The 72,089-nt window shown below is 43.7% G+C and overlaps 1 protein-coding gene, 1 long non-coding RNA gene and 2 pseudogenes across 3 annotated transcripts; all 4 read right to left on the minus strand.

Moving 5' to 3' along the window:
* Positions 1-275: 275 nt before the first annotated feature.
* Positions 276-8,332, minus strand: LOC142865781 (uncharacterized). Of its 2 annotated transcripts, none has more exons than XR_012915909.1 (3): positions 8,096-8,332; positions 3,221-4,104; positions 276-2,616 (listed from the first exon to the last, which is right to left on the minus strand). It is a non-coding gene; the product is annotated as an uncharacterized LOC142865781 (long non-coding RNA). The 2 variants fall into 2 exon arrangements; XR_012915908.1 differs by lacking the exon at positions 8,096-8,332 and having other exon boundaries at positions 3,221-3,344; positions 3,914-4,052.
* A 16,522-nt stretch (positions 8,333-24,854) lies between these two features.
* Positions 24,855-26,374, minus strand: LOC142865826 (pre-mRNA-splicing regulator WTAP pseudogene; annotated as a pseudogene).
* Positions 26,375-27,400: 1,026 nt separating this feature from the next.
* Positions 27,401-28,730, minus strand: LOC105870875 (pre-mRNA-splicing regulator WTAP-like; annotated as a pseudogene).
* A 33,618-nt stretch (positions 28,731-62,348) lies between these two features.
* LOC142865892 (histone H2B type 1-F/J/L-like) lies at positions 62,349-63,133 on the minus strand. Its single transcript, XM_075999398.1, has one exon. The coding sequence runs from the start codon at positions 63,096-63,098 to the stop codon at positions 62,583-62,585; it is 516 nt and encodes a 171-aa protein (XP_075855513.1). The 5' UTR covers positions 63,099-63,133; the 3' UTR covers positions 62,349-62,582.
* Positions 63,134-72,089: the final 8,956 nt, after the last annotated feature.

Genomic DNA, 72,089 nt, shown 5'->3' on the forward strand with positions numbered 1-72,089 from the left:
TAAATGCAGTGCACTTCTTGGTAGGGGTGAAGGGAATTTTCCTACTGCCACCCAAAGTTTTCATAATTTGAGTCTATAAAATACACAGCAGGTGAACAGGAGCAAAAGCATACTAATTTGTTATTAGCCAGGCATGGTAGCGCATGCCAGTATTCCAAGCTACTCGGGAGGCTGAGGCAGGAGGATTGCTTAAGTCCACGAGTTTGAGGTTGCTGTGAGCTAGGCTGATGCCATGGCACTCTAGCCTGGGCACCAGAATGAGACTCTGTCTCCAAAAGAAAAAAGAAAGAAACAAAATAGGTAATAGTAGTATTGAATTTTATCCACAAAATAAATAAATCGCCATGCTGATCTCAGTACTTGAATAAATAAGTAAATGGGGGAGGACTGACAACTCTTCCTTACAAAGAAATTCCAACCAATAAGTATAGAAGAAAAAAGAGACACAAAATCACAATTAGAATACTACGGTAACAGTTGTTGCAGGCAGAATCCACTGATGGATACTAAAATCAGTGGGGGAAAGGTGGAGGACAAAGAATTTGTATAGTTTCCAAGTAATTCCCCCATAATATGTAAGAAAGAGAATGATCAAGTAAAAAGAAAGATAACTTTACTCTGGTGAAATCAGCAGGTATTCCCTTAACCAAGAGATCAAGGTCAACATCACCAGTAAGAAGACATATAGGCTTCATGAGCCCCTTGGTGTGATGCACTGGGAAGACACAGTATTATTTCTTTCTTTCTTTCTTTCTTTTTTAAGTTTAGGCTGGCCTTTATTTTTTAATTTTTTCTTATTTCAGCATATTATGGGGGTACAAATGTTAAGATTACGTATATTGCCCATGTCTCCCCTCCCACAGTATCATTTCATAGTAGCATTTTGATACCAAAATTCATAACCTCTTTTCAGTCATGCAACAACATCTACCAAGTCAAAATTGATGGACCTTTTAAAAAACATCTGCTAGTATTCTTTGTAAGTGTCAAGGTGATGAAAGACAATGAAATACTGAGGAACCGTCATAGATTGTAGGAGACTAAGGAGATATAACAACTAATAACAACGTGGGGGCCAGGTAAGGTGGCTCATGCCTCTAATCCCAGCACTCAGGGAGGCCACGTTGGGAGGATCACTTGAGGTCAAGAGTTCAAGACCAGCTTGAGCAAGAGGGAGACCCCGTCTAACAAAAGATTGAAAGATCACCTGGGTGGGGTGGCACACGCCTGTAGTCCCAGCTACTCAGGATGCTGAGGCAGGAGGATCGCTTGAACCCATGAGTTTGTGGTTGCTGTGAGCTATGATCACACCACTGCATTCTAGCCTGGATGACAGAGCAAAAAAACAATGTGAGATCCTGGACTGGTTTCTTGACCAGAGAAAGGAAGGGTATTAATGGGGAAAATGGTGCAATTGAAATAAGAGCTTCCAGGTTTTGCTAATAGTACCATGGTTATGTAAGATCATAACATGAGGAGTAGCTGGATGAAGGGTACAGAAGAATTCTCAATATTATTTTGCAATATTTTTTGTCAGTCTAAAAGTACTTGTTTTTTTAAAAAAGGTAAAAATCAAGATTGTTCTAACCTTTCAAATGAAAATTCTAGGTTGAGATGTTAAAACCTTGCAAGTGGCTGGCCTACCAAAGTCAACCTCAATGGCATGAGAGCAGATAGGATGTAGCTGGCAATAGAAACTTCGGACTGGTGGGTTTTGGGGCACCCGGAAATATAAGGCTTTGGACTATGAGGACCCCTCATCTGGGTCAGTCAGTCCACAAATGTCCATACTGGCCTGGGTTTCTCACCTGGTGGGTTGTTCTTCTGGCTTGGGGTGACAGAGATTAGGAGTGGAGTATCTCAAAGGCAAGCTGGAGAGGTACCAACAATGATGACAGAGACCAGAGGGAAGCTTTCACTTGAGGAGGGGAAGAGGCAGGGATGAGCAACTGCATGGCATTCAAGAAAGCCAAGGCTAGGGCCAATGCTCTCTCTGGGCATGCCACCATACCTAGTGGAAAATGAGTATTTTCCCACCCAGAGATGACATTCCAAAATACTGCCTTACAAACTTTTATGCCTATGTAAGTAGCTGTCTATTAAAAAGAAAACTGGGGTCTGACAGTTACAAATACACACACACACACACACACACACACACACACACACACACAAACACACCCATATGCTTCCTTCAGAACATAATGACATACATATTATTATACATTCTTTTGCATCCGTTTCCCTACTGAACATACAGTGAGGATTTCCTGTCATTACAATGTTTTTGAAGAATTCATTGTAAACGGTTGAAAAATATGCTCTGTCAGGTGGCATTAGGAAATTTACTTAAGCATGGATATTGATCCACATACTACTGGTCTCCGATTTCTCTTACCCCTAGTATCAATCACACTGCTTGTGATCATCATTGCCCAGGCCCTTTGATCACACTGTCTGATTTGTCCCCTAGAATTGATTCCAAGAGGTGGGAGATTGGGTTGGAAGACACCCATGTTTTTATTGCTCGATAGTCACTAACAAGTACATTTCTCTGCTTGTATCTTTGTATGTGCCACCCTTTTTTTTGTAAGTAAAAAAGTAATAGTCTTTAACCTGAAAACAGAAAAAGAAAAATCATTAGTAACCCCAGTATTCAGATGTATCTTGTTTTGTATCTTCCCAGCACATGTTATTAGCAAAAATCAGATTATATTACTGTATATACTTATGGTTTTGTTACCTGCATTTTAGATTCAGGAAGTGAAATACTGCATACCTTAAACTAAGTAGTGGCTACATGGGTATTTGCCCCGTCATAATTCATTGAGCCGCTCACGTAGACGTTCTATACTTTCCTATATGTATGTGATTCTTCACAATACAAATAGCTTTAAAAAGTTATAATCCCTCGAACACAGTTGGAAATTTCTTAGTAATTTAGCATACAGCCTTCCAATTCAACTCGTATCTGTGATGTATTGTGCATCCTATTTTGTAACATGCTGTTGATACTTGATATACTGTGAAAAAAGTATATCAAAGTATCTTCCTTTGGTCATATATAATGTTAACTAGAATGGTTATTATAAAAAAGACTAAAAATAACAAATGTTGGAGAAGAAACTGGAACCTTCATACACTGCTGATGGCCATGTAAAATGGTGTAGCCACTGGGGAAACAGTTTAGCAATTTTGAAGAAGTTAAATACACACTTACCATGTGAAGCACCAACTCCACACCTAGGTATTCCATAAGAGAAACAGGAGCATATATCCACACAAAGTTTTATATACAAATGTTCATCGCAGCATTATTCATAATAACCATTCCATGGAACCAACTGAAACATCAAAAAACTGGTGAATAGATAAACAAACGGTGGTATATCTATCTATACAGCAGAATACAATTCAGCAATGAAATGGGACAAACTTCTCATACATGTTATAACATGCATGAACCTTGAAAACGTGCCAAGTGAAAAGAGCCAACCACAAAATATTACATACTGTATGATCCTACTTACATTTTTATGTCGGCATATAGCTCCACTGCATTGATATAGCATAAATTATCTAACCGAGCCCTACTGTTGGACTTGATGTTGTTTCCCATTTTTGAATATTACAAACAGTGCTGTGATGAAAATCTTTGTAGCTATATATTTCTGGCCAGTCTTAATTATATCCTTGGGCCAATGCCCAGAAGTGAAACAGCCTGTTTGAAGGTCTGTGCATTTTAAGGCTTTGGTAAGTACTGCCAAATGGCCCTTCTGAAGGCTTGCGAAAGGCTGTACTCCTGTCAGCAAAGCAGCAGGGACAACTGTCTCCTTTCTCAAATATAGGAATTCCCTGCTGGTTCTGCTCACCCATGGGGGTGCTGTCCCAGGCCCAAGGGTCCCAACCTCACCATGTCTTGTGTCGTTGCAGTTACCCTGGGCACGCTGCCACCATGACTCTGCTCATCAATGGCCCCAATCACCAAGTGTCTGGTTTCACTATCGGCATCCTAGGATGGATCCTCTGTACAACTTCCATGGGCCTTGTGGAGTGGCGAGTGTGGCACATGGACGACCCCACGTTCTTCCCCACTGGTGTTGCCTGTGTGGGAATGTGGAGAGTCTGCATCTACCATCATGACACCAACACCAGCATAGCCAAAGTTTGTCATCTGTACACCTACGATGATGACTTTCTTCCGTTTGAGATTCGTAGTGCTCAACACCTCCTGCTGATTGCCAGCATTCTAGGGCTCCTGGGGAGAGTCTTCAGCATCTTTGCACTTAGGAATGTATACATGGGAATCCCTCAGAAGCATGCCTGCAATCCATTCCTTCTTTCGGGGATGCTGAATTTAATTGCTGCTCTCTGTATCACACTTGCCGTGCTCCAGAATTACTACTCTATCAAAAATTTACAGGGGATTGCCTTCCCGCCATCTTTCCAAGTGCCTTTCAGGCCAGATACCCAGGAAAGCGGGAATGCCGCTTTAGTGGCAAGTATAGCTGCCTTCCTGATGCTCTTAAGTGGGTTGTTTTATCTCTGCTACAAATCTCCACTGGAGAGCAAAGGGTACCCTGCAGTTTGAGAAACAGGAATTTGCTGGTTGTGTGGGCTTTGAAATCCAAGAGTTTATGGGAAGTATTACCAGGATGCTCTACCAAATATTTCCAGGGACTCAAGACCATGGCAAAGGTAGTTTGGGACACAAAGTAGCCAACTGTTTCCCTCTCTTACATTGTGTATCTAAATGTGGTTCATTGATTGGTTAGCTGAATTTAGAATTTTCAATAAAAATGTATCTTGCCCACCAGCCCATTGGTCTTTTTGGGTGGGGACTTTAATTACTGCTGCCTAAAGCAAATAATCAATACTATAAACCTAGTGCATGGGAATAAGAGTTTCTGAGTACATTTACCTCTCACATCTCTGAAACTTTTGCTGAAAATGATAATGGACTTAACTTCCTGTGTCATGGTAATAACACCTCCTTACCATATAAAGTTTTCCAAAATGTGCAAAAGTAGAGAAAATGGTATAGGAAATCTCCACACCTATCACCACACTGAACAATCATCAAGATTTTGCCATTTCAGCTCTCTCCCTTCTTTTTCCCTTTTAATCTATTTTTCTAAGTATTTTAAAGCAAACCCCAGACACCATGTTCCTTCGTGCCCATATACTTCAATATTACTCTCTAAAAAGTGGATATTTTCCTGCATTACCATATTATACTTCAAAAAATTAACAATGGTTCCTTGTTTTCATCAAATAGCCAGAGTTTTTAGAAACCACAAAACTAAGTCTGTAGTTTTATTTGTTCCACATAAGGTGCTCACTCTGCTTAAGTCTAAAATATACCATAACTCACACATACACATAACTCCCTCTGCCCTTTTTTCAATGATTTTGATTTGCTGTAAAAGGCGGTCATTTATCCTGTTATTTAACTTGTTACCTCTAGAGGTTTTACTAGATTCGAGGTCAGCTCTTTGAGGACGAGTATTGTTTCATAGGTGCTGCTGTGTACTTTATACTGACTGCGTTAGCCAGGTGGCACATGGTAATTGTCTCTTTTAGTGATGCTAAGATTGATCAGAGGATCTATGAGGGAAAAGCTTGACCCCTCCTGTAAATTTCCTCACCAAACTTCCACCTAAACCTAATGGTTTCATCTATTGATCATCCTTGTTTGAATCAATTATCACACAAAGGATTGCAAGTGGAGACTTTCTAATGTGAACATTCTTGCCAGATTTATCAGCTACGATGCCTTTGTAGAGTTTTCCCTTGCCGGGTATGGTGGTGTGCACCTATAGTCCCAGCTATTTGGGAGGCTGAGGCAGGAGGAGCGCTTGAGCCCAGGAGTTTGAGACTAGCCTGGCTGAGACCCCCATCTCTAAAGAAAAACAGAGAGAGAGAGGAGAGAAAGAGTTTTCCCACATCAATTATGGCTATTTGATTACTCTAAAATTCAGTGCATACAAAAAAGGTGGGGCAAATGCTTCCATCTTTCTAACTGTTCATTTCTAGAGTAAAGAGGGAAGAATACTCTAGTTACATTGTAGTGTTGACCAATTCATTGGTTGTTTTGTCTTTGATATTTTTTTCTTTTTATTCTTTCGGTATCAAATCAATTCTTGACTCTGAACTCATTAAATTGTTTTTGTGTTTTTACGAAGGAAAATTTCAAACGCATTGAAAAGTAGAGAGACTGTTGTCTTAGCTTCAATAATTATTAATATATGACCCATCATATTTCATCCTACCCTTACTGCCTGCCCTGACCCCAGCCTTGGATTATTTTGAATAAATCCCTGGCAATATATTATTTTATTCATAAATACTCCAATATGTATCTCTAAAAGATAAGGACTTCTTCTTTTTATTTTATATTTTCCCCACCCCTCTAGCCCCTCTTCTTAACATAATCACATTGCCACTATCACACCAAAAAGATGATAATTTCTTACTATATTCCAATACACAGTCAATCTTCAAATTCCCTAATTGTCTCATAAATGTGTATTAACAGTAACTTGTGGGTTTCTATATGTTCAAAATGTTTTGCTAAATTGCATTCAGTATTCCTCTTTTTATGATCAAGTTGTTCCATCTTTGGAAGTGGAGCCACAGGAACACCTGCCCATTGGACATGTCCAAATTGTTTTTTTTTTAAGATTCAAACCCTTGACGTCAATCAAAACGCACTATTAATATTTACCTCAAACAACTCTTCACTTTATCACTGAAATTCATTCTATGAAAATGATATTCCTAAAAAACAAAATAGTACAAGAAGGACAACCTATCAATAATATAATTAATAAATATGCTCATCAAGGGTTGAGAGAGATATTCAAATTAAAGCATATTTATTTACTCTGCATCTAATTACCTTTTATACAAGTGGTTCTTAACCTCATGGAAATTCTCCTCACAATAATGCCAATAGACACATAAAATTAAGCACAGGTTCACAACCCTCTTAAAACTTATTCATGGACCACATTTTCAAAATAAGTAACAATTTCCAAACGTTTATTCGTTTTTTTTCATTTATAGGCTAGAAACTCCCTCATCAATAATCTTCAACTTATTTTTAATTTTTGAGATAGAAATGTTGAGTGGGTTTATTCTATGTGAGATGTATACCCACCCCACTTCCAGCTGTTTGTTATCAGAAGGCAATCCCTTCACTAAGTCTTTGAGAAAACCATTAATGAGGATCATCTGAATCCTTGGAAAGCTCTGTCCTTGCTCTACTGGTGAGGTTTGTGCTCATGTTTATGGCTAGCCTGGGGCTTTGTTAGCTGAGAACAGAAAAACTGGCCTATTCTAGGAGGAACTGAGGTGCGGGCCTTTGAGTGCGGCCAGAAAGCCTGCCTGACCCACCACAGGTCACAAGCTGACAGAGGAGCAGGAGTGTGAGGAAGGTTGGACTATCACCACGACCTCCCCATTCTCCACCCTTCACAGGGCACCAAGGAGAAGCCTCAGGCCACTGTGCCCGACACCTGTCCTGCTTACTCCTGCCCCCATAGTCCCACGTCTTTAGCCTCATCTCCCTGCCACGCACAGGCATGTCATGTCAGCTCTTGGAACGTCCATCTCCTCCCCATGGCAAGGCCTTTATTCTCCTGGTCCCTTTGCTTCAAAGGTTCTCCCTGTCAATCCCTGTAGAGGTTTCTTCCCAGCCTTCAAGGCTCAGCTTAAATAACCCCTCCTCCAAGGGGCCTTCCCTGACAGTGAAGTTCCTACCATGCTCTATGGCTTCAGCTAGTTCCTTTCTTTCTGGCATTTGTCACTACTTGACATTAACGCACGTGTCCTTTATCTGTTTGTTAGTCTCCCTCCCGGAACTCGGTGAGGGCAAGGATCTTGTCTGGCATTTTCGTCGCTTATTCCTCAACATTTCGCAAAGGACCTGGAACACAGGCATTCGTTTCTCATTTGAAAAATGAATGAGTGAACACAGCAAAGCCCCTACTGTTACCGTTTCCCAGAGCTCTGGCCCCTCACCTCATCCCCAGAGCCGTGCCCCTCCTCACACCGCCCGCCTCAGTTTCCCCCTGCTCCCCGTGAACAGGACCTCGGCTTCCTTCCTGGCCGCTCTCCGACAGCTGTGGCCGTTCCACGCCTGGCTCTCCCCTGGCAGCACCGTCAGCCACTACTTCGGAACCCGGAAAGTGCTACAACGCGGGCGGGGGTGCCAGGTTCCGCCCCGGTCTAGGGCACAGCCAGGACGCCCCCTGCAGGACACACAGTCTGGCCATAGTCAGGACCGGATGTGGCCGCGCGGAGCTGGAGAGGCCCTGGCCCTCCCTCCGCGTCCTCTCTAGGACGGCAGGAGGCTCGGCATCTCGGTGGTAGCCGGGGAAGCCCATGGCGCCTGGTGCCGCCTGTGAGGGCTAAGAGGTGGCGGCCCAGCCAGGAGTCCGCCCTCCTGGTCTTTGGTTCCCTAAGCCAAGGACGCCCCGCCAAGGGAAAAGGGAAAGTTCCAAAGCCTGGAGCCCGCACCATGCGGCCTTCAACTTCTTCTTTAAACAAATTAACTTTATAGTTAAAAACCTGCGAAGAGTGTGAATGAGCACAGATGTGTTAGGTTAGTAAGTGTGAAATGTCTGATTTCCTTGAGTACTAACTCTGATGGCTGGCTATTTCTGACATTTCACTTTGACACTTCGTGATTTATTTTTATTGTGCAGGTACATCCTCAGTCTTTCAAACGCATGGTCTGGCTTGTGATTATCTTTCAAATGATTTTTTTTAGAGCAATGTTTGCGAAACCATGCATAAGTAAAAAATTCGTCTTAGTTTTGAGGACTGAACTCTAATTTTTTGCTAAAAACTCCTTCCTATGGAGGCCAGCTGGGTTAGGCTGGCAAATGGTAAGGAGGCCAGCAGGGTCAGGCTGACAAAGGGTAAATTCCCACTAAGCGGCTTTTGTTAACCAAACGAAGCAGTGGTTTACTTCCTGACCTGATTCTGGTATGGCATTAACATCACCTAAAAGATAAGAAGCCCCTGTCTTAACTCTAGCATCCTAGCAGATACCTATCATAAATTTAAAATATCTTAACTCAAGCATCCTAGCAGGTGCCTATTGTAAATTTAAAATGTCCTCCTGTCTGGACCTCCCAGAGTGCTCATACCCTTATCTTAAAGTAAGCATATCCTTTCTGGTCTTCTAGATAAAGTCTAACTCTCTCAGCCAATTGCCAGCCAAAGAATATTTAAACCCACCTATAACCTATAAGCCCCCCCGCTTCGAGATGTCCCACCTTTTTGGGCCAAACCAATGTATGCCTCTCATGTATTGATTTGTGACTTTGCCTGTAACCCCTGTCTCTCTGAAAATGTATAAAACTGAACTGTAACCCAGCCACAGCGAGTCCACTTGCCCAAGGCCTCTTGACAGTGGCTCCGGGTCATGGTCCTCAAATTTGGCTCAGAATAAATCTCTTTAAAATTATCTTACAGAGTTTGGCTTTTTTCCGTCGACAATTTTGGCGTAGTCGGCAGGACCTCAGAGAAGACTCAGGGCCGCCTAAGGAGCAGCGCGGACTCGGCGCCAGGTACTGGCATGGCCCTTTTAGGCCTCCGACTCTGAGCTTCTCCTTTGGCGGCAACTGGTAAGTCCTCCTGTGATCCGGACCTCCCGCTTTTGGTTGATGTTCTTGGTTTATTCTGAGCTGGTTGTTTTCCTAGGAATTGTTGTTTGGGATCCTAATTTAGGTTTGGAGGTGCACTCTAAAGGGCTTTCTCCGTTGCCTTTTTTCCTCTCAAAACTAATTTCAATTGGCTTATCTGCACATTTGGCAAGGAACCCAACTGTCCTATTTGTAGATGAGAGACTGAGTTTCTCAGCTCTGAAGAAAAGGGGCAGCTTACTCCTCCCAGACCTAAGGCAGCCCTGGGTGACCAGGGCCCTGAATGGGAGTTGCCTGGGAAGATTCCCCAAGGCGGGAGTAGCCCCACAGGGAACCCCCCAACAAATTAATTAAAAGAAGGCTCGTTCAGGAAACGCACATAAGAGCTGATCACTCAGCGTTTTGAGCCCTCTAGGAGGTTCTAGACCCCGGAGAGAGAAACTGAGATACTTAAGAGGGTGGGACCGACTCAATGGTGAAACATTGAGGAGCCCCACCCACAAGCAGCACACTGTGATCCATGATACCAAACCCTAGACCACAGTTCGGTTCCTTGAAAAAAAAAAAAAAAAAAAAGAGAAACAAATTCTTAAAAAAAAAAAAAAAAAAAACGAGGAAGGGCAAGGAAAATGACTCCTTTGGGGGCACCCCAGTTGGTTTGTGGTACCTCTACTTGCAAGTATTTTTGTAAATGAAAAGATTCAAAGGCATGCCAGGTTTTCTAGGGCTCCAACTGGTTATAGCTAATTATTGTGCACAAGTGTTTAAGAAAGGGCAAAATTACATCAAGAAAAATTAAGAGCTGAAATGGTCAACGACCCCCCCCCCCACTATTAAAATGTCTCAAGCCATCTCTCTCTTCCTTTCTGGCTACTCTAAAATCTGCTAACTTTTTATATTGATGTTAAGATAACTCATTGTTTGTGGTATTTACAATCGAAAGGCTACCTGGAGACCCTGCAGCCAGTTCTAGCTAAAATGCTAACAGAGAAAACCCATTTTTAACTGAAAAAAAAAATCAAACTGCCATGGAAACTGCTTTACCCAAAACTTTGATCCATAGGCCTAATTAAGTACCTATCAGGTCAACTAAAGTTTGCCGTGTAAACAAGTTCCAGTCTCATCAGAAGAAATTTAGATCCAGCTTTCTTTTACAGACTGGTGAGTCTGTGTTACCGTGTCATGGCTAAAGTTCTAGGGTAAAATTTATTAGAACTTTGTGTGTATGTGTATGAGAGAGTGTATATGTTTCGGTATGTTTTATGTCCATGTATTATGTGTTTGTGCTTGTATGGTGTCGGACTGGTTTAAAATTAAGGGAGCGCTCATAAATTAAACCCAAATGCTTCATGTGAATTTAGTAATCTTTGGTAAATAAGCTGTGTTATTATTAAATAAATAAATAAAAAGGTGTTATTAGTAAAGTAATAGTAAAAATGCTTTCAAATTGTCAGCATACATTTGTTTTTTGCCTGGGTTTTACTGGACATTTTTAAGTTCTTAAGATGTAAAGGTTTGATAAAAATGTAAACTCAGCCAAAGAAAAAGAATGTGTGATTTTTGATAAGTAAAGTAAATTTAATATTTGGTCAAATGATAACTGAATCTGGGTTACCAACAAAAATACTTACGTGTTTAACTTTAAGGTAAAAATGCAAATGTGCCTAAGTGTCAGCAAATTAGAATAAATAAAACAAGTAGAGCAAAAAACAAAATTTAATCGTCAAAGGTGTAAAAAAAAAAATTTTGTTTTTGTTTTGGTCTTTTAATCCTAACTGCGGATATAGTTTACTTCCACTGATTTGATGCCTGTAGAGAGGTACACAAGGTGTGTTTAACTCACTATCATCTAATATTAACAGTAATGTTAGGGTTTCAAAGTTATCTTGAAAGTTGTAAAGAACTCAAATTGAAAGCTTTAGTTTTACCTTGGTCTTGCCCATTTTTGTCCTACTCTTTACAATCTAGCTGGTTATGAGTACATTATGTTACTGTAACAGTTTTTGCCTAGGAAAAAAATTCTAAATTATTAATTTTTATATAGCAATTTTAATATAAAAAATGAATGATGGTTAAAATCCATGAGAATCTCAAAGTAATCTTACTCTATAAATGTGCTCAAGTTTATGCACTAAAAATTGTTTTAAAACCATTTAGATTTTTTTTTTAACAGCTTAATCTTGAGCCTCATGTAAAAAGCATGTTACCACTTTGTATCATTGTTTGAGGTGCTAACAAATGGTGCTGAAAGTTTTTTCCTCAGTCTACAGCCAGGAGATCTTATGTTGATGGGATTAAAAAAAAACTAGCTTAAAATAAAGGCTTCAGAAGCAAAATTTTCTGACCTTGCTCGCCTCTTGTGCCAATTCTTCTCTGAAGCTAGCCATAAAACCTAAAATTATTCTATGTAAAATGGCCATAAAGCAATTATCTGACCTACTTTGTTTTCCTGTAAAACCCCATGCCAGAAAGGCCTTTGTCCTACACCCAGAAGGGAAAAATGCACACTTAAGAGGCCAAGCAAAATCTAAATATAAAATGCCTTGCTGGTTCTACCACTAAGCCTGTTGGAATTAGCTCATATCCTTTTTGTCCAATCATCTTTCTACACAGCTGTCCATACTTTAAACATAAAAAATGGACAATTTCCCCTGCATCTTTGTGTTCATTCTAAAAGCGTCCATGTATAAGTTTTAAGTCTTTCTCTTATTTATCCTATTAATTTTAATGTCAGTAGATTTTCAGCAAGCCTTTAGGAGAACAGTGGCCTTTGCTCCCAAACTTTGGGTGCCAGAGAGAGACATTCCCCTATGATGCCAATAGATTTTGTTTGGGGATGTGATGTTTTGGAAGGATCTAATTAGCAAATACCTTTAAACAAGATATTCTAAAATGACTACTATGTTTACAAAATTTAGAAGTGATGTTATATTTTGTTTAAAATAACAAGTCTTATTTAAATGCTTATTGTTTCTGATAAGATTTGAGTTTGTATTTTAATCCGTGTTCTGTTTTATATATCTAATTTACAGGGTATAAAAATGGTTAATAAAGTAACTTAAACTTTTAAATAGCTAGGATCTAAGTAAGCTGCTAATATAGATGAATTAGATAAATACAAATGCAGTAAATACAAATAAAGTTTTCATGTAATTTAAAATCTTAAAGTCATTATGTTAAGTTAAAAAAAAAAGATAATCATAAAATGTCATTATATGTCGCTTATAAATGGGTCATTTATAAGGTAAAGTACTAGAACATCAGTTCTTAAATATAAGTTTAAGTTTATACCTTCATAGCTTTATATTTAGGAATACTAATACAATTGGTGACTAACAGTTCAAAGTTACTTTAACTTCCTAAGTTTTTCTAAGAGTTGACATTATGATTAGTACGTGTGATTAAAACTTCTAGATAAAAGAAGAACAACTCTGTACAAAAATTCTTTTAATAAAATGTTATACAGCATCAGTATTAGTTTTGTTAAAAGATAATTTTGTTTATAGGCATTTATGGAAAAAAACTTTCCTCTCAGGACTGCTTTAGCTGTGTCCCACAGGTTTTGATAACTTGTGTTTGATAACTTGTGTTGTCATTTAGTTCAAAAAAAAAATATTTTGATTTCCATCTTGATTTCCTCATTTATGAAGTGATCATTTAGTAGAAGGTTGTTTAGTTTCCATGATTTTGTGTAAAAATGAGAGCTCCTGTTAGGGTTGATTTCTACATTTATTCCATGGTGATCTGAAAAGAGACATGGTATATGTTCTATTTTTTTAAAAAATTGTTTGAGACATGCTTTGTGTCCTAGGATATGGTTAATCTTAGAGAATGCCCCATGAGCTGATGAGAAGAACGTATATTCAGTGGTTTGGGGGTAGAATGTCTTGTAAATGTCAGTCAGGCCTATCTGTTCTAGAGTTCTGTTTAAGTCCATTATTTTGTTTAATTTATTGGTTTTTGAAACTACTTTTTCAATATGTAAATGACCATTAAAAATTAAGTGGATATAAAAGTTAAAGGTTATAAGAGGTTTATAAAAGTCTCAACTTATAGTCAAATTGTTTAAAATTAGAAAGATTTGTTTATAAGATTTTATTAAAATTAACTTTGATCATTAATACACTAATACAATGAAATTTGGTTTTCTCTTTTAAACTAGATTGTCATATGATATTAATAGAAATAACAAAAAATTTTTCACCTTTTAATAAACTGCAAAAAAGAAGGAAAAAAATACACAGATTCAGCTTCCTTATAACTTGTACTCTAGTCTGTCTAGTAGGTCTTATACTTGTTTGAGACACTGAGTCTCCTTTCTCAAAAAAAATATGATTTTGGCAAAAAAATTATATATTTAAATTATTAATTTGGCTATAATTTTATAGTAACCTACAATTTTGTTTCATGACAAGTGTCTTATGATAAACAATTCATGACTTTTTAAGCTTTCACTAAAATTTAAAGTTACTAAAAATAAGAATTCTAGTCAATGTGTGTAATTCTATATATAAGGTGTACCAAAAACATAGATTTTTTTAATAAGAAAAGTTATAAAACAGAATGTTCTTATTAAAATGTATAACTTTGTCTAATTCAGAGGTTATTTAAGGGTTAAATCAAAATAAATTTAGAAAGGAAATCAAAATTCCACTTGTGTAAGAAAAAGATGTAAAAGGACAATGAATATAGAAATATATTTTTGGTAAGAAAGGTTAAACAAAAAGAATAATGTAAAGAAAGGATCTTGCATGAAATTTTTGTCCTAAAATGACTGGTTATTCAGGAAAAGGGAATGTTAGGACAAAATCGAAAGTTTTAAGGTATGTTTTGTAGATGGTGAAAGGGACGTACAGGTGAGGATAAAGTTTATGAAACAAAATTTACTAAAAGAATTTTGGCTAAAACAAAGATTTCTGTCAATATTAATTTACTCTTAATGAAATGACATGATGTGTACTTATCTTTGATTCTATAACTTTTTTTTCCTTTTAATATAAAAAGGTAATGTAGTACAAAAGGTTTTTGTTTAATTTTGATAATTGGCATTTTATGCATTGGTAAAACAGGTTTTGACTAACTAGAAAAACTAAAAAAGGGTTAAGATTTGTATCCATATAACGTTATCACCTTTAGATTTATTTGATGTCTATCTCTTTGTTAAATTATTTTATAGTGGTTTGTGATTATATATGCTTTAAGCCTTTGATATTTGACAACCTTTCCAAAACTTAAATTCTAAATCCAGCCTTTTGACCTTAAACTAGCTTTTTACACATTAGGATCACCAAAAGTCTAAGACAGACTTTAGATTTATTTTAATGTGTTAACTATCCAGGGAACATTGTCAAATATAAAATGGTGTTTAACTTTCTTTGGGCTGTACTTATAAGTATGTTATTAATATACTAGTATTGTAAAATATTGACGTGTTGGTATGTGTTATCAGTAATAATTATGATTATTAGGTCAATTGCTATATGTCACAAAATAACCAATTTGGACTCTCTGTAACCATGGCTGGTCAAGTTTTATCATCTTTTAAGTTATTATTTTACTTTGATTCATCTCAGAAAATGGTTCTTTCTGGCTAAGTCTAAAATTGGCTTCTTCAAGTAAAGGCCATGGAAAGGACTGACAAATCCACTTAAATACTGGTTTCTAATAACTTTGGAGATTATGTATACCACTGGACTAAAACAAAACGAAGTTCCAAGACTTTAATTAAAAATCTGATATGACCATGAGTATAGCTAATTCAAACCTCATGAGATGGAACTAAATTTTCATATAAAGATTCTTTATTTAAAACATTACTAATTCTTTTATTTTGTTTTCCAGAGTCCTGACAAATTTTAAGTAATTAGCAAGTTTACCTGATCTCTGGGACCTTAAAACCATAGAATCTGCCAAAGCCCTGTTCAAATGTCCTCCCTCTAAGCCCAGGGAATATCGCAGGAAGAGGGGGCGTGCCAGATTGTAAGGGCCAATTCTGAGGGATGGAATTAGTTTAGACCCTCCAGATGAAGGAGGGACACACAAAAGCCTAAAGAAATACTAAATAAGATACTCTATCTTTTCAGGCCACATGCTGCAGATATCCATCCCAATCATAAAAGTCTTTCTCTGCTTCCTATAGACTTAGAACTTACTAAGTATAATTTTTATCAGTTATGGATTTATCCAAAAGGAAATATAATGAATAATTTATCAGCCACCTTACTATAAATTACTAAATTTCCTCCTTAGCTTAATTGTTAATAATGCTTATATTTTGCTACAAGTTGTAGGTAAATTAGTTTTATAACTTTGCCTTTAAAATATTAAAGATCAAATGTTTCTCAAGTTTAATTTATGCCCTCCTCAGGATGTTATACCTATGGAGACTAATTGTCCAGAGGAAAAATTAAATTTATTAGATTCTGAATTGGTATCAGTTTTGTAATCCTCAAATAAAATTTACCATAAAGTTCAATTGACTGTTGATACAGAGGGTAAACATATTGTAAGTCTGATTTAAAAATATGATAATGCATGCAGAGGATTTTTTTGGCTGGTTAGGCTGCTTGCTACTTTCTGATTCTACCTATGACTCTTATTATTATGTTTCCTGTAAATGCTATACCAGATACAGGAAAAGGAAAAAAAATCAATCAAAGGCCTAGATCATGATAGCTCACAAAACAGATCTGGTTCAAGATGTTTTTTTCAGAGTAGGCCGGAGGCCTGACTCTATCTGGCCCCCTTTAACAATTGGCTATTAAATCAAGTGGAGTCATGTCCCTCCCCTAAGATATAACACCGCCTATTTCACAGCACTATGCGACCAGATAGACAACTCTAGGAATGAGCCTTCCTAGCACCATGGGACCTCATGCTAGTTATTGGCCTACATATGCATTCCATGGAATGATCTTTGGCCAACGGGGAACTGAGGACTGAACTCTAATTTTTTGCTAAAAACTCCTTCCTAAGGAGGCCAGCTGGGTTAGGCTGGCAAATGGTAAGGAGGCCAGCAGGGTCAGGCTGACAAAGGGTAAATTCCCACTAAGCGGCTTTTGTTAACCAAACGAAGCAGTGGTTTACTTCCTGACCTGATTCTGGTATGGCATTAACATCACCTAAAAGATAAGAAGCCCCTGTCTTAACTCTAGCATCCTAGCAGATACCTATCATAAATTTAAAATATCTTAACTCAAGCATCCTAGCAGGTGCCTATTGTAAATTTAAAATATCCTCCTGTCTGGACCTCCCAGAGTGCTCATACCCTTATCTTAAAGTAAGCATATCCTTTCTGGTCTTCTAGATAAAGTCTAACTCTCTCAGCCAATTGCCAGCCAAAGAATATTTAAACCCACCTATAACCTATAAGCCCCCCCGCTTCGAGATGTCCCACCTTTTTGGGCCAAACCAATGTATGCCTCTCATGTATTGATTTGTGACTTTGCCTGTAACCCCTGTCTCTCTGAAAATGTATAAAACTGAACTGTAACCCAGCCACAGCGAGTCCACTTGCCCAAGGCCTCTTGGCAATGGCTCTGGATCATGGTCCTCAAATTTGGCTCAGAATAAATCTCTTTAAAATTATTTTACAAAGTTTGGCTTTTTTCCGTCGACAGTTTCCAATATGAGTTCTGTGGGGGAACCAATGCAGCGCAGACAGCTCAAAATATCAACGAAGTGTTAGGGAAGGACGTGGCTAATGAACACACAGTATATGGATAGTTTGAGAAGTTCTATTCTGGTGATTTTAATCTTAAAATTGAGCCACGAGGGTGACCTGAGACCAAGGTGGATAATGATGAGCTGAGGGCTGCAGTGGAAGCAAATCCATCTCAAGCTACACGTGACGACCAGCAAAGTTTGATGTTACTATGCCAACAATATTGGACCAAAAGAAACAAATCGGCAAGGGAAAGAAGCTGGATAGCTGGGTACCCTATGAGTTAAGCATCAAGAGAAATTGTCTTGAAGCTTGCCTTTCTTTGCTATCACAACATAAAGGCTGTTTCTACACCGTATTGTTACATGTGATGAAAAATGGATTCTTTTTGACAATCACAGGCATTCCCCATAATGGTTGGATACAAAGGAAGTTGCAAAACACAGTCCAAAACCCATTTTTCATGAAAAACAGCTAATGCTGTCTGTTTGGTGGCCCAGCTGTAAGTACTTATGTCTGTGCCCCATTGTAGTGCCATTTTGTCCTGGCTGCCTTTGTCAACCTCACCAGTATCAACATTTGGGCTGGATGTTCTTTGTGGGGACGGTCCTGTGCACTGTAGGATGGTTAGTGTCATTCATGCACTCTTCCCACTAGATGACCCTCACAACCCCCAGTTGTCTCATAATTTAAAACTCACAGGCCGGGCGCAGTGCCTTATATTTGTAATCCCAGGACTTTGGGAGGCTGAGGGGGGATGATTTCTGGAGGCCAGGTGTTCAAGGCTAGCCTGGGTGACATAGGGATACCCAGTCTCTACAAAAATATTTAAAAAGTAGCCAGGTGCCTTGGCATGCACCTATAGTCCTAGCTACTAGGGGGCTGAGGTGGGGGAATCACTTGAGCACAGGAGTTTGAGGTGACAGTCAACTATGATCATGCCATGCACACTACCCTGAGCAATAGAAATGAGATCCTGTCTCTTAAAAAATACATAAAATAAAACTTACTGAAAAACAAAGTATCTGATACATTCCTAACTGACTTTCATGTCTTATCTTTCAGAAGCGAGGGGATGGGGGTGGGGAAGCAAGCTACTCTCTTAGACTTCATTTTGACTTTGCCAATGAAGTCCAACTCATTGGAACTTGGAAGATTTTGAGAATTTTGTAATAGCAGAAGGCAGGGATTAATCATACACCCTATACTTTAGGGAAATAAATTTCAAAAAGAATCAAGGCAAGAAAGGGGTGTCTCTGTGGCCCAAGACACTACAGGGGTCTTTGTGAGGGATGTGACAAAACACTCTCAAAATGGAACCGCACCACTCTCATCAATGACAGCAGCAGGGTGGAACACAGAAGAAGCCAGAGGAACCCAGGGTGATGTTACTGGGGCACTCAGGTGGGAGCAGGAAATATATGCAAAAAGATGGAAGGGACCCAGGGGCAAGGACCAATCTGAAAGCTTGGCTAGGCCTATGGCGACAGAGCTGGGAGGCTCTGATCTGATCCTTGCAAAATCTAAAAGTACAAGATGGCATTTTTAGTCGATTAGGAGCAAAAGACACAAAATTGCAATGAGTCCATTACTTGATTCTTTAAGCATTATATTAAGAGATGACAGACAGAAAGCTTTCGTCTTTATGAAGGAGAGGTGACATCACAGGAAATAAGTAAAACAAACATGCTTGAGAGAGAATGAGCTGGGTCAATGGCAGCTGCACATGAGAATCACCTAGGGAGCTTTAACAAGTGCCTCTCCAGAGGCCCCAGCCCTGACTAATTAGACCCAAATCTCTAGAGTGACACGTGGTGTGGGGGTTGGCTTAGAAGCCCCAGGTGATTAGAATGTGCAGCCAAAGTCCGGGGGCCTGAACCAGCTAAAGGTATGGTAATAAAACACCCCATTGTTTTTGCTTCTGTTTTTTGTTTGTTTTCTCTTAGAAACTCTTCTTCATTTTCAAATGAGTAGAATGAAAAGGTCCAATAATAGAGAAATGTATGACTTGGAGGCTTTTTGTCTTTTTAAATTTATTTTCATGGATACTTAATAGCTGTACATATTGATGGGGTATATGTGGTATTTGGATACCTGCATACAACGTGTAAAGTTCAAATCAAGGTACCTGGGACATCCATCATGGCAAACATTGATCATTTCTTGTGTTAGGAGCATTCCAGATCTTCTTTTCTAGCTATTTTGAAAGAGACACTACATTGGTGTTAACTGTAGTCACCCTACTCTGCCATGAGACATTAAAACTTATTCCTTCTCTCTAACTGTGTGTTTGTATCCATTAACCAACCTGTCTTCATCTGCCCTCCTCCCCAAACCCTGGTAATCGTCATTCTTCTCTGCACCTCCATGCAATAACCGGGTTAGCTCCCACACCTGAGTGAGAACCTGTGATATTTACTTTTCTGTGTCTGGCTTATTTCACTTACTATAACTTCCTCCAGGTTCGTTCATTTTGCTACAAATGACAGGATTTCGTTCTTTTTATAGCCAAATAGTATTCCATTGGGTAAATACAACACATTATCTTTTTGTCTTTTTCTTTACTTTTCATTTTCCTTGTTTTTTTTTTTTTTTTTTTTTTAAGTTTTTCTGCCTGGAGAGCAAAGGGCCACCCAGACCCAACACCTGCACGTGCAGTAGATCGGTCCCCCGGCCACAAGTCAACAACCACAGGGGGCGAGCGAGGGCTGCCCGCTGCGGCAAGAGGAGCCGAGCCCGCCATGGCGCGAGGCGGAGGGCGGGAGCGAGGGCGGTTGGGGTCCGCCCGCGTGCAGAGCCAGAGGAGCGTCCCCTTCCCAGTAACCGCCTGACCCTCGCCTGGCGCAAGGCTTAGGGCCCGGGAGAGCCTGACGTCACCACATGGGTCTACACGTTATCTTCATTCATTCTTTGTTGATGGACACTTAGGTTGATCTGCATCTTGGCTATTATCAATAGTGCTGCAATAAACATGGGAGTAAATATAGCTCTTTGACATACTGATGGCCTTTCTTTGGGCTGCATACCCAGCGGTGGGATTGCTGGATCATATGGTAGTGCTATTCTTAGTTTTTTCAGGAACCTCCATACTGTTCTCCATAGTGGTTGCACTAATTTACATTCCTACCGACAGAGTATGAGGGTTCCCTTTCTCCATATCCTTGCCAGCATTTGTTATTGCCTTTTGATAAATGCCATTTTAACTGGGGTGAGATGATACCTCATTGTAGTTTTGATTTGCATTTTCTTGATGATTAGTGATGGTTCAGCATTTTTTCATATTCCTGTTGGCCATTCGTATGTCTTTTGAGAAATGTCTATGCAGATCTGTTGTCCATTTTTAAATTTGATTATTTGATTCTTTCCTATAGATTTGTTAGAGTTGCTTATATATTGTCAAAATGAGTTGGCTGTATGTAATGTGTGGATTTATTTCTGGATTCCCTACTCTGTTCCATTAGTCTGTGTGTCTGATTCTATGCCAATGCCAGGGTGTCTTGGTTACTATACTTTTGCAGTATATTTTGAACTCAGGTAGTATTATGCCTCCAGCTTTGTTCATTCGGCACAGGATTGCTTTGTATGCTCATGGTCTTTTGTGGTTCCATATAAATTTGAGGATTTTTTTTCTATGTCACTGAAGATTGTCAATTGTCATTTGATAGGAATTTCATTGAGGCTGTAGATGACTTTGGAGAATATGGTCATTTTCACAATGTAATTTCTTCAAATTCATAAACATGGGATGTCTTTCCATTTTTTTCTGTCCCCTTCAATTTCAATTTCTTTCATCCCTGTTTTATGGTTTTCTTTGCAGAGATCTTTTAACTTCTTGGTTAAATATATTGTTAGGTGTTTTTTTTTTTTTTTTTCGTAGCTATTGTAAATGGGATTGCTTCCTTGATTTCTGTTTCTGCTAGTTCACTGTTGGTGTACACAAACGCTACTGGTTTTTGTATGTTGATTTTGTAATTTGTTCTAAGAGGTTTTTGGTGGAGCTTTTAAGGTTTTCTATGTATAAGATCATGTCATCTGCAAACAGAGCCAATTTGACTTCCTCCTTTCCAATTTGGATGTCCTTTCTTTCTTTCTCCTGTCTAATGACTCTAGGTAGGACTTTCAGCACTATGCTGAATAAAAGTTATAAGTTGTCTTGTTGCCAATCGTAAAGGAAAAGCTTTTAACTTTTCCCTATTTAACATGATGTTATTGATGGGTTTGTCATATGTGGCCTTGATTGTGTTGAGGTACTTTCCTACTATACCTATCTTGTTCAGAGTTTTTATCATGAAGTAATGCTGATTTTATCAAATTCTTCTTCTAAATCTATTGATAAGAGTGTATGGTTTTTGTCCTTCATTCTATTAACGTGGCATATCACATTTACAGACTGAACTATCTATAAGTGTTGAATCATCCTTGCCTCCCTAAGACAAATCCCACTTGATCATTGTGAATGATCAATCGTTTTAGCGTGCTGTTGAATTTGGTTTGCTGGTATATTATTGAGAATTTTTGCATCTATGTTCATCAAGGATGTTGGCTTATAGTTTTCTTTTTTATTGTGTCCTTGTGTAATTTTGGTATCAGGTAATGCTGGTGTTGTAGAATGAGTTTGGAAGATCCCTCCTCTTCAGTTTTCTGGTAGAGTTTGAGAAAAATTGGCATTAGTTTTTCTTTAAATATTTGGTTGAATTCAGCAGTGAAGCATTTAGGTCCTAAACATTTTATTGAGGGGAGGTTTTTATTACTAATTCAGTCTTGTCACTAGTAATTGGTCTGTGTGGGTTTTCTGTTTCTTCTCAGTTTAATCTTAGTAGGTTTTATATGTCCAGGAATTTATCCTTCCCCACTAGGTCTTCTAAGTTGTTCATAATAGTCCCTTATGATGGCTCATATTTCTATGGTATCTGTTCTAGTATCTCCTTTTTCATTTCTAATTTTATTCCTCCAGGTCTTTTTTTCTTTTCTTCTTGGTTAATCTAGTTAATGGTTTGTCAATTTTGTTTCATTTCAAAAAACCAACTTTCCCTTTAGTTAGTATTTTGAATTGCGTTTTTAGTCTCAATTTTGTTTATTTTTCTCTGAATTTTTTTTTATAGATGAGGTCTCACTATATTACCCAGGTTGTACCTGAATATTCTAATATTTGTTATTTCTTTCCTTCTACTAATTTTGGGCTTGGTTTGTTCTTCCTTTCTAGTTGTTTAAATGCATCTTAGGTTATTTATTTGAAACCTTTCCACTTTTTGATGTAGGCATTTATTACTATAAACTACCCTCTTAATACTGTTCTTAATAAATCTCAATTTTTTTCAGGGGGGGCAGTGATGTATAAGTTAATTAGCTTGTTTTAATCAGTCCACATTGTGCACATATAGGAAAAGATCAGTTGTACTCCATAAGTGAAATATAGTTTTGATTTTTGAATTGAAAATAATATAAAAAACCCCACATACCGTGTAAAGGAATAACAACATGACAGTCAACCTTATGTCCATAAATGGAAAATGAAAGCAATATCTGTGAGTAAACGGCTGTGGACTACTTTTGTATTCTTAGCCAAACTGTTATTAAAGAGGAGTCTATGACAAACTTTCAGATGGACCATACCCTTTCAAAGACAGACTGCCTTTGTCAGCTGCTAGGGGCACAATCAGGTGCCAGTCGTCAGCTTTTAGCACTGCCTTACCCAAGCTCACACACCCGCTTCCCTACATTGCTCCTACTGACTGCCTGATTGTGGAGGGAGGGTAAAGACCTGGCTATTTCTGCCCAGTGTGAAATAACTCTAATGAGCCTCTCATCTTCATAGTTCCTCATGGGATCAGAAGAGGCCTTTGTTGGCCATGCATGATAGATGCATTTCTCCCTCTGCCCACATCTGCCTCCTCTGTCCTTCCCTCAGCCGTGGCTCCTGAATGATTTTCCCGCACACTAAATTCCATCTCAGTGTCAGCTTCCTGCAGAACCTAACTCTCAAGCAGAGATGTGAGAGAACATGAAAACCCACTGTGTTTATACCAACAGTCATCATGTTAAAGCAGTTCCTCAAGAATGTCATTTAAGAAGATGGAATATGATCATAGGAAGATGGTTCTAGACACAAAGAATGCAAATATAATAGATTAACAAATAGGGGTGAATGAAAATCAACTACTGTGTAAAATAGTGGAAATAATGCTTATTGCTATGTTGAAGGAGAGAAGAAAGAAGATAGAACTGAATACTGTCAATCTGCATCACATGGATGATGAAAACATCTCATGAGAGCAGCTCCTGCCCCGGTTGTCACTGGCTCTGCCAATGAAGGACTTGCCATGGCCAAAATGGTAAAATGGGAGTGACCTAGGAGGAACCACTTGAGCTTCCTGGAATGCTCAGCCTTGGATATAGTGGAGGAAATTGGTGTGGTTCTTTCCCTGTTGTTTCTTTGCTTTCCCATTTTTTTTTGTTGTTCTTGTTTTTCTTTTTTTGAGACTGAGTCTGTCTTGTTCCCCTGGCTATAGTGCAGTGGCATCATCAAAGCTCACTGCAACCTCACACTCCTGGGCTCAGGTGATCCTTCTGCCTCAGCCTCCGAGTAGCTCGGACTGTAGGTGCACACGACTGCACCAGATACTTCTTTTTTCCTTCTATTTATGGTAGAGACAGGGTCTCATTCTTGCACAGACTGGTGTTGAACTCCTGATATCAAAGCGATCCTCCCACGTCGGACTCCCAGAGTGGGAGAATTACAGGCATGAGCTACCACACCCTGCCTGCTTTCCTGGTTTTAATCATGGTGATTTAATGACACGAATCCAGAGATTGTAATGGACATGTCTCTTGTCCCTTGCATCAAATTAAAAGAAGGATTTGATTGCTCATATTTCAAGTAGGATTTTATGTCCTCATCTGTTAGAGGGACTATTCAGAAATGAGATTACCATGATTTCTTCAGTAGCATTATCATCACATATTTTTTAGAAAAATAAATGAGCTCTTTTCCCTTCATAATCTGGAACTGCTTTATTATCAGCATAATTAGCTACTCCGTACAGGTCTGACAGAAAACGTCCTTGGAATCCTGACCATTTAGCATGATGACTAAAGATGACCTCCATTTCTTCATTTCTTCTTAGGTATTTTTCTCTTTTTGGTTCAATTTCTGTAACTCAATTTTATATACTAAGACACTTAAGGGATATCTTTACAAGTATTATCAGAGAATCTTGAAAAGAATATGTTTTAATTACAAAGTATTTTCTGCTTATTGGCTTTCTTTTTCTCCCTATGGTGCTTTCTTAAAGAATTATGGTGATATTTACTTTTTCAACTAATAAATTATATATATTCACCATTCCAATGTGTATTTTTTATGACCTAAGTAACAAGAAGGAAAAAATTTAATCTTGATAAATGTTTCACGATGTTCACATTTTTAAAAAAGTCTTCATTTCTGTTTGTTTCTGTGTTTAGACTCTGTGTTTTCTCATTTCCACTTTTACCAATTACTGAGAGTTTTTTTTTTTTTTTTACAATAAAAATATTTAGGTTTGGTCAGTACAGGTAAGATATACTGGAGTCACAGAGCAATATGCATTAACAGGATACAACAGTTCATAAAAACTGAGTAACTATGCACACAAATTTCTTAAACATTCAGTCACCTAAAGAGAAAATGCACAGATGTGTGGTGGAAAAAACTGTATCTAACACTGAAACTACTATAGGACTCCATCAACAAGTCCAACTTTTAGTGATAAAAAAACTACTGTACTGGGCAAACTTGGCAGTTATAAACCCACATCTATTCTAACAAGTCTGAATGGTGCATAAGTATAATAACAGCATGAGTAAGAATGCCCTTACACAGCACAGGTTCTAGATAGACATAGATTTATACAGACATCATTGTGTTATACTTTACGAAATGATTTCCATTTACAACTTCACTTTAACTCATATAAAAATAACTTGACCCTACACAAAATGTCCTTTTAGCAACATTCAAAGTAATTAACTGTTATAATTTCCAAAGTGGCAGAGGTATTGAAGCAAAATAAATAATAACCAAACAAACAAGAAAAAAACACGCACCAACAAAAAGGCAAATTGTGACAAAAGTATGCATTAATTTTCTAGACAGTATCCTCTCCCAAATTAAATGACACTGTATAAAAATTTTCTGGAAAAATATTACAAAACTGAACCCTGTACATTTACACTTGAGTCCAAGCCATTCTGAACGTGGCGGGAACCCACAGTTTGGTTACCTTTCCCACTCACTGCTTTCTCCTCTTGAGGGTCATGATTGGAGTCTGTGTCATTTGAGTGGTGTGTGAGAGAGTTTTCACTGCCCGTGGGAGAGTCTACACTTTCATACCCTGCACTGAGTTGGTTTATGTAACTACTACCTCCTCTGCCAGTTCTCTCCTCTGAGCTGTTGGAAGCCTTATTGCCATTCCCTGGAGAAGAAGGAAAGTCATCTTCAGCTGTGCTCCCCTCCCTGTGAAATCCAGACCCAGACGTCCTCTGACGGGAGGAGCTACCATTACTTGGTCCGTTTGCCGGACGGCTGCAGTCTTTACTTGTGGCCTCTGCCTGTTCTACAGGTTCAGAAGATGTAGTCCTGCTGGTACTTGGGGCTGAGGCTTGAGACTACTGCTGTTGGTATTGAGCCAACTGCTGGCGTGTCTCCTTCAGTTGTTGCTGAAGAACTAGAATGGTACTCTGCATACCCTCTACTTCTTTGTCAAGCTGGATGATGAAGTCATTCAGTTCATCCTGACTGCTTTTAAGCTCCTCACTATATTTCTTCTGTAAAGCCAACTCTGCTTCAAGTTGTGCAATACGTCCCTGGGACAGCTGCCTTCCAAGTTCCTGATTCTCCTGGATAAGCATTCGACACTTCGCCATTAACTTTTTCCCCGTTTGGAATTGATTTGAATGATTAAGAGAGAACTTAAGTCACCCTTGTTAAAACTGTACTTAAACGTTGGGACAAGCTGGAACATTTATCTTCCACTCATCTTAGACTCCATTATCACCAAGCGGAAAATTTGAACTGGTGACTTATAGAATGATCTGATGAAAAAAATTCACCTCCAGGATTGGATGGAAGCATGAAGAAATAATGCCTTTTATCTAAATGATCAAATGAATCTGCTAGAAATGATCACTATACCTTTTTTCAATTCACAAAATGTCTCACTTAGGCCAGCCCACAATTCCAACACATAATCTTCTGGCAGGCACCCTGTGAAGCTGTCCCACATTAATTTCTACTGCAATATCCTGGGACAAAGTGTCAAAAAGTAACAAGTGTCAAGTCTCCTTGTCCTTTATGATATCAGTTGGAATAAAGTAGGTCTTTCAAAAATGAGACACAGCGCCTTTTCCTTCACTTTGAAGAGCACAGCAACAGTATTTCCAAAAGCAATCTGCTCTCCACAGCCCCCCCCCCGAAATTAAAATGTTAAGAGTACAACAAAATCATCATATATTCTTTTAACTTAAAAACAACTATTTCAAGGCACATTTAATTTAATATCAAGAGTGCAATACAAAAGATCAAAATACAATGAAGGAACACATTCCCCCATTAACACCAACGACAATGCTCTTTTAACATGTGCCTGTTGAATGGAATGTGTATTTCATAGTTTGCTACTGAAAAAAATAACACAGTGAGTCTCATCACAGCCAATACCCTTATACAATCTAGTTGTGAAATGAATGTTTATAATGCTTCAAACAGTTTAAACCTGAAGTTGGATACCACACCTTCATGTTTGTACAGTCCTCAATAAGATTATCTACAGTTTTTGCAACCATTCAAAGAACAAACCATTCATTAAAACCACATTGATATAAGGCTCAATCAAGTAACAGAGCCCCAAACTAAATGGTTAAATATATGTACTACTTGTACTGAAAGCTATCATTTGATTCTCTCATGACTATTAAAAGTTGATTCTTAGTAAATAATCCCTTTAAAGGCAAAATTCACCTCATTTGAGTTTTGACCCAGAAGTTCAACAACAATCATGAAGTCCACAGTCTTTTTTTTTTTTTTTTTTTTTTTTTTTGAGACAGAGTCTCGCTTTGTTGTCCAGGCTAGAGTGAGTGCCGTGGCGTCAGCCTAGCTCACAGCAACCTCAAACTCCTGGGCTTGAGTGATCCTTCTGCCTCAGCCTCCCGAGTAGCTGGGACTACAGGCATGCGCCACCATGCCCGGCTAATTTTTTATATATATATCAGTTGGCCAATTAATTTCTTTCTATTTATAGTAGAGACGGGGTCTCGCTCTTGCTCAGGCTGGTTTTGAACTCCTGACCTTGAGCAATCCGCCCGCCTCGGCCTCCCAAGAGCTAGGATTACAGGCGTGAGCCACAGCGCCCGGCCTAAGTCCACAGTCTTATTGGCAAAACTGATATACAGTGTCTCTAAGTCACTATGCTCCAGGTTAAGAGTGATGCATATTCCATTATTACATTTTACTGGAATTTTACATGTTCAATTCATGATTTAAAATCTCTAGGTTTTCATTCCTCCAAATTGTCTGAAGACACACTGTGCCACAGACTTAAGACTTCTGTTTCCCCCTCTATTTTCTTCAAACAGAAACAATTTCTCAAATGTCTACATGTCCTAGAAGGGGAATTTTTCCGAGGTGGCCACTTCTTCGGAATAGTCCGACGGCATCAGGCCTCTGAAGCAAGGGGAAGGGGAAGAGAAAAAAGCTGAAACACAAGGTTCATCTGGTAAGTTTTACATTAACCATTACAAGCTGGACAGTATAAGAATGTGGCTTTTTTTGGCTCAAAAAGTCTGAGTCTTGGTGTGGAAACGAGTACTTGGCTGTCCCACCACAGCTTTCTTGTACTGGGACTGTCAGGGAAGTCTTGACTGGGGAGTATGATTTGTTTACCTATCAGGCGTAAACTTCAGGGCACTCAGTTCATTTTGGGCTTGTTCCAGTTTGTCTTTAGTCTGTTCCAGTTCACCTTTCATTTTTAGGAAAAACAAGTTGATCGCTGGGTCCACCATTGTTGATGTCAGTTGGGCAACGCTCGGCTGCTGAACTTGCTTGAGGTACTGGATTTGAGTAGTACACTCTTGCATCTCTTGTTCCTTGGTTGCTAGTCACATTACAAGGATGTTTTCCCTGCCTGCAGATTCCTGCTGTTGTTGCTTTAGTTTTTCTTCAGACTCCCTTAAGCCAGTTACATCATTAGAGTTAAGATCTGTGTACTTGCCCTCCAAAGCTTGTACATATGCATCATACTGCTTCCATCTTAGACTTAACTCATCTCGTGGCATAACTTTGAAGTCTATCTCACTCAGTCGAACCTTTTTGGGAAGAGGTTCTTTGTTGGTCATCTTGAATCCGAAGAGTCGCCCCCGGGCGCGAGCGCAGGCACTCGTCCACAACCAGGCGGGGAAAGGAAAGGCCAGGGGAGGGCGGCCGCCAGCCTAGCCTGATCGGGGCTTTGAGGCATAATGGAACAGCAGCTCTCCCGAGGCACGCCCTGGCCCTTCCCCAGAGTCTGGCGCGCGCCCCGCGGCCGCCGGGGCTCAGCAAGCTCCATGGGGGCCTACTGAGAGTTTTGATAGGAACCCAAACCAGTATTTGAACAGCCATCTCCCTTGATTTCCAAGAGCACTCCAGTCACCATGTCAAATAATTCCTGCTTAAACTACATGGCTCAGCCCAGGACAAAAGTGGATTCTGAGTTAGAAGACCAAGGGCCCATCATGGCCAGAATCATTCCCCTTGGCATAATGGACCTGGATTATGAAGGTCAGGCTGTCTCAAACAGGCAAAGTTGAAATTTCTACACTTCATGCTGTTTTTGTGGCTTCTCATCAACGTTTGCATGGTGTTTCATCAATCAGATGATGTGGATGATGTGGTCAGCTGACTTTTTCTATGTGTGGCTGGGAGCACAACATGTCTCTTGTATCCTTGCATCAAATTGAGAAGTATTTCATTGCTAATATTTCAAGTGGGATGTCTATATACTTATTTGCACTTGGCACTTTTCCTTTTTTTATTTCAGCATATTATGGGGGTACGAATATTTTGGTTACATGTAATGCTTTTGCCTCGCTCAAGCTAGGGCTACAAGTGTGCCCTTCCCCCTTACAGTGTTCTCTTCTTCCATTAGTTGTGAGTTTACACCCCCCGCCTACCGGAAAGGCACCCAGTGAATATTACTACCATGTGAACACATTAGTGTTGATCAATCAGTACTGATTTGATGGCTAGTACATGTGGTACATGTTTTTCCATTCTTGTGATACCTCACTTCTAAGGATGGGCTCAAGCTCTATCCAGGGCAATACAAGAGTTGCTAGATCACCATTGTTTTTGTAGTTGAATAATAATCCATGGTGTACATATACCACATTTGTTAATCCATTCATGTCTTGATGGGCACCTGGGTTGTTTCCATATCTTTGCAATTGTGAATTATGCTGCCATAAACATTCAAATGCAGATGTCTTCATTATAGAATGTCTTTTATTCCTTTGGGTACATGCCTAGTAGTAGGATTGCTGGATCAACTGATATTTCTACTTTTAGCTCTTTGAGGCATCTCCAAATTATGTTACATAGGTGTTGTACTAATTTTTTGTCCCACCAGCAATGTAAGAGTGTTACAATCTCTCCACATCCACTCCAGCATTTGTTGTTTGGGGACGTTTTGATAAAGGCCATTCTCATGGGAGTTAAGTGATATCAACAGTCTAATTGTTTTTATTTCCTCACTGATTTTTCATGTTTTAAAATAAAAATTACATTTTTCTCCTCATAATCTGGGCTGATTTTGTTATTAGGCATTTTTTGTTAGCAGTAGAATTAGCTGTTTTTTAAATGTCTAAGGGAAAACACCATTGGATCCCTCACCATTGGGGATGACAGCTCATTCATGTTCTCCCTTCTTTCAACCATGATTAATATGCAACTTCTTACATCTGTTTGGGGGTCAATTTGTGCAATTTGTTTTTGCATAAAAACATTGAGAAAATGTTATTGTACATATTATCATAGATTCTCACAAGTGTTAAACATTTCTATATTATTGATACCCTTTTTCCTCATAAGAAAGTTTCTGTGAGATTTAATTTTATAAGAATTTAGGAATTTTGAAAAATGCAACAGCTCTCATATGTATTCACCATTTCTAATATGTAGGACAATCTTTAGGAGCTAACTATTGTTAAGATCCAGTATTAAACCTGGTAAATATTCAATGTTCTTATATACTTTTCAAATATAACAATTTTTTTGTACTCTCTGCGTAGAGACTGTGATTTTGCCATAGTCCTCTTCTAGATTCAGTGAGGGGTGATCATAACTGGAGGCAGGAGTGGGGAAGCCAGGTCCCTTTCCTTCCAGAGTGCTCTCTGCAGTCCACGTCCTTCAGTTCCTGTTCATATCAGGGTGACTTAGACAAGGATTACAACAGATTCTGAGGAATGTCCCGAGCATGGCCATACTTCACTTTCTGGTATCATGGACTTGGGTTCTGGAGGGCAGACTCTTAAGGAACTGAAATCACTACAGTTTTGGAGATTACAGTGATGTCTTTCAAAAGCTCATGATGTGGCATCAGTCAGCTGATATGGTCGGATGACCTCTTGCTGTGTGGGGCATCTTGGTGACTTTCCCCGAGTCAGGCAACAGGACGCTCCTAGGACGGCAGGAGCCCGCAGTGACAGGTGCATGCCATACCCAGCCACAGGAGCACCATCCAATCACCTTCAGGACAGCCAGGCTCTCTGATAGGCTCACCTCGTGACATTCCATCCACTCAATGGCCACGTGGCCCGTGACGTTGGGAAGCCCAGCGCGGGAAAACGGGTCCCCAACGGCCCCAAGCCTCCATCTTCGCTTCTCCAGAGCCCCGACTGCTGTCTCCGCCATGGCCGAGCCCTCGTCCGAGCTGTCCTCTGAGGCCTGCCCCGGCGCCCAGGCACCTGAAGAGGCTGAATCGGCCCAGGCACCTGAAGAGGCTGAATCGGCCCAGGCACCTGAAGAGGCTGAATCGTCCACGACGACCCAGAAGCAGAAGCAGCCGAGGCGTCGCAGCCGCCGCTCCAGCCGTGACCGCGACAGCTTCGCCACCTACTTCCCCAGGGTCCTGAAGCTGGTGCACGACGACCTCCGCCTGTCCCCTGCGGCCGTGAGGGTGATGGATTCGTTCGTCCACGACATCTTCGAGCGCATCGCCGAGGAGGCCGGCCGGCTGGCGCGCTACACCGAGCGCTCGACCATCACCGCCAGAGAGGTGCAGACGGCCGTGCGCCTCACGCTGCCCGGGGAGATGGGCAAGTTCGCCGTGTCCGCGGGCAACAAGGCCGTGCTCAGATACACGCGCAGCAAGTACGCCGCCCCCGCCCCGCCGGAGCAGCGGCCCCCAAAGGCTCTCGTCAGAGCCACCCCGGACGGCCCGGAGCAGCAGTAGCCGGCGCGGCCCGCACCCCGTGCTCCTGGCAGTCGGCGCCAGGCCGCTTCGGGGCCAAGTGTTCAGTTCAGAGACTTGTTTGGTTCAAAAGTTTCTTTTCCAGCCCTCAGATTCTTCCTGGGTTTGATCTGCCCTCGTTTTGAGGCTTTCCACTCAGTTGTGTCATTCCCTCAATAAATTGTTCATTTTGAGAAGTTCTGTTTGATTTTTCTTTAATATTTCAATTTCTTGTTCCTCTGGAGAGGCACTCTGGTGCCTCGGGTGGTGGGTGGGGCCCTGGGATTTCCAGGTGTGTCCTTATTCTCCACCTCAGTGGGGCAGGTAGGGGAGTAAGGCTGGGCGGGGCTGGGTTGGGTGAGCCTGCCCTCAGGCTCCACAAATGCTGTAGGCTGGGATCAAAGGTCTGTTCTCTGCTTCTGTGCAAAGCTGCCAAGGAGGGGCTGAAATGGCCCCACTCAGCTGAAAAGTCTGTTTGTGGGGGTGGGGCTGTCTGAGAGCTGCAGTCTGGAGCAGGCCTGGCTCCTTTCCACCCTCCCCTATTCTGTGGTTTCCTTGGGGCCTCTCCCAGCAGGCAGGACCTCAAGCCAACGAATCTCCCCTGGCTGTGATGCCGGGCAGGAGGTTCCCTGCCCCAAATCGCAGTCTGAGCTGGGTGTGTTGGGAGTCGACTACCTCTCACCACCCTACCCAACAGAGAGACAGAGACACCGAGGATGCAAACATACAAGAGGACTTTATTTTCTGGCTAGCCAGGGTCCAAGCCTTGAGCACCAACGCAGTGGCCACTCTGGTAGGCAAGGACCCCGATCGGGGTTGCAGCGTGCCTTTTATCCCTATGGTGCATACGCTATGCAGTGGCTGATCACGCGTGGATCATGCATTGACCTTTAACATGATTGGTTGGCTGGTAGCCCCACTATACAGGGGTTCGAACAATGCAAGGTTGGTGCAAACAAGCAAGCAAGCAACAGTTTCCAGAAGCCGGATGTTGGTTCTGGCTTCACTGGGGGTGTGGGCCTTGCAGGTATGCAATGTCTCGACCCCTCACATTCCCCCCTTTCTTTAGAAGCTGGTTGAGCACTCTTGCTCGTCTCTTGGGTCTTCTAAAGGTTCTAAGTCTGTGCTACCTGACCAAAGCCTCTGATACTGTTGCTGCAACACTAAAAGCTGTACTGTATTAACCCTTTCTTTTACAAAGGTTATTATCTTGTTTAATATGCAGGGTCCGAATATAAAGACTAAGAGCAAAATTACTAGTGGTCCTAATAGCGTTGAGATAAGGGTAGTCAGCCAAGGGGAGCTGTTAAACCAAGATTCAAACCAACCTGCCTGCAGCTCGTTTTCCCGCTTGCGGCGGGCAAGCTCTTCTCTAACTTTAGCCATAGATTCCCTGACGACTCCTGTGTGGTCTGCATAGAAACAGCACTCTTCTCGGAGGGCAGCACATAGTCCCCCCTGTTGAAGGAACACTAGATCTAGCCCCCTCCAATTTTATAGTACTACTTCGGACAGGGAGGTCAGAGACTTTTCCAGATGGGAGATAGCCTCTTCTATTCTTGCGATGTCTTTATCAATGGCTGCTCTCAAGGTGCTGAACCCTCTCTGTTGCATCGCTAGGGAGGAGATACCAGTCCCTGCTCCTATTGCCCCCAAGCCAAAAAGTGTGGCCAGGGTAACGGCTGCAAGGGGTTCTCTTTTTCTCTGGAAAATTAGGTTAGTGACCCGTTGGCCTGCCCTGCTGGTGTACATGGTCTCTACTGTATGGTATATTAGGGAACACTAACACCATAACACAGTATTTTTTAGATTCATTAAAAACTGATAGGCTAAGGCAAGAGGTTAAACCGGTTTTGGAGCAAATCCACCATCCACTTGGCCCGGGAATGACCCATTTTTCTTTTTCTGATTGATTTATTACTCTGTTACCCCCGGCACAGAGCTGTGCATGGCTGGGCGGCACTGTTCCCAGGCAGGTCCCCTTGGCAAGAACTGACTGAAAAGTGAGACCAGGGCCTTTACGGTCCCATTGACATGACCTAGGGAAGGCTTTTGTGGAGAGATTGAAATTGACGGCCATTCCCACTGCTTCATAGAAGGGAGGCCATATGTCATAACACAGCCAACAGGCCTCGGTAGCATTGGGATTGGACCGATTTAGGGCCTCGTATGCGGCTGTCAACATCTTCCACAGAGGATCTCTAAGTTCTACTTCAGGCACCACGCTTACGGGGCTCCCCAGGGTGAGAGAGTTTTTTGCACCCATGGGCTTTGGGGTAGGGTATGTCCCTAACTTTATCACTGGTTTGGGGTGCGCCGTGGCCAGCCGTGGGTGCAGCACCTGGTTGGGCCCTACTGCCACCGGGAGCGGGGAAACTTTAAGTTTGATAGCCATTAAAGAGCAGAGGTACGGCCTCTGATAGAGGCATACTCCCCATGAGAGTCCTGTTACCCATCGCTTGTCTTTCTTCCCTTTTTTTGTGAATTTTATTTTCACTAGGTTGCAGTTCGCTGCGTATCTCTCTTTTGTGCAGGGTTGGACGTAGGACATTTTAATGAGGAAAGGTTGGACCTGCCATTTCCATTCTCCATCATTTGTGGTGACACAATCCCACTTGGCACAATAATGGTTAACAACTCCCCCACAGCGGCGGTTCTCTTTCGCAGGCCGGAATCCTGGGCATGCGAAGAAACCTGCTCTGCTCATGCCTGTTTTACACTGATAGTAATAGGGCACCACCGATCTACCGGTGCGAGACCGACCGCGAATGGGGGCCTCCGAGGGCCGGGCACCCCTGGGGGCACACTCACGCTGATGGGGCTTATTTCTTCTAGGTTAAACATAAGGTCTGGCCACCATCCGTTTACGGGGCCTACCCCCGAAGTCACGTTTTAGACTTCATGAGTCTCTTGATTGGTAATCTCCCATGTGAGGTTATGAGGTTGGTGGGGATTGCTGTTTATCACGGCTGCCACACTCCTGCCCACAAGCAAAGTAACCCCAAAGCACCCACATAAAAGATATAAAACAAGCCTAGCATGCATCTCTGCGATGGAGTCCAACCTCTAGGTGCTACAGTCCCAAGTCCAACTCCAACTAGTATGACCAGGGCGATGCACATTTAGCTGTTTTGTAGCCCAGGCTTCATCTGCGCTGGAGTAGTCTGGCAGAGGAGGTATCTGTCCCATGCCCGGGGGTGGTAGGCTTATATGCAGAATGTGGGGTGGCGCAGCACCCTCTGCTGCTCTTTTAGCCTCGGCATCTGCCCTTCGGTTGGTCCGTGCCTCCAGTGAGTCTCCACCCTGATGTCCCGGGGTGTGGACTACTGCCACTGCCTTTGGCAGCAAGACAGCTTCTAGCAAGTGGAGTATTTCAGGTTTGTGCTTAATCTCCTTCCCTTCTGCTGTGATGAACCCCTTTTCTCTGTAGAGGGCTCCATGTATGTGCACAGTACCAAAAGCATAGCAGCTGTCAGTATATACTGTCAGCCTCTTCCCTCGGGCCCGACTAAGAGCTTCTGTCAGTGCGATCAATTCTGCCTTTTGGGCAGATGTTCCCTGTGGGGCATGCCGCCCAGACAAGTTTGCCTTGATCATCGACTATGGCCGCCCCCGCATACCTGTGTCTATTGCGGACGAAACTGCTCCCGTCCGTGAACCAAGTTAGGTCGCTGCTTGGAAGGGGGCGGTCCTGCAGGTCCCGCTGAGCCATATGGGTCTCAGCCAAGATCTCGAGGCAGTCATGTTGGGCGCGGCAGAATCGGGGTTTGGTAGAAGCATTGCGGGGTTTAGGACAGTGGGGGTTCGGAACTCAACTCAGGGTGCGTCCAGCAGGAGCCCTTGGTAATGGGTCAGCCTTGCATTTGTGATCCATCGCCCTGGCGGCTGTTTTAGAACTCCTTCTATAGCGTGTGGCGTGGTGATTAACAGTCTCTGCCCCAAAGTAAGCTTGTCAGCGTCCTTGACCAACAGGGCTGTGGCTGCGATTATTCGCAGGCACGCAGGCCACCCCGCCGCCACCGGATCTAATTTCTTTGACAAGTATGCCACTGGCCTTTTCCAGGGCCCCAGGGCCTGTGTGAGTACGCCCTTTGCCACCCTCTTCTTTTCATCTATGTAAAGGTGAAACTCTTTGGTGGGGTCTGGGAGCGTCAGGGCCGGGGCTTCCAGCATGGCCGTTCTTAGGGCCTGGAAGGCGCTAGCCATTTGCTCAGTCCATTCCCACGCTTTTCCTGCCTTACATCCTTCATACAGGGGCCGAGCCTTCTCTGCAAATCCTGGAATCCAGAGTCGGCAGTATCCTACCGACCCCAGGAATTCTCTCAGCTCCCGGATCGAAGTCGGGGTGGGTATTTTCAACACAGTCTGCTTCATGGCCTCGGTCAGCCATCTCTAGCCCCCCTTAATCTTGTACCCCAAATAAGTGACTTTATCTTTATAGATCTGGGCTTTCTTGGCACTGGCCCGACATCCCATTTCGCCTAGTACTCTGAGCAAGTCCTTGGTGCCCTCTAGGCAGGTCTGGGGGTCGGGGGCAGCTAATAACAAATCATCCACGTATTGTAGCAGAGTTACCCCCAGGTGGTTGGCTCGATACTCACTCGGGTCACTGTGGAGGGCCTCATTGAACAGGGTAGGCGAGTTCTTAAACCCTTGAGGCAATCTCGTCCATGTTAATTGCCCATGGATTCCTCTCTCATCATCCTGCCACTCAAAGGCGAAGATCTCCTGGCAGCGTCTTGCTATTGCCAGGCTGAAGAAGACATCTTTCAGGTCCAAGACGGTGTACCAAGACAGCGTAGGAGAGAGAGAGCTTAACAGGGTATAGGGGTTGGGAACAGTCGGATGGATCTCTAAGGTCCTTGCATTGACTTCCCTAAGATCCTGCACAGGCCTATAATCCTTCCCCCCTGGCTTCCTCACTGGCAACAGGGGAGTATTCCAGGCCGACTGGCATTTCCGGAGAATCCCACTGTCCAGGAGTCACCGAATGTGGGGCGTTATTCCCACCCTGGCCTCCTGAGACATAGGGTATTGCCGGACTCGGGCTGGCTCGGCTCCCGGTTTCAGTTCACTGTAAAGAGGCGGCCTGTGTTTAGCTCATCCCATACCCCCTGTCTCGGCCCAGGCCAAGGGAAACTCACTGAGCCACTCATCCATGTCTTCACCTTTGCCCCTTATGGGCTGGTACAGTCTATATTCGTCTGCTTGTGTCAGTGTGAGAACCTGGGTAATTCGGGGGCCATTGAGGAGGTTACCTTTGTTGTCAGTCACTGTCACTCTCTCATCTTCAAAATGGATTCTAGCCTTAAGTTTGGTAAGGATGTCTCGTCCCAGTAGCGGCGTGGGGCACTCAGGGATGACCATGAAGGCGTGACTCACTTGTCCTGAGCCTAGGTCTAGTCTCCGCTGAGTAGTCCATGGATATGGCTTAGTCCCCGTCGCTCCCTGCACCCAGCTGGTCTTACTAGATAATTTTCCCGAGGTGTTGTTCAGCACTGAATGCTCGGCTCCTGTATCTATGAGGAAGTTGACTGGATTCCCCTCCACTTGTAGGGTTACCCTGGGTTCGGGGAGGGGAGCCGAACCCCGTCTCCCCTATTCATCAGTCACCTGTCCTGCCACCATAATTTTCTCGGGCCCTTCGAATCTTCGCCCCCCTTTCTTTTTGGGGCATTCTTGGGCCCAATGCCCATGCTCCTTGCAATTGGCACATTGATCCTTGCCTAGCCTCTCTCGCCGGGGCCTTTTCCTCTCCTCTGACCCTATCTGCCCCCCTCTCGTGGCAGCTAGCAGGATTTTCGCCATTTCTCTGTTTGCTTTACGCGCCTCTCCAGCTTGGAATTTCCTGTCTTCTATTCTCATCCTTTCTAGCCTTTCTTCTGGTGTCTCCCTATTGTTGTACACCCTCTCTGCCACTTCTAACAGGTCTTGCAGAGTTTTCTCGCCTAGCCTATCTATTTTCTGTACTTTTCGCCTAATGTCAGGTGCCGCTTGGTTGACAAACGCCATCATGACAGCGGCCTTGTTTTTTCCACTGTGGGATCTATGGGAGTGTACTGCCGAAAGGCCTCCATGATTTTCTCTAAGTATGCTGCCGGGCTCTCCTCCAGCCCCTGACAGACATCCCCTACCTTAGCCAAATTGGTCGGCTTTCGCGCCGCCATGCGGAGACCGGCCATCAGAGTCTGGCAGTAGACTCGAAGACACTCCCTACCTTCAGCCTCGTTGTAGTCCCAAAGTGGTCGTTCAAGGGGAAAGGTTCGGTCGATGGTTCGAGGGTTGGTAGTGGGCCTCCCGTCCTCTCCCGGAACCAATCTCCGCGCTTCCCCCTGAATTTTCTCCCTTTCTTCTGTGGTGAAGAGCACCTTGAGCAGCTGCTGGCAATCATCCCAAGTGGGCTGATGTGTAAAAAGAACAGAATCTAAAAGGTTAATGAGATCTCTGGGGTTCTCGGAGAAGTTTGAGTTTTGAGCCTTCCAGTTGTAGAGGTCACTAGTAGAAAAGGGCCAATATTGGAATGTCTGTATTCCATCTTCTCCGGGGGGGCCCATTGCTCTCAGGGGAAATGCCCTCACGGGTTCCGGATCTGGGGTCCGGCCTGTCCGTTGCCTAGTACCATAGGCTGGTCCTTCAGCTGTAGGCTTATCATCCCGGTGTGACACGGGTGCCGCAGGGGCTGCAGGAGCCGCCGGAGCCACCCTTGGGTTATAGGGCGGGGGCGAACTCCACTCGGGACTGGTCAGATCAGGGTAAAGATTGGAGTCTGGGAGGACTTTTGTGGACTGCCCGCCCTGCGTCTTGTCTTTTTTAAGATCTTTTACCTCGAGCACCTCTGTGCGCCCTCTAAAGGGGGGCACAAACGCTCGCATCCAAAGCGGGGGGTCATGGACCAAGTCCTGCCAGACTACAATATAGGGGATTTGGTCGGGGTGTCCCAGGTGGCCGAAAATTTTCTCTTTCACTTTTTCTACCAAAACGGCATCAAAATTTTCTTTCACTTTTTCCCTTGGCCATCTGACATTAAACATGGGCCATTCAGCCTCACATAGGGTGACGAGTTTCTTTTGGTTAACCTCTAGAGAGAGGTTATGGGCCCTGATTTTCACTTTTTTAAAATGGCCCACCAAAGCGAGAGGGGAGTGGTCATGGTCTGGCCCATGTTCGAGGGTCAGGGCACGACTCAGGGGAATCTATTATGGGGAGATGACCATACCTGTCGGGCCAGTGCTGGGCGAAAGCCCCTGGGGCGAGGATCCGAAATCCCAGCCTCTCACTTTCTTTTAGGAGATAATGACCTAGTCCTCCGCATACCAGATATTCTTGGCACGGCCGACAATACCCGGGGTGTCCTGGGCTGGGACAATGAAGGCCCCCTGGGATAGCCGGGGAAATGCCTCCGTCCTCTACCCTTAGGTCCCCCTTTGGGTCTTTGCGCGGGTCTCCAGAGTCAACGGTTTCCCTCACAAAGCCCATACACATAGACGAACATCAAAACACAGACACACATGCATGAGAAAAAGACCAAACAAGGTGACACACAACGGTGACACACGAACCTACCTTGGCCTAGACCTTTCTTCCCGGATCTAGTCTAACCAAGTCCTAGACTCTCAAGTCAGACTGGAAACCAGAGGATGTCTCCGCCTGGCTCTGACCGGCGACCCTCCAGCGCGTCCTCCTAGGTCCTATGCCGGTGCCCTAATCCGGGGCCTCGCAAGGGGATTCCACGTCCCATGCCACACTACACCCGGCTAGTCCGGGATAGATTTTTACACTTCTCCCTCTATCCCACCCTCTGTCCAGCAGGGCGAGAGAGGCAGCGATCCCGGACAAGCCCCCAAATGTTGCCAGTCGACTACCTCTCACCACTCTACCCAACAGAGAGACAGAGTCACTGAGGATGCAAACATACAAGAGGAGTTTATTTTCTGGCTAGCCAGGGTCCAAGCCTTGAGCACCAACGCAGTGGCCACTCTGGTAGGCAAGGACCCCGACCGGGGTTGCAGCGTGCCTTTCATCCCTATGGTGCATACGCTATGCAGTGGCTGATCACGCGTGGATCATGCATTGACCTTTAACATGATTGGTTGGCTGGTAGCCCCACTATACAGGGGTCCGAACAATGCAAAGTTGGCGCAAACAAGCAAGCAAGCAACAGTTTCCATGGCAAGCAAGCAACAGTTTCCAGAAGCCGGATGTTGGTTCCGGCTTCACTGGGGGTGTGGGCCTTGCAGGTATGCAATGTCTCGACCCCTCACAGGTGCACGGCCCTCCTATGGGAGCAGGGTTGCCCCTCAAGCACGCTGACCTGTCCCTGAAGGCACACAAGCCTCAGTAGGCTGTTTCCCAGATATCATTTCTGTGCCCTCTGGCAATGCAATGGGGACCTGGGTGTACGGGATCTGGTCTCCAGGCCTGTCCCCTCTCCTGTGGGCCCTGGAGATCAATCCCTGACCCTTTCGGGGAGAGGAGTGCTAGTCTCAAGTCCCCCACAGGGTGCCCAAGCTGGATCAGGGTCTCTCTGCCTCAAGATTTGCCCCACTCTGCTGGAGTCAACCACAGCACCTGGGAGGGCTGGCGGGTAGGGAGCTCACAGTCCAAGTGCCCCTCAGTTTGTCACAGGGCCCCAAAGGAAAGGTCCTGTTCCCTGCGGATGCCTCCAGGTAGTGGCTAAATTGTCTCTCTCCACAGCCCCGGGGAGGGGAGGGCAGGGGAGAATGGAGCTATATGGCGCCTGCCCATGGGCCTGCGTCTGCCGGCAGGGAGGTGCCCGGGGGAGCTGGGAGCCTGGTGTCCCATCCGCAAGAGGCTCACCGCTCCCGGGCGCCGGCCGTCTCTGGGCTGCTGTCCGCAGGTCTCTCCAACCACTCAGGAGCCCACCAGCAGTCCGACACGCAAGGCAGGGGAAATGTCACCGCTCCACCTACCCTTGTCGCTGGTCTCCACGCCTCTCGGGGTTCGACCCTGCCGACGCCTTTCTCCTTCCACTTGTGCCCCGCAACGTCTTCCCGTGGAGCCTCCTGCGGTTTCAGGCACCTTCCTTCCCTCCCTCATGCGATCCGTGTCTGTCTGCCTGCTTCTCTTTTCACTTTTGTAAAATCAATCTTACTTGCAGAGCCACTCTGGCTGGCGCTTTCTCTAGTCCGCCATCATCCCCCAATCTCTAATTGACGGTGGTTAATTGGCTTAACTTCAATATTGTTGCAACTCTGGGAATAGTGAGGCCCAAGGGCAGGGAGACAGAGGGGGAAAGCGGATCTGTGGAGCATCAGAACACACACAGCGTTTGCCAATGAGCTTTGCTGTCTTCTGTTGCTGTGATTTGTGGGGCCCAAAACAAGTATGATAGTAACATCAGAGATCACTCCTCACAGATCCACATAACATACATACTAATAAAATACACACCTGAAATATTGCAGGAATTACCACAGTGTGACGCAGAGACAAGAAGCGAGCATGTGCTGTTGGAGAAATGGCATTGATAGGTTTACTCCATGCTCAAACCTTGAAATTATAAATGTAAAGTACATGTGAAGCACGATGGAACAAGGTGTGCATATGCACATAATATATATACTGTGAAAATAAGGTAAGTAATGTAAATTCGAAAGAAAGCCTTGCTCAATGGCCTGTGCTTCTACTCCCAGCTACTTGGGAGGCTGAGGCAGGAGGATCACTTGAGCCTGGGAGTTTGAGGTTGCCGTGAGCTACGATGATGCCACTGCACTACACTTGGAGTGTTGGAATGAGACTTTGTCCCTCAAAAAAGAAAGAGATAGGGATCTTCTTGAATTAAAAGAGACAGACTCTTACTATCCAGTAGTCGTCCTCCTTGGTATTTACCCAAATGAGCTGAAAACTCATGTCCACACAAAATCCTGCACATGGATATTTATAGTGGTTTTATTCATAGTTACCAAAACTTGGAAGCAACCAAGATGTCCTTTAGCAAATGAATGGATAAATAAACTGTGGTACATTCAGACAATGGAATATTATTCAGCACTAAAAATAAGTAAGCTATCAAGCCATGAAAAGATATGGAGGAACTTTGAATGCGTATTACTAAGTGAAAGAAGCCAATCTGAAAAGGCTACATACTATATGATTACAACTATAGAACATTCTGGAAAAGGAAAAACTATGGAGACAGTGAAAAGATCAGTGGTTTCCAGGGATTAGCAGGGAGGGTGGGATGAATAGGCAGAGCACAGAGGATTTTTAGGGCAGTGAATCTACTTCTCATGATACTGTGATAGTGGAGACATGTCATTATGCATTTGTCAAAACTCATAGAATGTTCAACACCAAGAGTGAATCCTAATGTTAACTATGGGCTTTGCATGATGATAACATGTCAATATAGGTTCACTGATTGTAACAAGTGGCTCACTCTAGTGGGGGATGTTTATAGTGAAAGGGGCTGGGTGTGTGTTGGGGGGGAGAGGCAAGAGTTATATGGGAAATCTCTGTACCCTCTGCTCAATTTTGCTGTGAACCCAAAACTGCTCTAAAATATATCTTTTTTTTTTTTTTTTTTTTTTTTTTTTTTTAGACAGGGTCTCACTGTGTCACCCAGGCTGGAGTGCAGTGGGACTGCACCCACTACAGCCTCAAATTCCTGGTGTCAAGTGATCCTTCTGCCTCAGCCTCCAAAATAGCTGGGACTATAGGTGCATGCCATTATGCCTGGCCAACTTTTTTCATATTTTGTAGAGACTGGGTCTTGCTATGTTGCCTAGGCTGGGCTTGAACTCTTGGCCTTAGTGATCCTCCCACCTTGGCCACCCAAAGCACTGGGATTACAGGTGTGAAACACCATTCCTGGCCCCAAAATTTCTATTTTTTTTTTTTTAGATTAGAGAGGGGGTGGGGGCTACTGTTTGTCACTACAGTTCTCAATCAGGCAGCTTGTCACTGGGGATTCTTCATGAACCCTGTCCCAGTGCCTCCTGCTGGACTGAATTCTCTGCACCCTTACCCATGTGTCTCCTTGGTACCAGTCAACCCCAACCACTTGGGTTTCCAAATTCTCCTCCTTGGAGGCTCCTGAACACACTGCTGTCTCCTGGAATGACTCCCCCTCATCTATGCCTTTGGAAATCTTATCCTTTCTGGAAGCTCCTTTCAAATGACACTGGCTCCAAGAGATGCTTCTCAATCCACCCCACCATCTGCACTGCCCTTCGTTAGGAGGGACCCAGCACATGTCACATTTTATTTTACAGAATAGTGATTAGCACACATGTTCCCTTGTCTGTGAATTCTTCAAAAGCAGAGATCATGTCATCATCAAAAAACATTGCAGTAATAATGCTCATGACACAAGGTGTTGATGCTGCCAAGTGTATGACCTCTTGCAGTTCTTTTGCATTTCCTAAGGGCTTTCCCAGATCGCCCTCACTGCTCACACACTCCCTGAAAACATGCAGGGGAGGAGACTTGGCATCAGGGCATCTCAGGGGTTTGCCTGTGATCACGACATCAGCCAGTGTCACATAGCTCTCAATACTCTGGATGTGCTAGTGTAAGATACTGGGCTATAAGGACAATGGACACCTTCCAGCTTCTGTTTACTGCTTGTTTGCTAACTGCAAGGCATTGTGAGTACATTATGGGATGCAGAGGAAAAAGACAAAGAACGCGGAAACCGGAGTCTCTCAGCTAGGACCCGGAATAGGTTAGAGCCTATCAGGAGCAGGATGAAGTAAGAATCACTGTGGGGGCGGATGCATGACCAGTGTGTAAACAACTGAGTTATAAAAAGGGGCCTAACACACAAAGGAGGGTCCCTGCCCAGAGAAGAGGCCACTGCGCTGGCACTCTGGGGGCTCAGACCCTAGCTCGAGCTAGACAATAAAACTCCTTTTGATAATTACATTCTCAGTGACTCTGTCTCTCTGTCCTGCGGCCTTGTGAATCTCGAATATAACATTAACACCCTCCCTGCCCGGGGAAAGGCATGGATAGGTCTTAACTCTGTCAAGCTGCCACAAATATGTGTCTAATGGAAGGCAACTGTCCTCCCTAAATCCTGCCATCTCTATCCCAGTTGGAAGGGCTGGCTATATAAAAAATCCAAGTATGAAAACATGGAAGCACAACCAGCTCATCTGCCACTCAGTTACCTACCAGGATCAAGGACATTTTTGTTTTCTCCCACTTGTAGAGTGAGCACTTGGAGGGATATCACACATGCACATGCACACAGGCACATAAGGCACATACGTGCACACATACACACACATGCAAGCACACACATCCACACACACACTGACACCATTTCTTTCTCTGAGAGTTGGAAGGAAGAAGGAAGAAGGGATCATAACCTGCTGAAAGGAGGTGGCATTCCACCACGAGGGAGGTATAACTACCCCACGCTCAGTCAGTCTCCACTTCTAGCTCCCAGATATGATCTAGAGGGTGACACCCACAGCCACACTGGCACTCACAGTATCATTGTATCTGTGGTTTTGTCAGGAGGTCCTGATCCTTTACTCCAATGGCAAAGAGGACGGAGAGGCCAGTTCTGGTGAGTCCCAAGCAGGGATCTGGTATAAGCATAGCCAGTTTTAGTCACAGCCTATTACATTAGGGTGAATTCCCACATTTCAATTCCCCACGTGGACATTTTAATAAAATGGGCTGCCTCTTATGGGGCGAGTCTAAAGGAGCCCTGACTTTTGACAGCCGGTGCAAGGGCTCTGAAGACATCCACATTTGTCACTTAAAAGGAATTAATTCATTTCCTGTAAGAGAAAACTGTGTCATCACAGGCCTACCCAAGATCACAACATCATTCATGACAATATCTGTGAGCCAACATGCCCGCGTCACTGTTGACCTAACATCAACTCCCGCCCGGGAGATGTGCAGCTGCTTGGGGCAAATCATGAAATAACTATACACCTCCAGCAAGGTGCCCCGACCCACACCAGGGCAAGGCTGTTTCTCATGAGAAGTGCCACTCTGTCCCTCAGCTCCTGCATGCATCACAGCCCCACACACAGGAGCTCATGATTCTCTTTCTGCCTCCATTAACCTGGATGGAATCCAGCCTCAGAGTAGAGCAAAGTTTGGGTCAGGCACCAAATGCTTGGCAATAATTCTTGTCAAGCAGCTTTGTCATCAATGAACTGTGTAATCCTCAAGATTTGGGCTCCTCTCTGGGCCCATCCTGCTTTCTTCCTCCCGAAGACCTCGAACAGACGATGAAATCACACAGATCCACCCTGTGTGGCAGTCTACTCAAGGTTGCTCAGCGTGAGCCAGAGTGACAGCTTAATTATTGTTCAAAGACTTTTGAAAACAGTGTTTATATTCAGAGACACACACACACAAAAGTATTAATAACAAATTTTGTAGAGATTGATATTATGTTATGGACATTGGGGACATTGTGGATCATTATGACATGGATTCATTCAGCCAAGAACTTGCCTTATGTGCAAAGATTATAAAATGCCTACTCAGGGCCAAGCACACTGCAGGCCTCAGCTGTAGACCATTTCTAGTCTTCTAACTCTTTTGTCCCTGTTGGACACTAGAAAGTGGAAGACTTATGGAAATAGTAAGCCCGGTGGTAGGATTCAAACTCTGTCAATTGCATTTAAAAGGTGGCAGACACTTTAAGACTGAACTATGACCTGCAACAATCTTGGTCCAAATTTCTAAACAATTTCTCTTCTATTATACTAAGGCTTGGGTGGTAGTGGGGTGGGGATTCCAACAATGAGAATAGAATGATAAACTGCATCTCTCCAAAAGCCATTAAGCAGATTGAAAGAAGTGATGTTAAATATGACCCAATCAATCAAATTGATTGTGTTCACTATTTTAAAAATCCACATCAAAGCATTCCAACCATTCATTCATGCATGCAATGCATTCATCCAAACAATTAGCATTTGTTGAGTACCTCTGATGTGGCAGATAATATTCTAAGCACTGGGAAGACAAATATGATAAAAATTTGAGGTCAGGGCCGGTGAAGGTACCACATGAGCAACAGCAGGAGAGGGGTGAACCTGCACAGGTGGTGGGCTGATGGTGTTGGGCTGGAGTGCAGGGAATCGGTGACAGGTGGACAGAGCAGAAGATGAAACGCCAAAGGGAAGCCAAGGGCACTATTCATGGATTTCACACTGGGGACAGAGCATCATGACCCTCCCCCTTTAAAAAGATCTTTCTGGCCACAGTTGTTTTTATTTTTAAATTGTTTTGAATATTTTTAATTTGTTTTATTTTAGAATATTATGGGGGTACAAACATTTAGGTTACATATATTGCCTTTGCACCACCAGAGTCAGAGCTACAATTGTGCCTGTCCCCCAGACAGTGCACACCGCACCCATTAGGTATGAATGCATCCATCCTCTCCTCCCCCCTCCCACCTGCCCAATACTTGATGAATGTTACTTGCATATGTGTACATAAGTGTTGATTAACTAGTACCAATTTGATGGTGAGTACATACAGTGCTTGTTTTTCCATTCCTGTGATACTTCACTTTGAAGAATGGGTTCCAGCTCCATCCAGGATAATGCAAGAGGTATTAGTTCACCATGGTTATTTGTGGCTGAGTGGAACTCCATGGTATACATATACCACATTTTATTAATCCACTCGTGGAGTGACGGGCACTGGGTTGTTTTCACATCTTTGCAATTGTGAATTGTGCTGGTATAAACATTTGAGTGCAGATGTCTTTATCATAGAATGTCTTTTTTTCCTTTGGGTAGATGCCCAGTGGTAAGATTGCTGAATCAAATGGTATTTCTACTTCTAATTCTTTGAGGTATCTCCATACTACTTCCCATAGAGGTTGTACTAGTTTTCACTCCTACCAGCAGTGTATGAGCCTTCCTATCTCTTTGCATCCACACCAACATTTGTTGTTTGCGGACTTTTTGATAAAATCCATTCTCGCTGGAGTTAAGTGATATCTCATTGTGGTTTTGATTTGCATTTCCCTGATGATTAGAGATGTTGAACATTTTTTCATATGTTTATTGGCCATTAGTCTGTCTTCTTTTGAAACATTTCTGTTCATGTTCTTTGCCCACATTTTAATGGGGTTGTTTGATTTTTTCTTGCTGATTTTCCTGAGTTCTATATAGATTCTAGTTATTAGCCCTTTGTTGGATGTATAGCATGCAAATATTTTATCCCATTCTGTAGGTTGTCTATTCACTCTAGTGATAGTTTCTTTGGCTGTGCAGAAGCTTTTTAATTTGATCATTTATTCATTTTTGTTGATGCTGTGGCTACTTTTGGGATCTTCTTCATAAATTCTTTGCATAGGCCAATGTCTATAAGAGTTTTTCTCTTATTTACATTATTACATTTTCTTCTAGAATTCTTATGGTTTTATACCTTAGGTTTAAATCTGTTATCCATTGTGCATTGATTTTTGTGATCAGTGAGAGGTGTGGATCCTCTCTCAGTCTTCTACATGTGGCTATCCAACCTCCCCCCCCCATCATTTATTGAATGGAATTCATAGGAATTCATTTCCCCAGTGTATGTTTTTGTCTGCTTTGTCAAAAATCAGATGGCTATGTAAGGATGGTTTTATGTCTGGGTCCTCAGTTCCATTGGTCTATATCTCTATTCTTGTGCCAGTAAAATGCTGTTTTGTTTACTATAGTCTTGTAGTATAGCTTGAAGTCTGGTAAATTGATGCCTCGCAATTTGTTCTTTTTGCTTAAAGTTGCTTTAGCTATATGTGGTCTTCTCTGGTTCCATATGAAGCATAGAATTATTTTTTCTCAATCTGTGAAAAATGATGTTGATATTTTAATAGGGATTGCATCGAATCTGTATATCACTTTGGGTAGTATAGACATTTTAACAATGTTGATTCTGCTGATCCATCAGCATGCTATGGCTTTCCATCTGTTTACATCCTCTGCTATTTCCTTCTTCAGTGTTTCACAGTTCTCCCTGTGGAGGTCCTTCACCTCCTTAGTTAAATATATAGATATTTTATTTTATTTATAGGTACTTTATTTTCTTTGTTGCTACTGTGAAGGGTATTGAGTTTTTGATTTGGTTCTCAGTTTGACTGTTGTTATAGTATATGAATGCTACTAATTTGCGTACATTGATCTTGAGACTTTGCTGAACTTATTTATCAATTCCAGTAGTTTCTTGGCAGAATCTTTGGGGTTTTCTAGATATAAGATCATATTGTCTGCAAAGAGCAATAGTTTGACCTCTTCTGCCCCCATTTGGATGCCCTTGATTTCCTTCTCTTGTCTGATTACTCTGGCTAAGATTTCCAGCACTATGTTGAATAGAAGTGGTGATAGAGGGCAACCTTGTCTGGTACCAGTTCTAAGAAGGAATGCTTTCAATTTTTCCCTGTTCAGTATGATGTTGGCTGTAGGTTTGTCATATGGCTTGTATCATTTTCAGGTAAATCTTGTCTATGCCTATTTTGTTAAGCGTTCTTATCATAAAAGGGTGCTGAATTTTGTCAAATGCTTTTTCTGCATCTATTGAGAGGATTGTACGGTCTTTGATTTTACTTCTATTTATGTGGTGAATTACATTTATCGATTTGCATATGTTGACCCATCCCTGTATCTCTGGGATGAAGGCCACTTTGTTGTGATGGATTATTTTTTTGATGAGCAGCTGAATTTGATTTGCTAGGATTTTTTGCAATTTTTGCATCTTTATTCATAAGGGATATTGATCTGTAGTTTTCTTTTTTTGTTGGGTCCTATCTCGGCTTCAGTATCAGGGTGATGTTGGCTTCCTAAAATGTGTTGGGTAGGATTCCTTCCTTTTTGATGTTGTGGAATAATTTCTGCGGCATAGGCATCAGTTCTTCTTTTAGTTCTGGTTGAATTTGGGTGTCAAACCATCTGGCCCGGGACTTTTTTTTAGGAAGGTTTTTTTTTTTTTTTTTTTTTTGAGACAGAGTCTCACTTTATTGCCCAGGCTAGAGTGAGTGCCGTAGCGTCAGTCTAGCTCACAGCAACCTCAAACTCCTGGGCTCAAGCAATCCTCCTGCCTCAGCCTCCCAAGTAGCTGGGACTACAGGCATGCGCCACCATGCCCGGCTAATTTTTTTTTTTTTGTATATATATATTAGTTGGCCAATTAATTTCTTTCTATTTATAGTAGAGACGGGGTCTCACTCTTGCTCAGGCTGGTTTCGAACTCCTGACCTCGAGCAATCCGCCCGCCTCGGCCTCCCAGAGAGCTAGGATTACAGGCGTGAGCCACCGCGCCCGGCCTAGGAAGGTTTTTTATTACTGTTTCAATTTTGGTACTTGATACTGGCAGTGGTAGGTTGGGTGAGCCTGCCCTCCAGCTCCACAAATGCTGCTAAGGATATGCAGGGGTTAAAGGTCTTTTCCCCCCCTCTGGGCTAAGCTGCCAGGGAGGGGCTGAAGTGGCCCCACTCAACTAGAGAGTCTGCTCCTTATCCACAGAAAACTCCACAGGGAGGACGTTCCCACCAGGGGAAGAGTGGCAGCTCAAAGAACTGTTGGATCAAGCTGAACTCCCTATTAAAGTGAATGGTGATGGGAGCAGCTGCTCCAATTCAGCCTGAGGCACTAGGGGCATTCGGTTGCCATGGGAACCAGTACTTATGCAAATTGAGTTTGCCAGGTTCAGTAAACTCCAATTTGGTAGTTTTATGGGGGAGGACTGGAAGGGGCGCACTTACAGCCTGCTCTCCTGTGCTCCTCCATACCCTCCCAATGGGCACGGGCTTTTAGTAGCAGTCCGATCCTGAAACTGGGACCTCTCCCCCACCTCCCCACCCTGCTACCTGCACCATCAGCAGATGGATACACTAAACACCCGAAAGCGGGAAGGTCATAAACTGAGGCTGCCCTGCTGGCTCAGGGCAGAAACACACCCCCAGTGCTGAGAGGGGGCCACTCAGCGCAGAGAACTCCAGCAGCTGCTATGGTGGTGGGGAAGGGGCCACAGTCTTCCTGCACCACTCTCGAGCTGGGTGGGGAGCACCAGTCCCACTGGCCACAGTTGAGAAGGGGCTTTTGTTACAAGTTTCTGGTGGCAAGGAATGAGATCGCTTCAGTGCAAGACGATGTGAACAGATGCACATGGGTGCTGCCTCCACCTCGGGACTGTACCTAGCAAACGTGCCCCAGTGTGAGAAGCTCAGCAGACCGCTCATCTTCGAAGGCGCAGGCATTTTGCCACTGCCACTTCTCCATTGAGCAACCTTGAGCACGTTGCTGCAGCTTTCTGGGCCTCAATTCTCTTGTTGATAATAAGAGGACTTCCCGGAGTTGCAGAAGAATGAAAGGAGAGGGCGTGTGTTAGGGGACAGTGCCCAGCCCACAGTAAGTGCTCAGGGAATGGCATCTGATCTGGTTAGTGTGATGGGGCAGGGGTGAGGGAGAGTTGGGGGGGAAACAGGTGCAGAATGGGGGGAGGGGAGCCTCTCTCTGAGAAGCTAGGGGAGGATGAGGATGGGAGGACTTGGAGGCCTTGGGGAAATGGTTTCAGTAGTGTGTAGTGCCAGTGTAGACAGCCTGTTGGAGCCATAGCTTTTTAGAAACAGGAGGATCAATATCACTCTGTTGCCCAGACTAGAGTGCAGTGGCGTCATCATAGCTTACTGCAGCCTCAAACTCCTAGGCTCAAGTGATCCTCCTGCTTCAGCCTCCCCATGTGCTAGGATTATAGGTGTGAGCCACTGCGCCCGGCCTAGAGCCATAACTGAGCAAGGAGGAGGGATGTGGAAGCAGCATGGGTCAGAAAAGCAAAGCAAGTTGTCAGAGGTCTGCATTGTGGGTTTTATTTCGTTTTGCTTGGAGAGAGATGTGAGAATGTGGACAGGATAAATATAATGGTTGATTTTTTTCCTCCTCTCTTAGGTCTCATTACATGTTCTTTGATCAATTTAGATGGAGCAAAGGACAAGTGGCCACTAGGTGTTTAATCAGTGTCACCAACGGATTCAATCTCAACAGGATTCCTTCATTCCATCCCTGATGTCTTTTTTTTTTTTTTTTTTTTTTTGAGACAGTTTCACTCGGTTGCCCCAGCTAGAGTGCTGTGGACAGCAACCTGAAACTCCTGGGCTCAAGCCATCCTTCTGCCTCAGCCTCCCGAGTAGCTGGGACTATATAATTGTGCCACCCTGCCCAACTAATTTTTTCTATTTTTGGTACAGACGGGATCTCGCTCTTGCTCAGGCTGGTCTCAAACTCCTGAGCTCAAATGATTGTCCTGCCTTGGCCTCTTAGAGTGCTAGGATTACAGGTGTGAGCCACTGCACCCGGCCTATCCCTGATGTCTTAAAGCAACAGTTCTCAGCCTATCACAGATCTGGCCTCCAGAGGACATGTGGCAATGTCTGGCGACATTTGGGGTTGTTCTGACCGTGGGGTGCTACTAGTATCAGGTTGGCAGAGACCAGAAATGTTGTTAAGCTTCCCACAATGCACAGGACAGCCCCCATGTCAAAGAATCATCTGGCCCCCAGTGTCACTAGTGCTGGGGTTGAACAACCCAGTGTGAAAGCAATTCTTCTTGAAGACCTACTATGTGCCCGCATTAGGATCTGGGAGCAGGGCAGTGAGGAAGACACAGTCCCTGGTTCACTCAAAGGAAGACAGACAGTATAGATCAGCAACTGAATTCAGCTTGATTCAGGGCCACCGTGTGGGAAAACAGGCTGCTACAGGAATTCAGACAAGGCACCCAGCCCAGCCTCAGCAGGTCAGAAAATGTTCTGGGGAGGAGAGACGCCTAAACCCTCCCTGGAAAAAAGAGGAACCATTAGCCAGGTAAGGGGTGAGGGGGCCTGAGTAGATGGAAAGTTTTGCAGAAGAGAAACGGCTCTCTCAAAGGTGACATGGATCCAGAGTGGAGCTGGGGATGGGGATGCGGAGTGGGACAAGGCTTGGGGACAAGGCTGAGGGGCCCTCCCCAAGGCTGCAGAGTGATAGGGGCCTGGGCCAGGGCAAGCTGGAGGCCAGCTGCTTACAGGTGGGACAGCGATTCCAGGGAGATAGTGATGGCCTAAACCCAGGGTGTGGCAGAGCAAGTGGAGAGATTAGGAGGAGAGATTAACCTGCATTCACTGTCGTGTCATTCTCAAGCTCTGGAGGCAGCTCATAACTACACGTTTAGATCTTAGCTGGTCCATGTGCCTCAAGCCTTCCATTTCCTGGCTGCTATGGAGCTTGGGTCTCTGTAAGCCATAGGCTATAGATGATGTAGTGACATATTCCAAACAAAAAGGTCCATAAGAAATCTTGTAAGGTCATTAAACCCCGGCTGTGAATGAAGCTCCAGTAGGACACTGCAGGCCAGGGCATGAGGGCTGTCACCTCCATGAGGGTAATCTTTGCAGCACAATCTGCATCGTGGAATCATTAAAACAGCTGAAGTTAATAGGAAGAAATCAGGAAATGGATTCATGGTTTCCAGGGGCTAGGAGGAAGGAGTAGGGGGTGACTGCTGATGAGGATGGGAGTCCTTTATGGAGCAATGAAAATCTTCTAAATTGATGATGGTCATGGTTGCAAACCTGTGAATACACTAAAAGCCATCAAACTGCACACTTTAAATGGGTGAATTGTACAATATGTGGATTGTAGCTCAGTAAAGCTGTTTTATACACACACACACACACACACGTAAATAGAGCTCTGCACCAATTCCTGATAAACACTCTTTGCAAACTAAGAAACAAAAGATACTTCATTCAATGATATCTGTCTTAAACACGTAAATGTATCTTTGACAAGAAAATATTAGTGCAGTGTTTCCTAACCTTGGTGTGGCACAGGCCATTTCAGAATTGCCTGTGGGGCCTCACCCCCAGGCACACACACCCTCCCTGACCTTGGTCTTCCCCCACTTGGGAATCACCACATTAGAGAAATTTCCTAAAAATAGAAACCAGACTCAAAAACTCACTATTCCCACTGTTTCATAAGATTGTGCTGGAAGTTCTAGCCAGGGTGTTGTACATCAGAAGACAGCGAAAAGAGGTACAATTATTCTCGAGGAGTGTGTGAATCTTTGTCCAGCTAAGATTCTATACTTATAAAAGCAAGAGAATCTAGGGAAAAGCTATTGCACTCCACTGGAAAGTTCCATTATGTAGCTGGATACTAAATACACAAAAATCATCAATCTTTCCTTGTATATACATTACTCAGGAATTTAAATTGAAACAAAGTACTTTCACAAAAGTCACAAACTCTTAAAAAATCTAGCAATGAGCTTAATATGAAATGTGCAAGACTCTGTACGTTGCAAACTCCTCAAATTACTAAGAATCAAAAAGAAGCTATAGAGACATGCCATGGTCCCAGAGGGGAAGATTAAATCTTGCGAAGTTGTTCCACCTTACTAGATTAATTTGCTGGCTTGGTGTAACGCTAAGCAAAATGCTTATGAAAAATGGCAAATGAAAAAAGGGGGGTAAAACCTGCATATATTAAGATTGGTACATTTAGTTGTGTGTAAAGTTTATATCCAAAGAAAACTACCATAAATAAATATGAATCTCTGATTAGTGGCGTGCTTGCTACAATACTTAGGGAAACGTGTACTAATGTCTGCATCAAAGAATAATGGATAGATATGTGAAAAAGGAAATATAGTAAAATGGGAGAATCTAGGTGGTAAGTATTCAGGTGTTTACTCTAAAATTTTTTTCAACTTTGTTGAATATTTGAAAGTTCTCAATAAAATTGGGGAAAAAAGCAGAACAAAGAACAATGAAAATCAAAATGCATATAAAAGATTCCAACTTGAAAAATGTGAGCTGAAAAAAGATGGGGCAGAAATGACCTAAAATATTACTTGTGATGAAGTTCTAGGTGGTTTTTATTTACTTTGTCATACTCCATGCATTGATCCAGTTTCTTCTTTCCTTTATTGAACATCATTCATATACTACTTTTACAAGAATCAAAGGAGAATTCCACCCTGCCCACCTGCCCTCTGGCCCAATGCAAGAGATTTCTCCTCTTCCTCACCATGGCTTTGAGCACCTGCTAGGCCACCAAAGTCCTCTCATGACAATTCTGACATCTGTCTCCATAGGCAGGCCAGAGGAGGACCATTGCTGGGGCGGACTTGCTCACTCTGCCCTCCCGCTGTAGCCACACCTGTCTTGCCATGTTTGCCCTACAACAGGCCCTGCCTTTAGCCACACTCTCTAGCTGCTTTCCGGATCCTCCAGTTATTACAATTTTGTTTTTTAATTTTAAGTGAGCTTTGTCCAGAAACTGAAAAGGAAAGACGTACAAATTTTACTATGTAATAATTTAAAACCCCCGCATGCAAAACAACAAACAAACAAATCAAAGCCAAACATGAGTAATTTCAAAATGACAACTGAGAAATATATTTGCAGCATACATGACAAGATGATTTACCTAATTGATGTAGAACTCAATATCAAAAGTTAAAAAATAAAAGGCAGATGAAAAACCTAATAGAAAAATGACAGCCAGGTGTCATGAATCAGGTCTGTAATCCTTGCACTTTGGGAGTGCAAAGTGGAAGGATCACTTGAATCAAGGACTTCATACCAGCCTGGGCAACATAGTGAGAACCCATCTCTGAAAACAATAAAAACATTAGCCAGGCATGGTGGCCCATGCCTGTAGTCCCAGCTCCTTGGGAGGCTGAGGCAGGAGGATCACTTGAGCCCAGGAGTTTAAGGCTGCAGTGAATTATGAAGATGCCACTGCACTCCAGCCAGTGCAATAGAATGAGACTGTGTCTCATAACCCGCCCCCCAAACAAACAAACAAACAAACAAAATGAAGAAAACAAAAAAGAAAAAAAATGAACCCAATAGAAAAAACATGAAATACCCAACAGGGTACAAAGAGACATGAATTATGAAAGAGCAGGGAAAATCTGTTAAACCTCACTTGCAATAAAAGAAATGCTAACAAAAACAATGGGGTATAATTTTTAACCTTGCAAACTGGCAAAAAATAGATGAAAATGTTGAATGTTACCTGGTGTTGCTGAGGATAGAGGACTGGGAAATGAGTGCTCACACACTGTCAGAAAAGCATAAAGCGATGCAACATTCTGAAGGATAATTGGACAATATTTATTGAATTTATAAATGTAGGTAGCCTTTGAGCAAGGCCTTGTTTGCACTTTATTTACATTATATTTATACACACACACACACACACACACACACACACAGGCAACCTCATTTTCTTGAGCTTATCACTGTGCTTCTCAGATTAAATTAAAGGTTTGTGGCAACCATGCATCCAGTAAGTCTACCAATGCCATTTCTCCAACAGCATGTGCTCACTTCCTGTCTCTGAGTCACACTGTGGTAATTCTTGCAATCTTTGAGACATTTACATTATTATATGTGTCATGGTAGCATGTGATAAGTGTTGTTTGATGTTACTGTTATAATGGTTTTGGGCCCCACAAACCCCACTCATAGAGGACAGCAAACTTAGAGTTTATTTCAACCCTCTTGGATGCCTTGGAGGTTCCAGGCTTCAGTGGAGGAAGTCACCGCAGATGTGGTGGAAACAGCAGAACAGGAATTAGAAGTGGAGCCTGAAGATGTGACTGAACTGCTGCGATCTCAGGATTAAACTGGAGCAGATGAGGACTTGCTCCTTATGGAGGAACAAAGAAAGTGGTTTCTTTTTTTTTTTTTTTTTTTTTTTTTTTTTTTTTAGGGATGGTGACATTTCTTGGAAGGAAAGTGGTTTCTTGAGATGGAATCTACTAGTGAAGAAGCAGGGGACACTGCTGTGATGGCAACAAAGGATTGAGAATATGACATAAACTTAGTCGATAAAGCAGTGGCAGGGTTGGAAAAAACTGACTCCAATTTTTCTGCTAATGGTTAAATGCTATCGAACAGCATCACATGCTACAGAGAAATCTGTCATGAAAGGAAGAGTCAATCAGTGTGGCAATCTTCACTGTTGTGTTATTTTCAGAAGTTGCATCAGCCAACCCGGCCTTCCACATCTGCCACCCTGCTCAGTCTGCGGCCATCAGCAGGGAGGCCGGCCCCTCCACCTGCAAAAACATGGTGAAAGACTCGCTGAAGGCTCAGGTGATCATCAGCGTGTTTTAGCAATAAAGCATCTTTTGTATACAGTTATGGGGTTGTGTATAGCATGTTGTGGCAATAAAGTATTTTTTGTATAAATTTATGGGTTACCAGTGTAATTGTGTTCTATGGATATATTCCGTACTTAGTGTGAAGTTAGCGCTTCTGGTGTCTCTCTCACCTGAACAACACACACTGTACCCAGCGGGTGATTTCTCATCATCCGCCCCCATCTCTCCCTCCCACCTCCGAGTCTCCATTGTCTGTCGTCTCACACTGTATTCCACGTGTGCATGGTATTTATCTCCCACTTACAAGTGAGAATATTGGGTATTTGGCTCTTTGTGTCTGAATTGCTTCGCTGAAGATAACGGCCCTCTGGTTCCCTTTATAATGGAAAAGACATGATTTCATTCTTTTCTATGGCTGAACAGTATTCCAGTGTGTATATGTACCACATTTTCTTTATTCAATCATCAGTTGATGGACACTTAAGTTGACCCCATATCATTGCTATTGTGAATAATGCTGCAAAAAGCATACGAATGCTGGTATCTTTTTGATATAATGATTTCTTTTCCTTTGGGAAAATATCTAGTACTAGGATTGCTGGTCTGAATGGTAGTTCTATTTTCAGTTTGCAATAAGGTATTTTTTAGTAAGGCATGTGCATTTGTATATACTTGATGCTATTGCACACTTAATACAGTACAGTTTAGTGTACACATAACTTTTTTTGAGACAGACTCTCATTCTGCTCTCCAGACCAGAGTGCAGTGCCATCCTCATGGCTCACTGCAACCTTCAACTCCTCGGCTCAAATGTTCCTCCTGCCTGAGCCTCTTGAGTAGCTGGGACTACAGGCCTGTGCCACCAAGCCTGGTTAATTTTTCTGTTTTCTGTAGTGACAGGGTCTTACTACATTGCTCAGGCTGGTCTCAAATTCCTGAGTTAAGATGACCCTCCCACCTTGGCCTCACAAAGTACAAGGATTACAGGTGTGAGCCATCTCACCTGATCATCATAACCTTTATATGCACTTGGAAATCAAAAGAATTGTGTGACTCCCATTATTGTAATATTTGCTTGATTTTGGTGGTCAGGAACTGAAGCCACAATGTCTCTGAGTTATGCCTCTCTCTATATACACATATGTGTGATATATATGTATGTATTATATATGTATATATACACACACATATATGTGATGCTCATTGCAATGTTTTTTATTATAGTAAGGAAAAGAAAGAACTTCAACCAAGATATCGGAACAAGTTACTCAATATTTGTATAAATAAAGAAGCTTGATAATAGGTAAATAAAGGAGGAATCAAGTATCACAAACAAGTCCAAGGTTAGCACCTAAATAGCACAGAGCTGGCTTTACACCAAGAGAACTGTTGTACCCTGATGGATGTTTATATCCTCCCTGCCCAGGAACTCAGAAACTTGGGTCAATAGTAAGGGGAAATAATGGATGATTTTTTCTTTCCGTGTACTTCTATGGATTATCTAAACTTTTCATGATGACTGTGAATTCATTTTTTAAAATAAAAGTTTTAAATAATATCTTTATCTGTATGTAACTAGCAAATGTGGATTTTATCAATTACTCTCCATTCATAATGCATTCTTCCATTGGTCCATCAGGTGGCAGCATTGAGAGAGCATCTTTCATTGCCCCACCAGGCGGCAGCATAAGCACATCAAACAGCAGAAAATATCTTCAGAATACAGTATTTGGTCTGAAACTTTATTGCTGATAATTACTCAGTTTATTTTGACATGTTACTTGCACAAATTATTCATTAGATTGTTTACTTTTCTGATGAAAATTACTATATGCTCATTGTAAAATTGGTATATAGTATATGAGAAAAATGTAAGTCACCTCTAGTGGCACTACTCAGGTATAGCCTAGGTTAATGCTCTGACATAAATGTGTCCCCCCCCCACCACATACGATTGTTTTCTAACCTATCCTTTGACATCAAATGTATCTTGAGCATCTTCCCTGTATCCCTACGTTTTTTGATATGGTGATGTATAAAGGATGCACTGTATTCCATCCTGTGGATTCACTGTGAACTCTTTGATAGAAATGAGTCATTTAGGCAGCTGTGACTGTGGTTCAACTATTAAAGACTCTCCATATACAGAATATACTGAGAAAAACATCACAGTCACCTAATTAATCACTATTCAAATTTGATACATGATAATTTCCATCTTTGCTTCAGATATTTTTAAGTGATAATAGATTACAGAAAGATTTGAAGGGTCCTCTATCCAACTAATACCTATCCTTCCATACTGAGTGTAACCTCTAAGGTCAAGTTGGTGTTTATTCTTTCTATACATGCTCTCACACCTTAACTGCAAAAGTATGTTCCATAAACAACATAGCATGCTTCTGAGTTTTAAATATTAGTTGGACAAATATACACCTATTATTCACTTACTATTATGATTCAAGATCTTCCAACGTTGATATAGACCTGGCTAATGCTAACTGTTCGAGTATATAATTTGTGAATGTAATGTAACTTATCACAACACACTGCCCTCTGGACAATCCCTGAGGTTGCTTCCAATCCCTGGGAATGGCGCCTGTGCGGGCGCAGGTGCGCATGAGTTCCTCCAGGGGGCGCGCCGGGACAGGAATGGGCAGCAGCGAGCTGTGGCGTGCGGGCTCCAAAGCAGGAGCCTCCTCAGTCCAGCAGATGCTGCCACGTTGCACTCTCCAGTCACCGCGATTGACGACTCCGCCAGCAGGGACCCAGAGGCCCTTTGCTCCAGCCCTGGCCGCTGCCGTGTGCTGGGAGACGGGGCCTCCGCGTCCTCCAGGTGGAGGCCCTGCTCGTGCGCATGGGCCACAAGGTTTGCTGCGCGGGCTCCTCTCCAGAGCCTTGGCTGCTCCGTCCGTCGGGCTGCTCCTCTTTTGCGGGCTGCTGCGTGAGATGCGCTCTCTGTCCCTGATCCAGAGCGGGAAGCCTGTGGCGTGCCACACCCGGCCATGTGGGGAGAGGTCAGTAAAGGGGTGGCGGTGGCCTCCCTCCCTGCGGGTTCCCCGTGGCTGAAAATAATGCTGCTGAAATGCCATAAGTCGTCACGTCGCTGCTGGGGTGTGTCGTGTCGTGAGGCCTCTGGTGACCGCACGTCCGCCCCGACCACGGACAGCCTAGGTTTCCTGTCACTGTTCCCTAAGCAGCACAGTGCAGGGGCTACGCGTATGGCAGCTGCGGTGCATGAGGGACTCTGAGTACCGTGGGGGGATGTAAGGAGGACGCGCCCAGGTTTATGCAAACACTGAGCCGTTTTGTATCAGGGCCTTGAGCACCCATGCATGTAGGCCTGGAGGGGTGTCCTGGGACCCATCCCGCCTGGATAGCGGGGGACGACTGTGTTTGCACAAGCACGGGCACATTGGGGACAGACAACGTGGGCTGTTCTGTACCCACGGACAGCAACAGTGGGCAGTGCCCAGCACCTCAGGCCTCAAGTGGCGAGGGAAGTGTTGGGTGACAGTTGTCCCTGTCCTCTCGGCATTGCTGCAGGGGCTGGGTGTTGGGGGCAAGGGGCACTAAGGGGCTTTGTGGGAGCTGATAGGACGGACACCGGCCTTGGGACCTGGCGTAGCAGACCCGATAAAGACAGGGCACCTCTCTGTCCCCAGAGGCATTCCCGGACCCTAAGCCTTGCCATTCCCCGGGGACCTGGGTCCCTCCCAGTGCTGCAGCGCTAGACAGCCTCCCTTCAGCCCCTGAGGCGGCGAGGGACATTCCAGGTCCTGGGTCCTGTCTGCAGGGGAGGACGGGCAGGTCGCTCCCAGCCCTGATAGAAGCTCCCTGTCCTGAGTCAGGACTCCTGTCCTCACAGGTGCAGGGGAACCGGGGTCCTCACAGCGTGGCCTGTGGGATGTGGGCTGTCGCGTACCCGCCAAGGGATTGCTTGGGCTGCTGAGATTTTGCTGAGAATAATGAGCAGCCTGTGTCTCTGGGCAGGGCTCTGCAGGACTTGCAGGTGAGGCAGGCTGCCCAGTTGGCCGGCAGGACAGGAAAATCTCTGCCCCGGCCGTGTGTGGTGGCTGTCACCTGTAGTCCTAGAACTTTGGGAGGCCGAACAGTGGTCATGGGGGAGCCTTGAGCCCAGGAGTTGAGGACCAGCAGGCCAAACAGAAAAACCTGTCTCTACAAAAAACACAAAACGTAATCTGGCTACGTGGTGTGTGCCTGTAGTCCCAGCTACTGGGGAAGCTGAGGCAGGAGGATTGATTGTGCCAGGAAGTTTGAGGTTTCTGTGAGCTGCAATGAAACTGCTGCGCTGCAGGCTGAGCAAGAGATGACATGCAGACTGGGGAAAAAAAAAAAAAAAAAAACAAGTCCAGAGAACAGAAAAAGAAAAATGAGCCCAGTAGAAAAAGCATCAAGCAACACACAGGGTACAAAGAACCCTAACTTACCACTGAGCAAGAAAAAATGTTAAAACTCACTTGCAGTGAAAGAAATGCTAACAAACGCAACAAGGGGGTATAATTTTCTACCTTGCAAACTGGCAAAAATTGGATGAAAAAGTTGGGTGCTGCCTGGTATTGCTGAGGACAGGGGACTGGGAAATGAGTGTTCACACATTGTCAGAAAAGCATAAAGTAATGCGATGTTCTGAAGGGCGATTGGATAGTACCGACTAAATTTCTAAATGCAGGTAGCCATGGAGCAAGGCTTTGTTTCAAATTTAAATTACTTACATTATTTTCACTTTATATATACCATGTGCACAGGCACGCCTTGTTTCATCTCGCTTCACAGGTGCTGCACATTTATAACTTCAAGGTTTGAGCCAAGCAGCCATGGAGGAAATCTATCAATGCAATTTCTCCAACAGCACATGCTCGCTTCTTGTCTCTGCATCTCTTACACTGTAATAATTCCTACAATCTTTAGGGTGTGTACGTTATTAGTATGTATGTTATGTGGATCTGTGATCAGTGATCTCCGATGTCGCTATTGTACTTGTTTTGGGCCCCACGAACCACAGCCACAGAGGACGGCAAACGAAATTGGCAAAAACGGCAAACGTAACTCTGACTGCTCCACAGATCCGCTGACCCCCTCTCTCTCCCAGTCCTTGGGGCTCCCTATTCCCTGAGAACCAACAATATTGAAGTTAAGCCAATTAACAACCCTCAATTAGAGACCGGGGAGTGATGGCGGACTAGAGAAAGCGCCAGCCACAGTGGCTCTGCAAGTAAGATTGATTTTACAAGAAAGTGAAGAAAGAAGCAGGCAGACAGACACGGATCGCATGAGGGAGGGAAGGAAGGTGCCTGAAACCGCAGGAGGCTCCACGGGAAGACATTGCAGGGCACAAGAAGAAGGAGAAAGGCGTCGGCAGGGTGGAACCCGGAGAGGCGTGGAGACCAGCGACAAGGGTAGGTGGAGCTGTGACATTTCCCTTCCTTGCGTGTTGGACTGCTGGTGGGCTTCTGAGCGGTTGGAGAGACCTGCTGACAGCAGCCCAGAGACGGCCGGCGCCCGGGAGCCGTGAGCCTCTTGCGGATGGGACACCAGGCTCCCAGCTCCCCGGGCACCTCCCTGCCGGCAGACGCGGGCCCATGGGCAGGCGCCATATAGCTCCATTCTCCCCTGCCCTCCCCTCCCCGCGGCTGCAGAGAGACTATTTAGCCACCACAGGGAGGCATCTGCAGGGAACAGGACCTTTCCTTTGGGGGCCTGTGGCAAACTGAGGGGCACTTGGACTGTGAGCTCCCTACCCGCCAGCCCTCCCAGGTGCCGCCTGCCTGGTGACTCCAGCAGAGTGGGGCAAATCCATGGGCAGAGAGACCCTGATCCAGCTTGGGCACCCTGTGGGGGACTTGAGACTAGCACTCCTCTCCCTGGCAGGGTCAGGGATTGATCTCTGGGGCCCAGGGGACAGGGGACAAGCCTGCAGACTGGATCCCGTACACCCAGCTCTTGATTGTATTGCCAGAGGGCACAGAAGGGATATCTGGGAAGCAGCCTACTGAGGTGTGTGTGCCTTCAGGGGCAGGTCAGCATGCTTGAGGTGCAACCCTGCTCCCATAGCAGGGCTGTGCACCCAGCTTACGCTGCGATTTGGGGCAGGGAACCTCCTGGCTGGCATCACAGCCAGGGGAGATCCGTTGGCTTGATGACCTGCCTGCTGGGAGGGGCCCAGGAGAAACCACAGAACGGGGGGGGGGGGGGGGGGTGGAAAGGACCAGGCCTGCTCCAGACTGCAGCTCTCAGCCCCACCCACACACTCAGACTTTTCAGCTGAGTGGGGCCATTTCAGCCCCTCCCTGGCAGCTTTGCACAGAAGCACCTGGCATTTGTGGAGCCTGAGGGCAGGCTCACCCATCCCAGCTCCGCCCAGCCTCACTCCCCTACCTGCCCCACTGAGGTGGAGAATAAGGACACACCTGGACATCCCAGGGCCCCGCCCACCAGCTGAGGCACCAGAGTGCCTCTCCAGAGGAGCAAGAAATTGAAATATTAAAGAAAAATCAAACAGAACTTCTCAAAATGAACAATTTATTGAGGGAATCACACAACAGAGTGGAAAGCCTCAAAACGAGGGCAGATCAAAGACAGGAAGAATCTGAGGGCTGGAAAATAAACTTTTGAACCAAACAAGTCTCTGAACTGAACACTTGGCCCCGAAGCGGCCTGACGCCGACTGCCAGGAGCACGGGGTGCGGGCCGCGCCGGCTACTGCTGCTCCGGGCCGTCCGGGGTGGCTCTGACGAGAGCCTTTGGGGGCCGCTGCTCCGGCGGGGCGGGGGCGGCGTACTTGCTGCGCGTGTATCTGAGCACGGCCTTGTTGCCCGCGGACACGGCGAACTTGCCCATCTCCCCGGGCAGCGTGAGGCGCACGGCCGTCTGCACCTCTCTGGCGGTGATGGTCGAGCGCTCGGTGTAGCGCGCCAGCCGGCCGGCCTCCTCGGCGATGCGCTCGAAGATGTCGTGGACGAACGAATCCATCACCCTCACGGCCGCAGGGGACAGGCGGAGGTCGTCGTGCACCAGCTTCAGGACCCTGGGGAAGTAGGTGGCGAAGCTGTCGCGGTCACGGCTGGAGCGGCGGCTGCGACGCCTCGGCTGCTTCTGCTTCTGGGTCGTCGTGGCCGATTCAGCCTCTTCAGGTGCCTGGGCCGATTCGGCCTCTTCAGGTGCCTGGGCGCCGGGGCAGGCCTCAGAGGACAGCTCGGACGAGGGCTCGGCCATGGCGGAGACAGCAGTCGGGGCTCTGGAGAAGCGAAGATGGAGGCTTGGGGCCGTTGGGGACCCGTTTTCCCGCGCTGGGCTTCCCAACGTCACGGGCCACGTGGCCATTGACTGGATGGAATGTCACGAGGTGAGCCTATCAGAGAGCCTCGCTGCCCTGAAGGTGATTGGATGGTGCTCCTGTGGCTGGGTGTGGCATGCACCTGTCACTGCGGGCTCCTGCCGTCCTAGGAGCGTCCTGTTGCCTGACTCGGGGAAAGTCACCAAGATGCCCCACACAGCAAGAGGTCATCCGACCATATCAGCTGATTGATGCCACACCATGAGCTTTTGAAAGACATCACAGTAATCTCCAAAACTGTAGTGATTTCAGCTTCAGTTTCTTAAGAGTCTGCTCTCTAGAACCCAAGACCATCATGCCAGAGAAGTGAACTATGGCCACGTTTGGGACATTCCTCAGAATCTATTGTAATCCCTGTCTAAGTCACCCTGACTTGAACAAGAACTCAAGTATGTGGCCTGCAGAGAGCCCTGGGAAGGAAAGGGACCTGGCTGCCCCACTCCTGCCTTCAGTTATGATTACCCCTCACTGAATCTAGAAGAGTTGAAATGGCCAAATCACCGTCTCTGAACAGATAAAACAACCAAAAATTGTTATATTTGAAAAGTATATAAGAGCATTTCATATTTACCAAGTTTAGTACTGTGTCTTAACAATAGTTAGCTTCTAAAAATTGTCCTAGGTGTTAGAAATGGTGAATACACATTAGAGCTATTGCATATTAAATAATTCCTAAATTCTTATAAAATTAATTCTCACAGAAACTTTCTTATGATTAAAAAGGTTATGAATAATATGGAAACGTTTAAAATTTATAAGTATCTATGATAATACATACAATAAGATTTCCTCAATGTTTTTATGTAAAAACAAATTGCACAAGTTGACCCCCAAACAGAAGTAAGAAATTGAGTATTAATCATGATTGATAGAATGGAGAACACAAATGACCTGTCATCCCCCATGGTGAGAATTCCAATGGTGTTTTTCCTTAGATATTTAAAAACCAGCTAATTCAACTGATAACAAAAAATGTCTAATAAGAAAATCAGCCCTGATTATGAGGAGAAAAATGTAATTTTTATTTCAAAATATGAAAAACCAGTGAAGAAATCACAAAAAATTAGAGCATTGCTGTCACTTAACTCCTGTGAGAATGGCCTTTAACATCCCAAAACAACAAATGCTGGAGTGGATGTGGAGAGATTGTAACACTCTTACATTGCTGGTGGGACTACAAATTAGTACAACACCTATGTAACATAATTTGGAGATGCCTCAAAGAGCTAAAAATAGGAATACCAGTTTATCCAGCAATCCTACTACTAGGCATGTACTCAAAGGAATAAAAAATATTCTATAATAAAGACATCTGCATTCAAATGTTTATGGTGGCACAATTCACAATTGCAAAGTTGTGGAAACAACCCAGGTGCCCATCAATACATGAATGGATTAATAAATGTGGTATATGTACACCATGGAGTATTACTGAACTACAAAAAACAATGGCGATCTAGCACCTCTTGTATTCCTGGATAGAGCTTGAGCCCATCCTTCAAAGTGAGGTATCATGAGAATGGAAAAACATGCACCACATGTACTAGCCATCAAATCAGTACTAATCGATCAACACTAATGTGTTCACATGGTAGTAATATTCATTGGGTGCCGATCAGGTGTTGGGGGGTGTAAACTCACAACTAATGGAAGAGGAGAACACTGTATGGGGGAAGGGCACGTTTGTAGCCCTGGCTTGAGCGAGGCAAAGGCATTACATATAACCAATATATTTGTACCCCCATAATATGCTGAAATGTAAAAAGGAAAAATGCCACCTGCAAATAAATATATAGACATCCTACTTGAAATTTTATCAATGAAATCATTCTCAATTTGATGCAAGGATACAAGAGACACGTTCTGGTCCCAGCCACACATAGAAAAAGTCAGCTGACCACATCATCTGATTGATGAAACACTATGCAAATGTTGATGAGAAACCACAAAAACAACCTGAAGTGTAGAAATTTCAACTTTGCCTTTTTGAGACAGACCGACCTTCATAATCCAGGTTCATTATGCCAGGAGAATGATTCTGGCCATGTTGGACCCTTGCTCCTCTAACTCAAAATCCACTTTTGTCCTGGGCTGAGCCATGTAGCTTAAGCAGGAATTACTTGACATGGTGACTGGAGTGCTCTTGGAAATCAAGGGATATGGCTGTTCAAATACTCGTTTGGATTCTTATCAAAACTCTCAGTAGGCCTGGGGTGGTGGCTAAGGCCTATAATTCTAGCACTCTGGGAGGCTAAGGCAGGTAGATCTTTTGAGCTCAGGAGTTCGAGACCAGCCTGAGCAAGACTGAGACCCCATCTCTACCAAAAATAGAAAAAAAAGAAATATCTGGTGCAGTGGCATGCGCCTATAGTATCAGCTACTCGGAGGCTGAGGCAGAGGATCACCTGAGCCCAGGAGTGTGAGGTTGCAGTAAGCTTTGATGATGCTACTGCACTATAGCCAGGGGAACAAGACAGACTCAATCTCAAAAAAAGAAAAAACAAGAACAACAATAAAAAATGAGAAAGCAAAGAAACAACAGGGAAAGAACCACACCAATTTCCTCCACTATCTCCAAGGCTGAGCATTCCAGGAAGCTCAAGTGGTTCATCCTAGGTCACTCCCATATTTTGGCCATGGCAAGTCCTTCATTGCTGAGCCAGTGACAACTGGGGCAGGAGCTGCTCGCATGAGATGCTTTCATCATCCATGTGATGCAGTTTGACAGTATTCAGTTCTGTCTTGGTTTTTTTCTCCTTCAGCATAGCAATAAGCATTATTGCAACTGTTTTATACTGTAATTGTTTTTTATTTACTCCTATTTGTTAATTTATTCTATTTCCATTCTTTCTTATATCTCGAACCATCTTCCTATGATCATATTCCATCTTTTTAAATGACATTCTTGAGAAACTGCTTTAACATGATGTCTGTTGGTATAAACACAATGGATTTTCACATCTGAGCTTGTGAGTTAGTTTCTGCAGGAAGCTGACACTGAGATGGAATTTAGTGTGCAGGAAAATCATTCAGGAGCCACGGCTGAGGGAAGGACAGAAGGAGGCAGATGTGGGCAGAGGGAGAAATGCATCTCTCATGCATGGCCAACAAAAGCCTCTTCTGATCCCATGAGGAACTATGAAGATGAGAGGCTCATTAGAGGGGATGGTCACGCTGAAACTCAGACTTGTTGGGGGAAGCGGGGGGAAAAGGCATTTTTTGAAACCTTAAAATTTGTACCTCCATAATATGCCAAAATTTTAAAAAATGGCAAAAAAAAAAAAAAAAGAGGCTCATTAGAGTTATTTCACACTGGGCAGAAATAGCCAGGTCTTTACCCTCCCTCCACAATCAGGCAGTCAGTAGGAGCCATGTAGGGAAGCGCGTGTGTGAGCTTAGGTAAGGCAGTGCTAAAAGCTGACGACTGGCACCTGATTGTGCCCCTAGCAGCTGCAAAAGGAAGTCTGTCCTTGACGGAGTATGGTGCATCTGAAAGTCTGTAATAGACTCCTCCTTAAATGATAGTTTGCATACATAATTGCACACATAGAATGCAATACAATATGGATAGCTCTTTTCTGTCAGACCTGCTTTTGGTTTCCATTTATGGATATAAGAAGTTTGACTGTCATTTTATTTGTTATTCCTTTACAGGCTATGTGTTTTTATTTATATTATTTTCAATTAACAAATCATAATTTTATCACACTTATGGTGTACAAATGATGTTTTCATATATGTGTAAAATGTGGACTGATTAAAACAAGCTAATTCACATATACATCACCTCACATACCTGGTATATTTTGTGGTGGTACATTCATAATTTACTCTTAGTTATTTTGCAATGTGCAACACATTATTATTGACTATAGTCATTGATCCTGCTGTGCAATAAAACTCAAAATTTATTCATCCTATCTGAAAGTTTGTACCATTTTACTAGTAATTCCCTGTCTCCTCATGCCTTGACCTCCGCAACTTCGCCCGACAGCCTCTGGTAGTTATCATTCTACACTCTACTTGTATGAATTTAACTCCTTTCACATTGCACATGTAAGTGAGATCGTCTGGTATTTGTCTATCTGTTTCCGGCTTGTTTCACTGAGCATAATCTCCTCTAGATTAATGCATGTTGTTTTAAATGACAAAATTTTGTTCTTTTTAAAGAATGAATAGTATTCCAGTGTGTGTGTGTGTGTGCGTGTGTGCCATTTGTGTGTGTGTATGTGCCATTTGTGTCCATTTGTGTGTGTGTGTGTGTATGTGCCACATTTGCCTCGTCCAGTCATCTGTTGATGGACACTTACATTGATTCCTTGTCTTGGCTATTGTGAATAATGCTGCAGTGAACATGGGAGGGCAGGTAGCCCTTCCCCGTACTGATTTCAGTTCTTTTGGATGTATACCCCGGACTAGAATTACTGGATGGTATGATAGTTCTATTTTGAACTTTTCGAGAAATCTTCATACCACTTTCCATAATGGCTATACTAATTTAAGTACCCACCAATAGTGTACAAAGGTTCCCTTTTCTCCTCATCCTCCACAACATTTGTTATATTTCCTCATTTTGATAACAGCCATTCTAACAGGTGTGAGGTGATATGTCATGGTGGTTTAAATTTGCATTTACTTAATTAAGTAGGGATGCCGAGCATTTTTTCATGAATCCTGGTCATTTGTATGTCTTCTTTTGGGAAGTGTCTGTCCAGGTCCTTTGCCCATTTTTAGATGAGGTTATTTGTTTCCTTGCTATTGAGTCACTTCAGTTACTTGTATACTATGAATATTAACCCTTGCTTTGTTTGAATGCGTCCCCTGAAAGCACGTGTTAGAAATTGAATCCCCAAAGCAACAGTGTTCTGAAGTGGGGCCTAAAAGGAGGTGCTTAGCAGGGCCTAATGGGAGATGGACCCCTCATGAATGGAATGATGACAACTATAAAAGGGCTTGAGGAAGTGAGTTGAACCCCTTGTTCTCTTGTGCTTTCTTGCCCTTCTGCCTTCTACCATGGGAAGATGGAGCAAGAAGGCCCTCACCAGATGGTGGCACCTTGATAATGGATTTGCCAGACTCCAGAACTGTGAGAAATAAAAATTTTGCAACAGGTTACCAAGTTGGTGGTATTCTATTATAGCAAAACAAAACGGACAGACAGACAATTTGTATTGAGAATTGGGGCTGTTGTTCAAAATTGGGAAGCAGCTTTGGAAATGAGCCTGGAAGAATTTTGTGGAGCAGGCTAGAAAAAGTTTAGATTGACATGGAGGGAGCATTAAGATCAATTGTGGTGAGGGCTTAGAAGAAGATAAGAGCTGTCAGAAGACTCTGAATCTTTTTGGAGACACATTAGTGGTCATTATCAGAATGTTGGGAGTGATATGGAGAATAGAGGCCGTTCTTGTGAGGCCTTGGATTGAAATCAGGGGAAAGTATTGGAAATTAGAATAAAGACCATCCTTGCTACACAGTTGCAAAGAACTTGGTAGAATTGTGTCCATGTCTGAGGGTTTTATGGAAGACAGAATTTAAGAACAATGAAGTAGGATATTTGGCTAAATAAATTTTTAAGCAAAATACTGAAGGAGCTGTGTGGTTACTTGTAACCACATATAGTAAAATATGAGTAGAGAGAAATTATTTAAAGATGGATTTTCTAATTTGAAGGGAAACAGGACAGAACAATTTGGAACACTCCCAGACTATCCATGTAAATAGTGAACAGGCATCTTTAGGTGAGGGAACCAAAGGGGTTGCCATGTGTCTATTTGCTCAAAAGATTAGACTGGTAGAAGGGAGTCAGATGCTATTCATCAAGACAATTGGTCGAAGACATTTCAGAGATCTTCCAGGCAAATGAGGGCCTTGACAGTGAGGTTTCCAGAGAGGCACAAGTAGAACTTCAGCATTTGGTGCCCTGCACTGCCTCAAGTCCCCACCCCCTGCATCCGGCACTGTGCTCCTTGGCTGCTGCAGCCTTGACTCAAGCAGACCCAGATGAGGCTCATGCCACCACTCTGAAGGGCACAAGCTATGTACCTTGGTGGCATCCATGTGGTGCCGACACTGCAGGTGTGCAGAGCATACACACTATAGGGCCATGTCAGCCTTTACCTGGATGTTAAAAGATGCCACGGACAGTCTGGGAGCCCAAACAGAGATTTGTCCACAGGGCGGACCTGTCGCGCCCGCCTCACCAGCAAGGAAGACACGGCAACCGGAGTTCTTCTGACAGCGCTTTAATGGGGATTGCTTAACTGGTTACATGCGGAAGACGCCGAGGCGTTCTCCGCGGCTGCTTATATAGACAGTAAGTACACGGGGCATAACCTGATTGGTCAACACAGAACAGGAGAGGAGGCAAGGCTTTGCACATGCGCTGAACATCTGTTTGTCAGACGCACAGTAGGGTGTGACCAGGAAGCGGGCGCCATCTAGGAATGGCGTTGCCACCGCGCCCCACACGGACCCACCACAGAGAGCCCCATCTATGGCAATGCTAAGCGGAAATGCAAGGTTGAAGCTGCCACAGAGAGCTCCTCATTAGGGCAGGGCCTACGGCAGCCATGGGAGGAAAGCCACTTCAGAGACTGCAGAACTGTAGAACCAGCGGCGTGCAACTCCAGCCTGGAAAAGCTGCAGGCGTGAGACTCCAACCCATTAGCTACTGAGTTCACCGAGCTCAGCAAAACCACAAGGGCATGGCGGCCTAGGTGGCTCACTTCCTGCCTGAGTGTGTGCAGAATGCAGGACATGGAATCCAAGGTTTTTCTTCAGCTTTGAGACTTAATGTTGTTTGCCCTGGTGGGTTTTGAACTTACCTGGGCCCTGTTACTTCTTTCTTTCTATTTATTTATTTGTCAGGTATCATATACACATATAATTTACCATCTTTGCCATATTTGTTTAGTTCAACAGTAATAAGTAAATTTATATTCTTTTTTCCCTTTGTTCTCCCCTTCCCTTCCTCTTCCCAGGCACCAGTAGTTACGAATCTACTCTCTATCTTCACGAGATCCATTTTTCTTTTGCTCCCACATATGAGTAAGAACATGCAAGATCTGTCTTTCTGTGCTTGGCTGAGAAAACATGCACTGCCCCAAGATTATTTTGGGGCAGTGCATGTTTTCTCAGCTTTGACTTCACTAAACATAATGGCCTCCAGTTCTATCCTGTTACTCCTTTCTTTTTCCCTATTTCTCCATTTTTGAAATAAGAATATCTGGCCTTATGTGTGTCCTACCATTGTACTTTCTAGTTAGATAACATGTTTTGATTTCACAGACTCACAGGTGATGGCAATTTTCTTTGGGATGAATTGTACACTTAGTCTCACCCACATCTGATTTAGATGGGACTTTGGACTTTTGAGTTGGTGCTGGGACAAGTTAATATTTGGTGGCTCCCCCTTCATGAATGGGATAATGCCAACTATCAAAGGACTTGAGGCTTCTAATTCAACCTCTTGCTCTCTCTTGCACATGCTCTGTTGGCTTTCCACCTTCTGCCATGGGATGACAAAGAAAGAAGGCCCTGGAAAGATGCTGGCACATTGGTATTGGACTTCCCATCCTGTAAAACTGTGAGACAGAAACTTAATTAATTTGTAAATAAATTACCCGGACCGTGGTATTCCGTTACAACAACATTAAAGAAACTGACAGCCCATTATTAGATGTATAGACTGTAAATATTGTTCCCACTCTGTGAGCTGTCTCTTCAATTTGTTAATTGTTTCTTTTGCTATGCAGTGGCTTTTTAGTTTGATGCAATCCTATTTGTCTATATTTGCTTTTGCTCCCTGAAATTTCATGGTCACAACCAAAAAATCCTTGGCCAGACCAATGTTGTGGAATTAATCCCCTGTGTTGTCTTCTAGCAGTTTTACACTTTTAGTGTGGGGCAGAGGAATTTTCCTGCTGGTCGGGAGGTTGAAGATAGCAGGGAACTGCGCCCAGGGTGGGGCAGTCTGCTGACAGCACACTTCTGCTTCTGTTTATCTCTTGCTTGCTACACTGCAGCGGGGAGCTTCATGGGATGAAACAAAACGCAAGGCTTGAATGCCCAATCAGGGGAAGGAATGGCTTGCCGCCGGCGGGCAACCAACCTGCCAATCATTTTAAAGGGCAACGTATGATCCGCACGTGATCAGCTTCTGCACCATGGGGATAAAAGGCTTGCCGTTGTTCCGATCGGGGGTCCTTGCCTGCGAGAGTGGCCACTGCGTTGGTGCTCTGGGGCTCGGACCCTGGCTAGCCAGAAAATAAAGCTCCTCTTGTGTGATTGCATCCTCGATGTCTCTGCTTTTCTGTCCGATGGGGCTGTGGAAGGTCAGTCCCTAACATTTAGGTCTTCCATTTCAGTCTTTAATGCATTTTCAGTTGATTTTTAAGCATTGTGTAATGTGAGAGTGTAACTTCAATATTTTGCAGTAGGATAATCAGTTTCTCAATCCCATTCATTGAATAGAACATCTTTTTCTCTGTGGTGTCTTCATGGCTCTTTTGTCAAAAATCAGTTGACCATAAATGTATGAGTTTATTTCTGGCCTTTCTTTTCTGTTCCATTGATCAATGAGCCTGTTTGTATGTCATGTAATCAAAACCATGCTGTTTTGATTACAATTTCTTTATAACATATTTTGAAGCTGGTTACTGTAATGCCTTTAGCTTAGTTCTTTTGGCTCAAGATTATTTTGGGGCAGTGAATGTTTTCTCAGCTTTTATGATCTGTATCTATTCTTTTTTCTGCAGTTTTACTATGGTGTATACAGGTAAACATCCAAATCTAGGGAATTATGTCTTCCCTTAATTCTGGAAAATCCCTAGCTACTTCCTCTTTGAATATTATTCTTCTCCAATTCACCT

The sequence above is a fragment of the Microcebus murinus genome, chromosome X (genome assembly GCF_040939455.1).
Source record: "Microcebus murinus isolate Inina chromosome X, M.murinus_Inina_mat1.0, whole genome shotgun sequence".
Classification (NCBI taxonomy): Eukaryota; Metazoa; Chordata; class Mammalia; order Primates; family Cheirogaleidae; genus Microcebus; species Microcebus murinus.

Coding starts and splice junctions, on each gene's coding strand:
- LOC142865892 (XM_075999398.1), bottom strand. CDS start 63,098: ATGGCCGAGCCCTCGTCCGAGCTGTCCTCTGAGGCCTGCCCCGGCGCC.